The following is a 72,089-nucleotide window of genomic DNA, read 5'->3' as shown; positions in this document are numbered from 1 at the left end:
AATGTCCAGTCCAGGAAGAGGGGAACTTGGAAGCCTCACCTAGTGCTTTGCATATGTTTTAACAATTTAACTCATATAAATTATACATCCAATTTGATAATAAAATGTTACAACTTTAAACAACTGTTGCCTGTATCGTAAAGATGAGAGTAACCAGGTTGAAGCTTGCCGGGAGGTAGAAAATAAAAGGCTAGTGAGAGAAAGGGTGGGAGAAAAAAAAGGGGGGGGGCATACCAGGGGGCTGAGGGATGTGGAGAGGTTAAATGACTGGAGTTTGGGTGCAAGCGTACTCTTTCAGTAGGTGATGATAGGGTAGTTTAAGAGCATTGATTAGAGGGGCGTATCCTCCCATAGCAAAAGCATGACCTCGTGAAAGTCAGGCTTTCCTATTTTGAGGTAGAGATACCGTTTCTGAATGTAAGAGGTTAGTGACATGTCTCTTCCATTCCAAGAAATGCTCGGGACTAATGGTGATTTACAATGTTGTGGGATCGCTCTCTTTGGCCCCGTTAAACATTATGATAAACAGTGACTTTATGGTTTTTAATTAAAGGGACAGTATACACCAATTTTCATATAACTGCATGTAATAGACACTACTATAAAGAATAATATGCACAGAGACTGATATAAAAATCCAGTATAAAACCGTAAAAAAACTTACTGAGAAGCTCCCAGTTTAGCTCTGTTGTGAAAAGGTAGCTAGAACCACCCACTGCAAGTGGGAATATCAGACCCTCCCCCCCCCCTTCCTCTGCATATAAAAAGACCCTTTGCACAAACAGGAGCAAGCTAGAGTAGGTATATGTCGGTATTCTCCTTAAACGCTGGGCGCTTGGTTAGGAGTCTGAACATCAGAGCAATGTATTTAAAAAATAAGCAAAACTATACATTAAAAAAAAAAAAACCTTGCATGGGCTATATAAATAGATCATCTACAAAACATTTAGGCAAAGAAAAATTTAGTGTATGATGTCTCTTTAAGCTTTGGAAGGTTGTGGTAAAGTAGGTGGTCAGGGCTCAGGTGGAGTGTTATAGTTTCTCAATTCACTTCTGCAAAGAACCTTCTTCCAGACTGCAGCCTCTCCAGCAATTCCCCACCACATTTGGATACATAATTTACAATCTTTAGGGTATCAGGTACCCACCTGCTCAAAAATATACGTATTGGGATTCTAGCTGAAAATGATGATTGTTTTTGTCAAGACAAATATTTTGTGCCATTGTATATGATTTATCTTGTGTCCCAGGTCATTGTGCATCCATGTATGTAATTAGGAAGGTTTCTCTGGCCCCTGGATTTAATTTGATTTTAGATTATGGAAATTAGGTGTTTTGGGGGTTTGTGACCGGACAAAAGAGGATAATATTTATGTAGGAGAGAAAGAAGTGTGATATTTGAGCATAGTGGTACCAAGATATGAAGAGAATTGGGTCCCATTCCTTGAGTTCAGATTGGGTTTTGAGCTTTCCTTGGGAAATAGTATTACAGATAGTAGTTTTGTTCAAGGGGAGTGGTGGTTTTTACAGTGTTGGTGGGAGTGTGTATGCCAACCACTGGGTTTTCTCTTACGGGTAATATTGGGGAGCATGGAGTTCAAATATGACTATGGGTGGCAGTAAGTCTGTCCCAGTCGTGAAAGACCTTCTTTATCAGAGGGTAGCAGGTTATCAAGGGCAGGGGGTGTACAGAAGGGATCTAGGCCAGAGAACTGACATTGCCTCTACAGAGAATATTAGCGTCCAGTCGTACCTATGCCTTTATGGGCGGTGTAGTGGCTCCATTTAAACCAGTCGTTGAAGTAGAATCGCTTGTCTATAGCTTGAAGGTTAGGAACTCCCGACCTCTGGAAGTATGTGACTTATAAAGAGTTTGTTTATTGATTCTCGGTTTTAGCCCCTGCTATATCCCTGTTGGATATATAGGCTGGAGGGTGATAAACGGAGGGTCTGCAGAATATATAAGACTCTGGGGAGGACATTCATTAATAGAGCCTAGCCATGATATAGTCTTATTTTTCCAAGTTGACAAATTCCTAATTATGTCTTCTTTGAGATTTTTGTAATTAGTGTCAACTAGATCTTTAAGGCGGGGTTTGATAATGAGACCCAGATAGCGAAGCTCATTATGGACGAATTTGATAGGACAAGAACTTTGAATAGTAGTGAGGTTGGATTGGGGTTCCAATATGTTGAGGAGCTTGTTCAAATTAAGGTGGAAATTGAAAATGGAACCATAGTTTTTAAATTCTTCTAGCACTACTGGTAAGGACATTGTAGTATTAGTCAGTGTAAACAGGACATCGTCTGCATACATAGCCAGTTTATATTCTGTATTTTTTACCTTGAGTCCTTCTATTCTAGGGTTGGATCGAATTTTACAAGCTAAAGCCTCTATAATCAGGGCAAATAGGAGGGGGGAGAGAGGGCACCCCTGTCTCATGCCATCTGTGATCCTAAAGAGGTTAGAGAGTATGCTATTGACAAATACTTTGGCATTAGGAGTAGAGTAAAGCAAGAAAACATGTTTAAAAATGTTGTACTGAAATTAATTTTCGATATTGTGGAAGACATAAAGGATCAATTGACCCAATCAAAAGCCTTCGCTGCATCTGTGTATAGGAGAGTTAAAGTGATAGAACAATTGCATGTGTGTCTGATTACCTGGAGAACTTTGAGGGTGTTGTCTCTAGCCTCTCTGTTTGGATTGAACAGGGATAGGCATGGACCGAAGCTGTGGCGGACATTTTCCAAATTACAGATCTTAGTTAAGGACACCAAGGTCTACATTTAGCTACCAATCAGCAAGCTCTACCCAGGTGCTCAACCAAAAATGGGCTGGTTACTAAACCTACATCCCTGCTTTTTCAAATAAAGATACCAAGAGAACAAAGAAAAATTGATTATAGGAATAAATTAGAAAGTTGCTTAAAATTGCATGCTCTATCTGAATCATGAATGAAAAAAAAATTGGGTTTAGTGTCCCTTTAATGGAAACAAAACTTCAATCAATCTAACTGGATTATATATTATATTGTGTTTGGTGCAAAAAAGGTTTAAAAGAAAATATCACCATTTTGTTGGCTTTAGGGCATAAAGAATACAGTAAAAAAAAGTGATGCTGGCCTCTTTGTGACCTGTTAGTTTGTGAAATCCCACAAGTTTCTTAAATGTCTTTATTATTAATGGTTAAAAAAATCTAATCTTTCAGAGAGAAAAAAAAAATATATAAATAAAAAAACAGACAGTAATGTAACTTGTATGTGAAAAAAACATGAAACAAATTTTTTTTTAAATGTATAATAGTTTTCCATTATTTTTTTTTCTACAAATCAGACTATGATTTCTTAGCTATTCTCCTGATGTATAAATATTATGCATTTTAAATTAAAATGTACATAGCCAAAATGACAAAATAGTATTGAATATTTATATATCATGACAGTCTGGTATATCAGAATAGCTATTGTCTTCAACTGAAGAAATTAAAATTGGAATACATTTACAGTATAACAGAGGTGAACTAGAGATGTGCAAAAGCAAGACACAAGCTAAAATTACGACTATGGCTTCCTTATAATCAGCACTAGAACTCAGGTTGCTGCCTGTTAAAGTGCACTGCTTTTCTTTTCTTTACCTTTGCATATAAAGAAACACAGTGAAATGGCAGCTTGCTTCTTGAATCGTCCCCTCTCTCGTCTTACTCAGTCATTTTCCCGCTACTGAGTGGCTTCCTCACTCGCGGGCGCTGCCCCAACCCTGTGAAACGTGGCGCCGCATGTGTCAAGGAGGATTCTATTCATCCCGAGTCCCTCCCCACCGCAAAACGGACACCTTGCCTATCCCTGGGAATGAACCCTACTTGGTCGGGTGAAATTAGAGTGGGGAGAAATTTATTGAGTCTATTGGCTAACAGTTAGATATTAATATCCGTTTTGAGCAATGAGATGGGGCAAAAGTTTTCGGGTTTAATAGAGGATTTGCTATGTTTTCGTATCACCGTAATGTGGGCTAATAGCATGGAGGAAGGCAGGGAGGTTGGATCAGATAACTGGTTGAACATTTCTAGAAGATGTGGGGCTAGAAAGTGTGCAAAAGTTTTATAGTATTTGAATTCCAGTCCATCCGGACAGGGGCATTTTCCAGTGGGCAGATTCTTAATAGTGCTCAGGATCTCAGTAAGTGTGAAAGGGGCTTCTAGAGAGGATGTGTCTTCTGTGGAGAGTTTTGGGAGATTCCCATTAGACAAGTAATCGTGTATGGGGGATGTTTGAGATAAGTGAGGGGGTGGCCTCTTTAAGTGGTGTGGTGACTGATTGAATATTATATAGTAAATTGTAGTAATCCCTGAATATATTTGCTATGATTTTTGCGTCAGTTTGTTTTTCCCCTTGGGAATCAGTAATATCGTGGACAAAGGCTTTGAGTTTCCTACTGTGTTAATTCAGAAGTATTCAATCAAAGTGTTGTTACTATCAGCCTGAATTACGGGATTGTGTAACATTGATTTGTCCAGCCTCCATACATAGGAGGAGACAGGCTAATCTGGCCATTGGATAGTGCATGAGACCGGGGTCTGACAAGGAGATGGGTTTTATGTTACTGTCAGATATAATAGATATGCCTGTTGTGTCAGTAAAGATATAGTCTATTCTAGAATGTGTATTGTGGAGATGTGAGAAGGTGTAGTATCTAGTGGCTGGGTAAGATACCCACCAGGTATCATGTACCACTAAGTCTTTCAGTTGAGAAGATAAAGTTTTAAGTGTTTTAGTGGAGGTGCTGGAGGAGCCGTTTGAGGTTTCTAATATGGGGTTAAGTGAAACATTAAAGTCCCCTCCCAAAAATAGGATCCCTTTCTGAAGTTCCATGATTTTTAGGGCATTTTTTTATAAAAGGGGCCTTGTGAAGTATTAGGGAACTATAGGTTAGCTAGAGTTATCGGTCTGCCAAATAGGAGACCAACTAGGATTAAGTAACGTCCTTCATGATCTTTCTCAATATGAGAGGGCTGGAAGGAGATTTTTGAGTGAAACATGACTCCAACCCCATTTTTTTTTTTATATAGAACCATTTACTGTAGGTTTGTTACGTTTTTGGAAATGAGTTTCCTAGAGGAAGAGGATGTTACCTCCCATTCTTTGGATGTCATTCAGTATAACAGATCTTTTCCCTGGGTTGTTCAGGCATTTGACATTGACCATAATGAGTTCTGTACCGTCATTTTTACTGCAGTATTTCTGTTGCGTCATCATGAAGAATAAAAAAAGGAGGGGTGTGAAAGAGAAAATGAGAGGGAAAGAGAGAGGAAAAAACAGAGGATAAAGGTAGAGGGGTGGAGAGCAGGGAAGACCTTGAGGGTGAAAAGGAGAATTGAGATGCCTATTCTGTGCTTAAGGTATACTAAGATATTATAAGGGTGGAGGTTGAAGATATGTGACAGCATGTGTGATTGTCTTCTGTGAAAAAAATTATGTATATGTTAGGTGTGCTGGTGAGTGTGTATAAAGCACAAGTGAAGTTAACATCATTAGGCAGTTAGAGATTTGAAGTAATGGTAAGGCCACTTAGCTGGGGCAGTCCGCCGGGGAGGTCCAGATATAACTGGGGTCAGAAGCAGAAAAAGGGTCCGTTGGTATTGAAGAGGTGGTCGGAGTCTTCATGTCGGTGTTTCTGCTTGCAAGGGAGAATCTGTAGTGTTGTCTTCTTGAAGGTGAGCAAGAGAAAAAATGTTTTAAGTATTTTTTTTTTTTTACATCTGTAAGTGTTTATAAAAGTATATAATAAGTTCAGAGTTTTAAGCATAAAAAGAGTTGTTTTCTGCATCCGTTCCGTAAGAGGCCGTAATGGGAAATCCGTAGGATCGTGATCCTTTATTGTCCAACATCTAGTCTGTCCCAGGCTATTTTTATGCCTGGGGATGCCAGTTATATTGCTTTATCAAAGAGTTAACTTACAATCATAGTCTAAGATCTATTTAGTTATGGTTCTCTAATTTACTTAGGAAAAAGAGAAGTAGGTGATCATGTAGCAAGAGTTCTTTAGTATAGCAAAAGATAGGGACAAGAAAGGGGAAAAGGGTACATGGTGCTTTTCTGGGGGCAAAGTGTGAGATGTATATGTGGGGAGTTGCAGTGGTAGGGGAGGGGTGTGTGATCATGTTCACAGGTGCATGGGGGGCATAACGTGTTAGTAGAAGGAGGGGAAGGGAGAAAAAAATAAAATAAAAGGGGAGGTGGAGAGGTCTAGGGGACCTAACTTGGAGCAGGTGCTAGACATGGAAGGGAATGGGGTCTATGGATTATCTAAATGTGGTCTTAACCATTTGGGAGGGTGAAGCTTCTCCAGAGGTCCAATATTTCCTGGTATGTGTCCCAATTTATTTAATTTCATAAAGTGGTAGCGTTCAAGCTGTAATAGGTCAGATGTTTGCGCCTGCCATTCTTTAAGTGTTGGAGGATTAATGGATTTCCAATGCTTTGGGATTAGTTTTTTAGCACTATTGATCATTATTAATAGGAGAAACTTTTCATTGTGTTTTGTATCTTGGATAGTGCCTGAAACATCTGTATTTGAATATTAGGTGTTATGTTGATTTGAATGATTTCAGATATGGCCTTAATGACCGCTGTCCAAAAATCTGTGATGATAGTGAATGACCACCATATAAAACGTCACTGTTATTGGAATCTTCCATACAAGCACACAGTGGTGTAACATATGGAAAAAGTGAAACCACCACAAGCTATATAAGATTGGTGCTACCAGACCCATATTTTAAAAGAACCCCAATGCTCTCATTGGATAAAACCAAATGGCATCACAAGTACAACCCCATTTAGGAATCCCAAGAACACTTAATTTGGTATGATCTACTTAACATTTTAAATATTGTCCTTTATCTTTCGTTGCTTGGTTTCTATCATTACAAAAGAATCATGCATATTTACATTTAAGAGTACATTAGTTGCAACTTGCTTTCATTGCACAACAGTAATGTTATATATACAACAGTCAATAATGTAGAAATATACTATGCTTGAATCATATAAAATACAGACAGCAAAGGGGCAATATAACAAAATGGAAGATGGTACAGCAATCTCACATGATGTATTCCGTTCTTGAACACTACAAATTAATAAAGAATGCATTCATCTCTTGCTATTAGTAAGACAGTGTATAACTAACCAAATATTGTCCATATGCCCAACTAACCATCATTACTGGACAAAACAATATGGTACAATTGTATTAATGGAACTACCTTACATTGAACGATTACACTTTCATTGCATGTGCATTGTTTTTTACTCACAATAATGGATTCTCTGTAATAAAAAAAGTTTTAGTCAACCTTTTTGTTAAGAGTTGGCAATAATCAGAGTACATTCTTTAGGGCTGGTGCTGGAGCATAACTTCTGGGGTGCTACTAAGGTGACTACAAAAGGTAAATATCAAATAGATCTGTGCGATTCAGTTCGATTTGGAAATTCGGAAAATTCGGCAAATTCAGCGATTCGGATCGAACCGAATTTCCGAATTAAAATTCTGCCGAATTTTCCAAATCGAACCGAATTACTTTGAATTGATTCGTAAATTCGGGATGGCCATTGGATTACACTAGTATTGTACAGTATGTTAGGTTAACACCTAATATACAGTATAATACTAGTCTAATCCCACCTAACACTTACCGAAATGCCGAATTTCAGAATCGAACCAAACCAAATCCAGCCGATTTTCTTCGAATCCGAATGAATCCGAAACAAATCGATTCTGAATTTTCCGAATTCTAATCGATCCGAACCGAACTTCGAAAAATTCCGAATTGATCCGAACCGAATTTTTTCGCCATGCACTTGTCTAATATTATCAAGGATGCAGGGTGTTCTGGGATGGACCTCATCTTGCAATCCATAGCTCTGTCTTTATTCTTTAAAATCCAAAATTTCAATTCTCACCACTCTCCTTGTCCTGTGTACAGATCAAGTAATAAACAAATAGATTGATTCTACAAAAAAAATTGGACAGATAGAACCTTTTTGGTCTGGGAAGGGTGGGGGTAAGGAGGCTACAGCAATGAACAGACATCCCAACCTGCAAAAACTCATTTCAGGGAGGTGGCTTCACCCGCTACTGCGCCGCCCCCCCCCCCAGTTATATATTGGACACCTTGAAATCCCAAATAAGATAGAGACTTATCATTAAAGTAGAATCCCACTAAAGTCACATTAAAAAAAGTAGCTTTATTGCTAAACCACATACAACAAACCTATTTTCCAGTGATCGTACGCTTGTTGAATGCTTGAATATTTTAGAATACGAAGATTTATTACGTGCAGTATATAAGGTAGTATTTGTGTTTTATTTTATTAAAATCAGTGGGGGCAATCAGTCAGGGCTTTTTGGTTACTGATGCATGCTTTGAGGGTTCTATAACGTCCCAGCAACTAAAGGCATTCCGTAAAGAAACACATTGGATCATGGTACAGGTATACCTCACTTTACAGCGCTTCACTTTACAGCGCTTCGCTAATACACGCTTTGTGAAACTGAAGTTTAACCTCCAAGGATTTTGAAACAGTGCTGTAATCTTTGTGAGATTGCGAGAAAAGTGACTGCTACCATTTTGTTTTGTGCAGTTCACTCCGTTTACAGCATTACAGAGCAATCTGTGTCTCAGTGCTATAGTCTGGCACATTTTACTACAGTCATTGTCACTATTTTACAGGTACAGTATTTATTGAATACTAATTGAATACTGTGCGGTGCTACTGTTAAATTAAACTTAGAGCTATTGCACCCCTAATTTATGTTAGTTCAAACATGTTTTCAAGTTTTTAAACACACTGGCAAGTGAAAAGAAAGCTAAAACTGCTATGTTTCACTTTAAGGAAGTTTTCATTTTACAGCGGGGCTCCGGTCCCTAACCCGCTGTATGAGCGGGGTATACCTGTACTTGGAGTTTCAGGGAGATTGCATTCCATTTGCTGGCATCAGGGAGTCACTATTACAATCAGGGAGACTCCCTGAACTTCAGGGAGAGTTGGGATGTCTGAATGAATAAGGGTGCCTATCTTAGAAAAAAATACTGTACTAATTTGCATGAATAAGTGTATATAAATAAACTCTGAAACTAAAAGGTGATATGATTTGTTTTAAATAATAATAATTTGTTTACAAAAATCAATGTTCCAACACACCTAGAAGATGTTTCCACATAACAAGACCGTTTATTTCTAGATTATTATTATTTTTATCTACATTGACCAGTAACCTTGAAAATACCAGACATGCTGGTTTGGTAGCAACTCTACAGGAATCCATAGAGGGTCATTTGCAAATTGAATCATTATTTAACAAAGTTCTCATATTCTAAGATTACACATCTTGTAACACATGATCTTAGTTATAGGTGTCCTACATGTGATTGATTCTGAAGGGAAAAAAATAATTTACTTACACAATAGGGTAAATCTACTCTTGATTTATTTTGTTCACATACCCTGAAGGAACAATATGTAGTTAGAGAATGAGCGTGTATTTTACCAGAGCTTTATGGGACTGTCAAGAGGGAAGACGATAAAAAAGGAAACATTTATGGAGCTAGGAAAGATAGTGTGATTTGCCAATAAAAAGAGACCAGCATTGTGTTATTTTATTTATCTGTATTTTAACAATCACCAAATAATTCAACAGAAATATTACTTTATGTCATAGAAACTACACTTGGGATTTATATTCAAAAGTATAAAGATATTTTTATCCCTGGTGTATAAACTTTATGGATCTCAATATGTAGCTAAATTGTGAATGAGGTTGGGCTAATTTACAAGTGACGCACTAATGTTAGCGAGTGTACAATATAGAAATATATTGCGTCAGGTTAGTATGACAGAAGACCTGGAGGGTTAGGGCAAAAATTAAAGTTGCACTAATCATAAATACATTTAAAAAAACACAACAAAAAAAAACACATGCACACGCATAAAGACAATCTAGTAAAAGTATACATATTAACATTAAATACACATGTATATGCATACATACACACACCCACATACACATTGGAGCCCTATCCAAGTACACAAAAACAAGAAAAATCATTTTATTCAATAATTAATAATGTTTTAGTGTATATTTACATTCCATTATTCTTCACATAGGGAAAAATGTTCTATGTATTTTTAAATAAACATTCTAAAATATCTGTATATATATATATATATATATATTTAACAATAAATAGGACATTTTCTTCAATGTGAAGAACATTGGAATGTAAAATATTCATAATTCATGTTAGGTTTAGAGCACTTGGTAAAACGCGGTCGGGTTAGCACACGAGCGATAGTTTTTTTTCTGATTTGCACGCTCCATTTAAGTCAATGGGTAGAAGAAGTTAGCGCGGTTGCGATATCCTAAGTCCAACATTTAGCGTGTGTCAGCTTTTGTCAGCGCTAAATAGCGGGCCACTTGTAATCTGGCCCATTATCTTTTAATCGCAGGTGCATTTCAGCAGATTACATTGTTTATCTCATATCATATTTCTCTGTTTAACTCAGTGTTTAACCTTCTTGCAGGCATCTGGTTAAAGTCCACAAAACACAATATACTGCTGCACTTGACCTGAACAACCCCAGGGACCGGATCAGACGTAGCATGTATGCATAGCGACTAATTGTCCGCCATGGGGTAAACCAACAGTACACCTCTCCAAAGTGAAATTTAAGTATGTGTTTAACACCTTTATGGGGTAAAACACTGAGGTGCACAGTACTATTACAATACTAAAATTCTCTAGTGCATTAAAGTATGTTACTATTGCACTATATCATTTTAATTTGCAGATGAAGAGAGAAGCGCTCTTCTAGGAACGAACAACAGCCCATCAGCTAGTTCTATGGCAATTTACTACCCGGAAGAAGCCTCTTTTAGACCAGTGTGCTTTTCACAAAGGAAAACTTTCCTATAGTGTATCAGTCTGATCCTGCCAAGTAAGGTCAGTACAGCCCCGAAATACCAGGCAATTCTCCTCTGAACAAGGAACATGACAACCCCAGATGATCGTTTCGGCCTCCTATGGGCCTCGTCAGTGAGGTGCAGCCACATTCCTCTAAGCTATATCATTTTATTGCAGCAGCACAGTAATACATGTTGTATCAGATAAAGTGTGGAGTCTCCTTTATATTTATTTACACCGCAGAATTGTGATAAATCTCATACCCCACACTCTGCAAGCAATGGTGCATCAATAAAATGATCTAACACACACACACTTGTTAAACATCTGCATCAGCTGCTTCTTTATAGGTTCCAATAAATGGCTGGTGATTTGCAGATGCCATTCATTGGCTCACGGGCTGTGTCCCGCTCATGAGCAGTAGTGGAACTGTTAATTTAAATATGTGTTTAACTATTTTCTGAGATTAAACTCATTAACAAGCATTTGCTTGATAATAAAATGCTGTAATAAAATTAAAGCATTTTACCCTTTTGATATCCCTTTAAAAGTGATCTATATAGTTCTGTATTGGTTCCTCGTGGCTACGTTTGTGCCAATTTGGTCATACTGACTTGTGACAAATGTCTGCCACACATTCGTTATTGTTGTATAACTTTACTGCCAAAGCCAGCTTCAAAGACAAATAAATACCCAGTGAGAACAGATTCAGATGTTACACAAGGTAAATATCCGTTTGTTCATTCACTTATTGGTATAACACTCCCAGTGTAGGTTATAAGGATCAGTTAGGTAACAGTCATTACAGAACACAGGACATTTCATGTTCCAACACAGAACCACTTACTAGTCAGGTACCATGCACTGCAGTACAACTCGCTCTAATAACCGGAACTGTAAAGGAAGTCAACTATTTTATCTTTTATTTCCAGAGTGTGTGTAATTGTGTAGCCCTTAGTTACGTCACAACTTGTCATTTACTCAGAATTTACCACAATGTATAATCAAGATTAGAAATTATTCCTTTACCCCACATTTCCAACTGCAGTACTGAATCATTTAGCTATTTGTATCATTATATATATATATATATATATATATATATATATATATATACACACATATACACACATACACATTTATAATAATAGATTAAGACATTTGCAGAAAGACAATTCCAACCCTGATTTTAGTTATTTTTGTTGGCAAAAAAAAAAATATTCAGTCAGTTGAAACAGCATGGAAATTCTGAAATGAAACTCTTCCAGTATAGAATATTTAATTCTATCATATGAAAATAGAATGCATATTTTTATGGAGAGTGGTATTTATGCTTTTGAATTTACTATTTTTTCAATTGTAAAAAATGTGTGTGTGTGTTTACGTATTTATGTATATATATATATTCGTGTGTGTGTATATATGTGTGTATATATATATATATATGTGTGTGTATATATATATATATATATATATGTATTTGTGTGTGTATGTATGTATGGGTGTGTATGTATATATGTGTGTGTGTATATATACAGTATATATATATATATATATAAATATATATATATATATATTTGTGTGCATGCGTGCGTGCATTTGTGGCACTTGCATATGCTACAGGACACTACTGTGGGTACTTAGGGGTTGATGTATGTATGTACATATATATATATATATATATATATATATATATATATATATATATATATATATATATATATATATATATATATATATATATATATATAAAGCAAAAATCAAAAAATAAAATGTCCAGTACTCCAAATTAACTTTCAAAAATGTCTCCAATGAATGATTATGCATTTTTGTAACATATAAATTATAACTTGAAACTTTTCTTTTTTTAACTGCACAGAGATTCATTGCATATCTCACATTGAGAAATATGTGGCTTAAATGAACATTTAATAAAAAATGTTAGCCCCCCTAAAAGTTTTAATGTAGTAAAATAAATTATTATTGCAATATACATTATTTATTGTACCTGCTTTTACTGTAAAATACCCCTGAAAAATATGCTTGTTCACTTTTTCCAGACAAGCTACAGTGCCTCCATCATACATTAAAGGGACATTAAATTCATAGCATATATCAACAATTAAAGGCACATTATTAAACACTAGATACGTTTTAGAAGCATAGTATTGAAGTTATTCCCCGCTTTCCTCTAGTCTAGGGTTTCCACCTCAGCCATGTTTTCCTGGACACTTATAAGTTACACGTGCTGCAGGGTGTGCAGGGAGGAATATGAATAGTGCATATAAATAGTGCTGTACAGAAACACAATACATATTCCTCTCTGCACACCCTGCAGCATGTGTAACTCATAAGTGTCCAGTTAAACACAGCTGAGGCCTCAACCCTACTCTAGTCATGTGTGCCGCCATATTGAAATCTAGTTTTTAATTCATTTCAGTTTTACCTGCAGTATGACCGAAGTTCCAAAGTGGCAAAAACCATATTTAGAGGGAGGTGCATGAAGTGTTTAGTGCTCTTTTATGCACTACATAGCAAACTAAGGCCTAGTTTCCATTGAAGTGGGAAACTAGTGGTAACAATTCTCTATAAACTATGGAGATAAAGGTTTTTATCAAGTTTCCAAACTTTACCGCCTCAATGGAAACGAGCCCTAAATGTTTTATCATTTAATAATTTAACACTTAGATTTTGTTAGTCCAATTGACAAGGTTTTGCAAAGCAAAATCATTGTGGAGGAATTCATAATCCTGGCTCCAGTTGGTTGTGTGAGAGCAGGTGAAGGATTGCACGCGTATTCGCTTGTGAAATGATAAATACAAGTTCATATTGCTTTGTGTACATATACACACAAATGTATATATGCGCACATTAAATTTATTTAGCTTTTTTATGTGCATCTATTTTTTCCCTGCACCCTTTGCTTCTGCTGACACCCTCCCATATGCTTAATTTTAAACCAGTTATACCTGCCCCTCCCTCCCAGCTTCTACACAAATAATTATATTTCAGTTAGTGTTTTATCCTAATGCCTGTAGTACTAAGGTGTATATTTATATATTCCATACAACGTGTCAGTATTACATGAGAATTGTGGTCCGTCTTATTAAAGTGAATGTCAATTTTCAGCAAGGAGTGCCCGGTTTTTAAAAATACTTTTAAAAACAGGGGCACTTTCATTGATGAAAGTTTACATTGCACTGGATTTGTAGAAATACTTACCTTTTACTTCTGCAAAGCCGGATTGATGATCCCCCGCCTTCTTCTTCCTGCTGTACATCCACAGCAATGACGAAACTGGCTTCCTCCAATCACAGCTGGGCATCACGATCTGGACGCTCTGGGGTGCAAGCCGTGATTGGAGGAAGCCGGTTTTGTCATTTCTGACGTCAGTACAGAGGAAATGAGGCTGGGATCGGCGATCCGGCTTTGCAGAAGTAAAAGTTAAGTATTTCTACAAATCCGGTGCAATGTAAATTTTCATCAATGAAAGTGCCCCTGTTTTTAAAAGTATTTTTAAAAACCGGGCACTCATTGCTGAAAATTGACATTCACTTTAAACAGTGTTGGTCCAATAAAAGAGCCAGCTGGGGTGTCACAAACATACAAGCGAGAGGCAGTTGACAATGTTACAATGTAGGAAAATCCAGACTTCTGAACTCATTGACACCTTGGTTTATGCCTAGAAAGTGACCGTGTTCTACCTGCATGTTTTACTAAACGCTGCTTCAATTTTGTAAAACCTTCATTAAAAGGGACAGTCTACAATAGAATTTGTATTGTTTTAAAATATAGATGATCCCTTTATTACCCATTCCCCAGTTTTGCATAACCAACATGGCTATATTAATATACTTTTTACCTCTGTGATTACCTTGTATCTAAGCATCCCTGATCCCATGACTTTTTATTTATTATCTATTGACTTGCATTTAGTACTGTAAGGAAGGGTAAAATGCAAACAAGTTCACCTATTGGAGCAGATTTAACAAGGGCCAAATGGCCCTGAATATAACTGTTTCTGCATGAGCCTTCAGGCTTGCCGGAAACAGGAGTTAAGAAGCAGTACGCTGTCGGCATTTATCGATGTCCGCTCGCACTTTGTTAAATCAGCCTTATTGTCTGCAACAGATATCCAGCCGTAAATCAATTAACCAATTCTAGATCAGAAAGCGTTAAATATATACCATTTAACCCCAATGTGTGCCATAGAGTGTTAGATGCAGGTCTATAAACCCTTTGGCTACTGAAGTGCTCTAACTATAGACAAACCAGTACCTACAGACCTGTAAACACCATCCTTGCCAAAGGTCTGAACGTTGACCGAATGGTTAACCTCTTAACTGCTAAACATGGTTGCATGCACAGCTGTAAATCTTTTGGCTGCTAGAGAATTGTAATTGAACAAGTATTGTGGTCAGGTGATCCATTAAAAAACATTTTATTTTGTTATTCAGACAGAGAATACAATTTAAATTAAAGTGAAGGTAAAGTTTGCATCTTTCTAACTTTTCAAATGTAAGTAGCATTAAAACTAATGTGAGTTTAATTCATCAATTTCTTTAAAAATCGATATTTAACCTTTTATCCGCTTTTGAAAACTCTAATCTCCTTGTTCTGTAATCTGCCCGTAATTATTTTTTTTTTTTTTGGCAGCCAGGTCACGTTGTTCTATTATCCAATTATCTGTCTGGCCGTTAGGCGGCCGTCATTTGACGTCACTGCATAACTGTTTCATATGCGCATGCGTTAGATACACTTCCTGTATCTTATAAGCCGTGCTCGTTCCAGCTTTGCGCTTGCGCACATCGCCTTCATTCAAGCAACTGGCCCGAACGCACTTTGTTTAGCAACAATTGGCAACAGATGGTAATAGTATTTACTCGCGCAGGCGCAAATTGAGGTTGATGCGTAATGTGCGCATGCGCAAGATTGAAGAAAATCGAGAACGCGCATTTACCATACGTATAGAGCGGGTGGAAACGCTCTATACGTAATACAACCAGAAAGCAGGAAATAACTGGAGGGAGGAGCTTTAATCGGCCGGTCACGTAAAGAAAAACTGTTTATTTTATATTGATATATATAGTAATATGTTATACAAACTTAGCGATCTTGCTATATTTTGAACAACTAACACAATACTGCTTTCATTTCCATAAAACTTTACCTTCACTTTAATAAATAAAAAGTTACCAATGTACTTCTATTATAAACAGCGATAGGCAAGGTGTCCGTACACGGACACTGGTATACGTGACCGGCCCTTGCAGTGTCCGCTGCCTGTTTTGCAGTGGGGAGGGACTCGGGGTGAATAGAATCCTCCTTGACACATGCGGCGCCACGTTTCACAGGTTTGGGGCAGCGCCCGTGTGAGGAAGACACTCAGTAGCGGGAAAATGACTCTGAGTGAGACGAGAGAGGGGCGATTCAAGAAGCAAGCTGCCATTGCACTGTTTCTTTATATGCAAAGGTAAAGCATACAAAAACAGTGCACTTTAACAGGCAGCGACCTGAGATCTAGCGTGGATTATAAGGAAGCCATAGTGGTAATTTTAGCTCGTGTCTTGCTTTTGCACATCTCTAGTTTACATCTGTTTTTATAAATGTATTACAAATTTTAATTTCTTCAGTTGAAAACAATAGCTATTCTGATATCCCAGACTGTCATGATACATACTCAATACTATTTTGTCATTTTGGCTATGTACATTTTAATTTAAAATGCATAATATTTATACATTCAGGAGAATAGCAAAGAAAATCATAGTCTGATTTGTAGAAAAAAAATAATGGAAAACTACTATACATTTGTTTAAAATATTGTTTCATGTTTTTATCACATACAATTTACAGTTCTGTCTGTTTTTTGTTATTTATTTATTTTCTGAAAGATTAGATTTTTTAACCATTAATAATAATGACAGTTGAGAAACTTGTGGGGTTTCACAAAATAACAGGTCACAAAGAGGCCAGCATTCTATGACACTTTCATTTTTGTTACTGTGTTATTTATGCCCTAAAGCCAACAAAATGGTGATATTTTCTTTTAAACCTGTCTTGCACCAAACACAATATAATATATGATCCAGTTAGATTGATGGAAATTATGTTTCCATTAAACGGACACTAAACCCAATTTTTTTTCATCCATGATTCAGATAGAGCATGCAATTTTAAGCAACTCTCTAATAAATTATTTATTCCTATTATCAATTTCTCTTTGTTCTTTTGGTATCTTTATTTGAAAAAGCAGGAATATAGGCTTAGTAGCACCTGGGTAGAGCTTGCTGATTGGTAGCTAAATGTAGACCTTGGAGTCCTTAACTAAGATCTGTACTGTGGAAAATGTCCGCCACAGCTATCCCCGATTATAAAATGTGCTTAATTTCCATGACATTCTGTGTTGAAGAGATACCTAGGTATGCATCTGGAGCAATGCCTGGCAGGAAATAGTGCTACCATCTAGTGCTCTTGCAAATGGATAATATTCCAGCAAAACTGCTGCAATATAATGCTCCAGACACGTGCACGTTCCTAAGCTTATGTTCCTGCTTTTCAACAAAAGATACTAAAAGAATAAATACACATTTCAAGCAGCAATAAACGTGAAAGCGGTTTAAAACCGTATGCTCTATCTGTACCAAGAAATAACAATTTTGGTTATCATATCCCTTTAAGGGTTATGAAACACCAAAGCAAGCGGTTGTGTAACAAAACCATCACCCGCATTTGTTCACTCTACTTCCCTAAAACCACAGTGGCGCTGTCACTTTGCCACCGCACACAACTAATGTAACGACCCCCGGTGCAATGTCTCCGGTATCCTCACTGTCCCATACGGCGGGGGTATCGGGGTCCGTACAGAGCAGCAGGGGTTAAAAGCACCTTCCACCTGCACGCGGAGAGGGAATCCCAGCTCGCACACGTCACGCGAGTCAAGGAAACCCGCACTGACGTCACGGGTCGCTGATGACCATTTATGGCTACATGCGTCAATGGGTTATACCAAGTGTTGCAGGGGACACACTGAAACACCTGTTACCGGTACAACACTATATCGCAGGGGGAATCTAACCACAGCAGATTGTGGGGGTTTAATTCTCCATGAGTGTAGCACTAAGAGCCCACCTGGGCTTCCCTTGTTACAATGTGGGCTACTTACCGTTGCGAGCTCCCCCCGCTGCAGGAATACTGGGACCTGGGCTGACGTTAGTACTACCCATAGCCCTGTGCTCACTATAGATAATCAGAGTGGGTTTGAACTAATGCCATTGCACTGACTCATCACCAGGCTGAGCAGAGGAGCCCAGAGCAGCGCAGCAAGTCACTGAGGAACACCAGTACCCTGCAACACACTGACTCATCCACCACTGGAGCTGCTCTTCACATCAACTCAGCTGGATTTGGTTTTCCCATTGGAGGTGCAAATATAAAAAGCACATTTTATTTAACTTCTAACTTTTTACATTTTCCATAGGAATTCTATTTTTTGGTAACTTTTGCAAGAGTTACATAACCTTGTAAAACTTCTATAGGAAGTTGTACCTAAATAAATGGGATTTGTTTCTAGTTAGTTTTTATTGTGTGGTGCCTGGTTAATAGCGATATAAGCTATTATTACTTCTCTAGTCCCATTTGGAGAGGTTCGCTTGGTAAGGTGGGGGCGTTGTGCAATAACGCCCTAGAAACATACAAAGTGCTGAGCGGCCAGCCGGAGGGAGCGCTTCATACAGATTTACTGTGCGGAAGATAGAAAAGGAAGAAGCGCTGTTTCCTCCCCTTGGTGCGCCGACTTCAGATCATGTACCAGGATTATACAGGGAATTTCGACAGCTCCTCGCGTGGAAGCAGCAGTTCTCCAGCCCAGCCAGAGGGATTCCCAGGCAACTCTTTAGCTTCCTCAATCCACCAGGTGAGGCTCACCCACTGGGGATAAGAGGTCCCAGACAGATTATTACCCAGCTTCTACATAACACCCAGTCAGGGGAGACTATAGATCAGGTGCTTTTATATATCACATGAAAGGTCTGCTCCTTGTCCCTAAGAGAGTTTCGTTGATGACACAATATTAATGCGTTATAAAGGGAGAAGTCCCACGTATAACATACATAATAGCCACACCAGATACTGTCTGTATAAAGAGAACCTTTCAGAGAGATCTTTGTATTAGCCATTATAGATCCCATGCAGACCCCATCACCAGAAAGGTAACCAATGAGTGGTCCAGTGTAAACCTCCAGTAAGGGGATCATATTGCATAACTTTATTTAGGGGGTTTCTTTACCAATAATAAAGGGTTTCCTTGATGATTCCTTGTAATATGTTATTCTGTATATCACCTTAAGTCGGTTTTGTCTATCATCATGGGGTGCTGCTGGGACCCCCACTCTTTTGATTTATTGTTCCAGCATGTATCAAGCTTTGTATTTTTGAATTTGGACCTTCTAAGCAGCCTCACTCACTTATTGGGTCTTCACTTAGCTATGGTGTGTGTCATTGGCTACAGTGGTATTGCTGGTTTTGCTCAGTGATCTACATATGATTCATTTGCAGAAATGTGTTTTTTTCACTTAGCTTTAGAGATGTGTTAACCCCTTATGAGCAAGAAGGCATATTTCAAACAAAATAATCCAGCAGTATTTTAGAAACGTTTGTTATGCTGGTTCTTATTTAGTTAATATGTTATAGTTCTTTATTTTCAATACTCCAACATAGTCTGCAAAAATATATAGAAATGCTAGATGGCACATACAGTACATGAGTATTAAATGCTTATATTTTACAAGTGCAGTTATCTTTACTAGTGATCTATGTAGGTCAATAGGAATTGTGGGTATTGTGATTTTAATTCAATGTAAAAATAAATGAGTTTCCTATATATTATATTATATTATATATATATATTACACAGGTATATGGTAAACACATTTGTTGGAATAAAATATTGACCATAGCAATTAACTAGCATAATGATTATATAGCATCTTTATGAAGTAGATTCACTGAAATCAATATGGTTTTGGCATAACAGGGTTTTACACTGTACTTATTAATGTGCTTTTTGGAAAAATGCAGTCACTATTACATGGATATACTGTATTGTCTTATTTGTCAGAGAACCAACATTTTTACTTCTGGCTGCTGAAATTGCAGCAATTTCTGTCAGTGAAGAGGTTAAATGTGTAACTTATTTCTGTATATTTATATGTTATACAATCTACGTGGTGTGTTTCAATTTGTTTATTTTGCTGATACATCAGATGATTTGTGTTTTTACATTGGTATTTTAGATGCTACTAAAAGGACAGATTAACCCTATTATGCAATAATTTGTAGGGTTCTCCTAGTATTGGCTGACAGGGGATTGGCCAGCTATAGACCTATGCTTTCATCTTTGGCTATTACACCACATGCCAACTACTACACAGAAATAGACATTTCTTACTTAAAGGGACACTGTACCCAAAAATTTTCTTTTGTAATTCAGAAAGAACATGCAACTTTCTAATTTACTCCTATTATCAATTTTTCTTTGTTCTCTTGCTATCTTTATTTGAAAAAGAAGGCATCTAAGCTTGTTTTGGGTTCAATACTCTGGACAGCACTTTTTTTTTTTGGTGAATGAATTTATCCACCAATCAGCAAGGACAACCCAGGTTGTTCAACAAAAATGGGCCGGCATCTAAACTTACATTTTTGTATTTCAAATAAAGATACCAAGAGAATGAAGAACATTTGATAAAAGGAGGAAATTAGAAAGTTGTTTAAAATGTCATGCTCAATCTGAATTACGAAAGAAAAAATTTGGGTACAGTGTCTAAGTTTCCTGGGAGCAAACTGATATAAAACATGAAACTTTGAAAAACAAACTCCATCACAACCTTTTTTTTTTTTTTTTCAATTGTTTTAGATACAAGTACTGCTGGTGACTAGAAGAAAACACTAAATATATATATATATATTCAATAAACTGTAAATAAAATAAATTTCTACCTGCACATTTATTTCATATCCATAAACAAGTTTGGGAATGGCAACTACCCCATAACCCTTATACCAGTTAGACATTCAAGGGGATTAGTAAGAAGTTAGTTTCCTTTATAAGCATTAAGTAGACTAGCAACTTCCTCCCCTGCCTAGTAAACTGTTTTTAAATCACTGTCCATAAATGTAATTAAACTGTTTAAAGTAGAATAATGTCCTTTTAATTCCAGTGGCACTGGACAGAAGTTGGTTTCAGTTAAGGGGTTAGATATCTGTGGAATCTTGTTATCCAGCCTACAACTCCCTGTGCTTGTACTTTGTTTGATCGATTAGAGGGCTTAATTCAACAGTAAAGTTCACTCTAGAGCCACACCCTGCCCACCTTGTCTTCCAGTAAATTAGGCCGAGAGGAGACTGTGCCTGGGCAGCGTGGTACAGCAAACACCAGGCAGACACAAAACCTGGCCTGTCTTTTGTTCTGTGCAAACACTGATCTGCAAAATGAGTCAACAAAGCTACAAGCCATATTCAGCCATCACATACCCCTTCATCACTAGGCATGAAAGCCTCTGATTACCAGAATGCCATGCTTCCTTGTATTCTACTTATGGTTCCTAACGCTTCTTGTATAGGTCTCTAAATATAAAGTGTTTGGTCTGGTTCCTAAAAATGTGTCTGGACTCTATTAAACCTATTTATTCCATAGAGGGCTGCAACTCATTTGACATTATCCCTTTCTGGCAGCCAAAGGGGTTAACAGTATTGAATCTAATGGCAAGATACAGAAATTAAACTTGTAACCAGTTTAATTATAATTTGGCAACAACTCCATATAATAATTTTTAGCAATAATTTCTGAGCAGTTATGTCAGATGTGCATAACAAAATATTACAGTGGTGACAATACCTGGCTTTAGTTATGAGTAGATTGCTAGCTCTGTGGGTTAGAAGTGAGATCAATTACATGTTTTGAAAGGAACAAACTCCCTCTCATTCCTTACCCTTTTCCTTTAGTTGATTAACACACAGTCTTATGGTTATCATGTAGTTGTCTATATTAAGTATCACAATAGGCATCTGTTTACGCCATGGGTGACAAACCGAGACTGAACAACTTGAGTGCACTACACACTGGGTAAATGTTTGAGACAAATGAGTGAGATGCTTGCTTGGTGGTACTGGTCAGATTGTTTATTGGATGACCAAGGCAATAAAGGATGTCAAGTGTTCCTGCAAGGAGAGTTGATTTTGCACAGAAATAAGACATCAGACCGTAAGCTTCTTAACTGACAAGATCATTGTTTTGTGCATAAATCTGTTGATCCAGCTAATGCTGAAAAATAAGGACAGCAGCTCACCATGGTTGTGCCTCTGTTTCATGCTTACATGGGTAGTGCAGAAAGATCAACACTGCCCCCTACTGGAATTTAGCGGCCAGCACTACACTGAATCAAATTATTAGAGAGAAACTGTTGCATACACCTAGAATCTTTGTTACAATTCTTTCTTCAAAAAGTGCCTTCATTAAAGAGATGTGAAACCCACATTTTTTTCCTTTCATGATTCAGATACAGCAGCAACTTTTTAATTTACTCCTATTAATTTTTCTTCATTCTATTAGTATCTTTTTTTTGAAAAAGCAGGAATGTAAGGTTAGGTGGCTACATTTTTTTCACCAATCAGCAAGTACTACCCAGGGCACTGCACCAAAAATGGTCGGGCTCCTAAGCTTACATTCCCGCTTTTTTTCAAAGAGAACAAAGAAAAATTGATAATAGGAGTAAATTAGAGTTGCATGTTCTATCCGAATCAGGAAATGAAAAAAAAAATGGATTTTGTATCCCTTTTAAAACGATGTAAAGATGTTCCTTTAAATAGAATTTAAAAAAAACCCATTGACAGATCATGTGCACATAAATCAGTTTACCATCATATTGCATGTATGAAGGACCAGCACTATAATAAGCAGAATATGTTGTAGTTAAACATTGTTACAACTGGTCCTGATAGTCCCAGTCTCATAATCTATGTGCATTTTACAAATGAATCTAAATCCCACTATTTTATATGTATAGGGCACAGTGCAATCTGTATCTAATATGAGGCTGACCAGACAGTTCTGTTTGCTTTGCCTAGCTAGTGAAATGCACCGGTGTCAGTAGTGCTGGGAGTAATAATATATTGTGTGTTAGAGAGGGGCTATAATGGTCTAGAAGGGAGCAAAGGTGAAGTGCAGGCATTTTGTGGTTTAAAATAAACGACACATCATTTTTGAGGTTTTGAAGCTTGGGCACACACTGACCTGGTGGGATACAGTATATAAAACTAGGGTACCTGATGATATCAAATGCTTCCTTATTAATGTCAGCATTTGTAAAATGTTTTTATTTAGTTATGTTTTTCAAAAGAAAGTTTTTCAGAATCTTAAGAGTACTGTATTTAAATGGCAAAACATCCTTCTATATTGATTGTTGTGTATCCAACTGGCCTGTTCCTAGATGAAAGTTTCCCACTGTAAATGAATCAGAGTGTATATGTAATTAGAATTCCAGCTAAATGTTAATTTCGCTTCACCCTGAGAAATGTAACTTTGTGTGTATGTATGTATATATATATATATATATATAAAATATCATGGTTTTGATAAGAATTTCAAAAGTGCAGAAACATTTGGGAGCTACTACATTATAAATTACTCAATTTCAGACTTTGCTGAATTCTGTAGAAAGTTGTGTTCATAGATAACAGTCCAAAACAATGGTCTAAATGTGTATACCTGAATGAGATAAATGAACTTTATTCTCAAACACTTTTTTATCATTCATATCAAAGGGCAGCAAGTAAAAATGTTTAAAAAAATATATATTTTTGTGCATGAAAACAAATACAAATTGAAACTGGCTAAAAATGCATGGAATACATAAGTATTAGTGTTCATTGTTTGATAGGGCCACTCCCACAGTATAGTTGGTAAGAGGGTCTGAGAAGAAAAAGTGGGGTAATTATCCCCTTAAGGACACAGCTTTCAGTTTGCTCAATTATTTTATGACGGAAAAATTCCGTCATATGTCCTTAAGAGGTTAATACAGGAATATTCAATAATAATAAAAAAAGATATATATATATATATATATATATATATATATATATATATATATATATATATATATATATATATATATATATCATTTGAAACAAACAGATTAAAGTACATTTCCCTTTAATCTCTATAATGAGCTGTAGTTGTCTGGAGCCTGCCTCTTTAAGTGAATTGTTCTCAGCCTGAACATCCTGTTTTTCCTGTAATGAAAAAGATCTGAAAGCAGCTGTGGGCCACCCTGTACCGGTTATTAATGTATTTGTAAAATTCTACCCACTTCATGATTCTGGGTAATAATTACAAACTCATATAGAGCACAGAGATGAACAGGAGAGCTTATTTGCAATTTAAGCAAATGTTCCAGGAAGCACTTTCAGAGATGAGTACATTTACAAGTGGTTTTAAATATCTCAATCATATATTTTTACTTCTATTAAATGATTCATTTTAAAGTGGTGGTAAACTCTCCCCTTTTGTAAAATCAAATCCGGAATGTTAGTTATATTTTAGATGGAGTTTAATTCATCAGTTGTAACGAAGATGCACTATAACTTACTTTTTAGGTAAGTCAATTTCTGTGAGCTAAAGGTTTGAATTGCTGTCCAATCAGCGCTCTAGCTACAACAAAAGTGTCATATGGGGAGAGCGCTGATTGGACCACAATTCAAACCTTTAGCTCACAGAAAAAAATGACTTTTGAAGTAGGTGGCGGAGCGCAGAGTATTTCAGTTTCATATCTATATTAGAAAGGAAGTTATAGCGCATCTTCATTACAACTGATGAATTAAACTCTATCTAAAATATGACTAACATTCCGAATATGATTTTATAAAGGGGACAGTTTACCGTCACTTTAAAGAACTTTGCTATTGTAAACTAATACAAGTAAGTTCAACATTTTTGATCTTCAAAACATTTATTATGATTTATGTTTTTAAATTGTACCAAATGTTTTGTTGCTCAGCACAAAACATTTTTGGTACAACGTTAATTACACTTTAAAGGGACATGACAGTCAACATTAAAATTTTATTTTACTGGTAAAGCATACATTTTTTAGACACTGAAGTCAAAGTTTCATAATTTAGATTAGAGCACACAATTTTCCAATTCACGTCCATTACATAAATATGCACACTCTTCTTATATGCACACTACTTGATGCACTAGCCCTTACTGAGCATGTGCAGAATTCACAGGATATGCATTTTGTGATTGGCTGATTTCTGTCACATGATGCATTAGGAAGGAAAATCTAACTTCGTTTGACATTTGTCATTAAAAGATCTTCTACTCATTTGAAATTCAATCTAAATGTTTTTGCATTGTCTTTATTATGTTTAGTGGTCCTTTAAAAACATACTTATATACAAATAACAGTCCATAAATAGTGCATTAAAGCAATTTCTCTTTATTATATGCCTTTAAGGGAGATTCCAGTATAAAAAATAAAGTTAAATTCCCTTTTTTTAAATCAAATTGACATTCCTTACTTTGTGTTAAACCAATTTTCTAATTCACTCAGCTGATGTTCTTCAAGCTAGGTTAGGATACATCCGTAAACCAATCAAAAACAGGCATACATATGTTTTTCTCCAATCACAAAGTGCATCCTCATACACACAGCAAGGGAATTAGTTTAAAAATAAAAAATTGAGAATGTTCTTTTAATATTAGGATTCACAAGATTGTTTAACATTTAGGAGCCAGTCAGACAATTGAGGAGCCCCATACAATTTTTAGTCGCCAGGAAAGAATTTTACACGAGATATATGTTAAAAAAAAAAATCCAAAATATTAGGAGTCGGGCAATATATTGAGTCATAACTCTCAGGATTTGACAAGTTAAATTGTATTGTAATGAACACACTTTAATGAGACAGCACATAGCATTTTATTTCTTACTTATATATAAAACACCCTTTTACCAGAGTTGTGAGTTGTACACAAGTCTTGCTCTATCTAGATTCTAGGTCATAAATAGAGCATGTGCATTTTTGTAAACTGCTGCCAAATTCTGCAATGCTAGTTACATGGGTAGGGAATAGGATATATCATGAAATACAGATGCCTTAAACATAGTGAAGGAGAGCCTTAAAGGAACAGTCTACTTCAGAATTTGTATTGTTTTAAAAGATAGATAATCCCTTTATTACCCATTCCCCAGTTTTGCATAACCAACACTATTATATAAATATACTTTTTACCTTTAGGATTACCTTGTATATAAGCCTTAGCAAACTGACCCCTTATCTCAGTTCTTTTGACAGACTTTCATTTTAGCCAATCAGTACCCTCTCATAAGTAACTCCATGGGCGTGAGCACAATGTTATCTATATGGCATACAGGAATTAACTCCCTCTAGCTGTGAAAAACTGTCAAATGCATTGAGATAAGCGGCAGCTTTCAAGGGCTTTGAAATTAGCAAATGTGCCTACCTAGGTTTAGCTTTCAACTAAGAATACCAAGTGAACAAAGCAAATTTGATTATAAAAGTTAATTAAAAAGTAGTTTAAAATTGAATCATGAAAGTTTAATTTTGACTAGACTGTCCCTTGAAATACTAGGATTTACCAGTACTAAATATAAAGGGGACTTTCAGTCATGGAGTATGAAATACTTCATGCTGAAAGTTCCTTCATGCATGTCGTGCTGAGCGCATAAGGCTGCCCACGGCAGAACTCTATTTTGTCAATGAGCTGATGTTGGCCAATAGCGTAATAGCCATACAGCATAATGCCAACTGGGCTGCATGGCTATTGGCTAAGAGGTGGAAATGTCACCTCATTTGATAAAAAAGCGTTCTGCCGTGGGAGGTCTAAGGCGCTCAGCGCGGCTTACACTGCAGACAAATAAATAAATAAATTTAGCACTGGTAAACGCTAGCATTTGCGATCACTTTAATCCAAAGAGTTTATAATCTATATGTGTACACATGTGGAGACAGAAGGTGTGGAGTTGCTGGTCACCAATGAGACAAGGCAGTTCAAGGTCTATTTAGTCAGGATGAAAAATAGCTAAAGAGCTGTAAAAGGTTTGGGGAGAATGTGGGGTTAAGTGAGAAAATATAATTATATGTGTGATGCTGCTGAGATCATCATAGGTTAGGGCTAATATTATAAACTGGTCTGTAACACATAGAAAGCCGGTGTAGGTACTGACAATGTGTGTGGCAGCTTATGTGGATGAGTCTAGCTGAAACATTCATGATAGACAGATAGTGGGGAGAAGCAGCAGCCAATATAACTCAAAATGAACTAGTGAATTCATATTTTTGAGGGTTTTTTTTTTAGATGGCTTTACACAATAGCCAACTTAAGGAATTTTTTTCCTCCATGTTGGCTATTTTACCAGAGTTTCTGTAACAGTATCTATTCATAAAATGATTATTAGCATCTATTCAGTGTTTACATAATATACATTTTAATCATTTCCAGTTATAATTGTTACGTGCACAAATATTGTGCATATAAGGAGTTAACTTGTCTGCTCCTGGAATGGAATTTCTATAGCAACATGGGGGAGGTGGATACAGCCCCTGTCAAAAGTAGATTTGCAATAATTATAGACCTATATAGTTTGTTCCAATCTGACTGTTCCTGAGTAATATTAGAAATGACTAGAATTACTATAAAAAGCCACCATAAAAGCTATTAAAGAGTCAGTAGATATCAATTATTTTGTAAACTAACAGAACATAAAAGGTTTTAAGAAAAATGAAAGTTTAAATAATTATTTTTAAAGAACAGCACAATTTTTTTTTTATTTTTTTTGCTGCCATTTTTAAAGACAAAAATAGCACCTACTACTAGGCATCTGCAGCTTATTGGCACTAGGTCGGCTGCAAGTTTTGCATATTTTCAGGCCATGTTGACCTAAGAAAAATGTAACTGGATACAGATTTTAAAATGATTTGCATTAGACAGATTACTTAAAGGACCAGTCAATGGTATCAAAATGGTAAACTGAAATATCAGTAAAGGTGCGTAGTAAATGTGAAATATAAAGCATCTGCAGCATAAAATTTGGATAAGTCTATGTAAATATTTATAAAATGTTACTTTTTATTCTCTGCATGTTTAATTATAGCGCCATATTCCAACTGCCCCTGTCCTGAATAGGCTGTACATAGATGTGCAAATTAGAATTATTTAACTTTTGTGCATGCGTACACGTCACTGCTCCATAGGCGAACATGTAAACAATGCACGTGCATGTGACCTCGGCCGTATCACCCCCGCTTCAAGCCTTTATTGCTGAAATTTGTCGCTGTTATTAATCCCACGGTTCCAAAACCCCACCCACTAACGGTCTGACCCCAGAGACTATCTATAATGCCGCTCTTGATGGTGACCCGTTGTGTCTGTCAATCCAACCCACTGAATACTGACCCGGTGTGACCCCACTTACCTACTACCTATCCTTAGTTGTTTGATTCGCTCTTACTCTCAATTGTCTCTGTGGGGTGACCCCACAGAGACATTGAGAGTGAGACCGACTCAGACAACTAAGGACAGACAGGTAGGTTTGGAGGAGCGAGCGGCAGTCTGCCTACAGTGCTGCTGAGTCTGACTAACAGTCGTTTTTAACCTAGGCTCTTCCAGACAGAGACATGACCCGCTGCTGTCAATCCTTCTGTTATGTTTACGCTAATGCATTTGCGGGTCACCGGATAAGTCAGCATTGACGTTACTGTCCAGTTAGTGCATGCGTACTTCACTCAAATCACATATACGTATATGCGATTGTGATTGGATACTGGCACCATGTGACTTTAGGGGACAAGGAAATTATATACATTTTCAAAATGCTCCTTCTCAATAAATATACAGGTGACCCTCGTTTTACAACGGTTCAATTTACACAGTTTCAGAATAACAACCTTTTTTTCCAGTCATGTGACTGCTATTGAAAAGCATTGTGAAGCAGTGCATTTATTAAAATAGCCAGTAGGTGGAGCTGTCCGCTTGTGTCGCAGCAAATCTAGCAGATTTCAAAGGAACAAGGTCTTCCTGTCTATAACTCAGTCCAGATTGGAATGCATAGAAATAACTGTTTGCAGAAAAATGCAAGTGAAGTCTGTGTTGTGTGATTATTTTATTAGGTTTATAATACTGTCTAGCAAATGTTTTTGTTCATTTAACTTAAGTTTAATTATATATTCTGTGTTGTGTGATTATTTTATTAGGTTTATAATGCTGTCTAGCATTTAAAGTCTTCATTTCAAAGCTTTTAAAATAATGTATTAGGGGTTACTTATGACAATTTTGAGAGGAGCCTGGAACCTATCTCCTTCACTTCCCATTGACTTACATTATAAACTAGGTTTCAATTTACAACGGTTTCGATTTACAAACATTCCTTCTGGAACCTAACCCCGGCGTAAACTGAGGGCTACCTGTACTTTGTTTTTCAGCAGAGTAGGTCTCAAAATGATTGACTGTTTATAATACACCTATTTTTGTGCAGATCCTATACTATTGACTGGTCCTTTTAAAGGGACATTACACTCATTTTTCTTTTGCATAAATGTTTTGTAGATAATCTTTTGAAATAGCCCATAAAGTTTTTTTTCTTTTTTCAAATGGATAGTTTTTCTAACCAAGCCCCAATGTTTTAGGAGAATACCGACATATACCTATTCCAGCTTGCTTATGTTTGTGCAAAGGGTCTTTTCATATGCAGAGGAACGGGGAGGGGGGGTGTCTAATATTTCCCACTTGCCGTGGGTGTTCCAGCTACCTTTTTTACAGAGTTAAACTGGGAGCTTCTAAGTAAGGTTTTATACTGGAAGTTTATATCAGTATCTGTACATCTTATTCTTTTATAGTAGTGTATTACATGCAGTTATATGAAAATTGGCGTATACCGTCCCTTTAAAGCAATGACCATTTCTACTTCCAGTCCATTGCCATGCAGTGTATTTTTTTTACTTCCTTTTCCGTCCCATTCCCAAGCATTAGCTAAAGAAACATGAAGCCCAAAATTTTTATTTCACGATTCAGACAGAGCACACAGTTTTAAAATAACTTTCTAATGTATTTCTATTATTAAATTGTCTTCGTACTCTTGGTATCTTTTGTTGAAAAGCAGGGATGTAAGCTCAGGAGTGTCCAAAGCAAATTTTGATAATAGAAGTAAATTGGAAACTTTTTTGTTTAAATTGTTTGCCCTGTCTGAATTACAAAAGAATATTTTGGGTTTCATATCCCTTTAAGTTGTTCACTACATATTATCTCAAATTCGTTAAATATGAAAAAAGTTTATTTTGTATTTTTTTGATGCACATTCTATATACCAACAAGACATAATATAGTAATAACTGCCTTATTTGTCTCACTGCAGTTTTTCACTTAAAGGGACATTATAGTTGAAAAATGACATGCAAATGTCATTTGAAGACTAACAACCCCACACCTCTATGTATTAAAGGGACACTGAACCCAATTTTTTTCTTTCATGATTCAGATAGAGCATGCAATTTTAAGCAACTTTCTAATTTACTCCTATTATCAATTCTTCTTTGTTCTTTTGCTATCTTTATTTGAAAAAGGCATCTTATTTTTTATTTTATTTTTTTTGTTTTAGACCTCTGGACAGCACTTTTTTTATTGGTGGATGAATTTATCCACCAATCAGCAAGGACAACCCAAAAATGGACTGGCATCTAAACTTAAATTCTTGCATTTCAAATAAAGATACCAAGAGAATGAAGAAAATTTGATAATAGGAGTAAATTAGAAAGTTGCTTAAAATTTCATGTTCTATCTGAATCACGAAAGAAAAAAATTGGGTTCAGTGTCCCTTTAAATGCTGCAAAGGGGTAATCATATAGTAAAAGTACAGCTCAGGACCTGTAAAGCACAGGCTAGTTGTATGACTCAGTTGTGTAACTGTGATTCTCAAGCAGTACTTCTACTATGCGTTTAACATAAAATTACATGTTCCAACTAATTAGAACATATCATTTTTTGGACTATAATGGGCCGGTGTCCAACTAGTAATACAAAGTCAGTATATGTACTGTTAATACTTTCATATTGTTTTGTATTCATTTTAATTAGCATTTTGAAAAGAGCCAAACACTAAACTGTAATTTAAAGACAGAGGAAAAGGCAAGAGGAAAAAAAGAAAGCTTGTTTGTTTTCTGAAATAGCCAACAGTAGATAAATAAAAATTAAATCCCTTGGGTAACTCTCTACCTAGCAATGTACCTCTGTAGCTATGTTTTTTTACCATTCTGGCAGCTAAGGAGTTAATTATTTAGATGCACAGGGATTCCATGTTGCTTGGTAACAACGTGGGTGACATTATAGCTGAAAAATGATAATTTCTTTCTATAAGGACATATTTAAAATGTATTGAGGGGGGGAAATGTTTTTTGTTTTTATGCTTATTGAGCATGTCACAGTTCATCATCAATAGTTTTGAGGGGATTTTGGTTTTCAGCCAATGAGCTTCTATCTCAGGAACAAGCTCATTGGCTGAAAAACTTGGAGCACATGCCCATTACAGGTAGTATGGTATCTGAATGACCATGCAGCACAGCTACTTTTGATTTTAGATTTTTGTACTGTGCATTAGCCATACAACTGGGATATGTATGCCAAATGTTTATAGTACACTGGTTTTCAAACCTGTCCTCAGACCTCTCTAACAGGCCAGATTTTCAGGATATCTAAACTGGAGTACAGGTGAAATAATCAGCCGATTATTAAACATGGTTATTTTACCTGCTCTCAAAGGTAATCCTGAAAATCTGGCTTGTTAAGGAGGTTTGAAAACCAGTGGTATGGGTCATATTCATTCCAGATTATCCTGGGAAGCTTGCCTTACTCTTACAATTTATGGAGTAGTAAGATCTCCGTTTAGAAAGAAGTCATTTTGCAATTCACCCACACTAGACAGCAGTGTTGAAATAAAGGGATAACTATAGTTTTATTGCAAGATACATCCGATCTTAGGGAATTTAGAAATGTAATTATTGCTGGGAAATGACTCATCTGAAATGGGTTTGCGTTTGCCAATCAAACATATCAGGAGTGGTTATCGCCATAAGCTCCTGACTTTCAGAAGTCTGATAGGTTGGCTAAGGGCTATTACATTTTCAGAGATGCTCTGATTGCAAGAATTTATTATTTTGGGTTGTGGGGTGATTGCTGCTTTGAAGCGTGCTGCTGCATGCTGGAATTCTGATGTATTGCATCACAAATCCACATACGTGACGCTCATTAAATTAATGTATTTACCCAAAGGGTCCTACAGAGATTAACCACTTCACTAGTTAATGGTCAGGTATGGTAGGCTCGGGTAAAGAAATATATACGCAATATTCTATATATTTATTTAACACTTTTGTTTTGTTTTGGAAGCACTTCAGGGATAGAGCCCTTTAAAAGTCTTGTTGAATGTTTTTGCCTAGTTTTATTTGCTGTGTCCAATCAGAGTCTAGATGTAATAGAGTTGCTGTGTAGTATGTAGCAGATTCAGGGAAATTGCAAAATGCTTAAAGTGATAGTCTAGTCAAAATTAAACTTGTATGATTCAGATAGAGGATGCAATTTTCTAATTTACTCTATCAATTTTTCTCGTGCTATCTTTATTTTAAAAAGCTGGAATGTAAGCTTAGAAGCCAGCCCATTTTTGGTTCAGGACCTGGATAGCGCTTGCTGATTAGTGTCTAAATGTAGCCATCCAATCAGCATGCGCTACCCAGGTGCTGAACCAAAAATGGGTCGGTTCCTAGACTTACTTTCTAGTTTTTTTTTTAAATAAAGATACCAAGAGAACAAAGAAAAATTGATAATATGAGTAAATTAGAAAGTTGCTTAAAATTGCATGCTCTGTCTGAATCATGGAAGTTTATTTTTGACTAGACTATACCTTTTAAGGGACAGTCTACTACAGAATTGTTATTGTTTAAAAAGATAGATAATCCCTTTATTACCCATTCCCCAGTTTTGCATAACCAACACAGTTATATTAATACACTTTTTACCTGTGTGATTACCTTGTATCTAAGCCTCTGCAGATGGCCCCCCTTATTTCAGTTCTTTTGACAGACTTACATTTTAGCCAATCAGTGCTGACTTGTGTGTAACTCCATGGGAGTGAGCACGATGCTATCTTAATGGCACACATAAACTAGTGCTGTTTAGCTGTAAAAAAAAACAGCCCTGTCAAAATGCATTGAGATAAGAGGTGGCCCTCAAGGGCTTAGAAATTAGCATATGAGCCTACCAAGAGTACAAAGCAAATTTGATGATAATAAATTGGAAAGTTGTTTAAAATTGCATGTTCTATCTGAATCGTGAAAGTTTAATTTTGACTAGACTGTCCCTTTAAAGGAATGTGATTCAGAGAGAGCATAAAATGTTTTAAAAAAAGTTTCCAATTTACTTCTATTATGAAATTAGCTTTGTTCCCATGGTCTTCTTTGTTGAAGAGATACCTAGGTAGCACTACATGGCGTGACATAGTGTTGTCATCTGGTGCTCTTTTGCAAAACTGCTGCCATATAGTGTTCCAGACACGTCTACTCTACTGAGTTTACACTCCTGCTTTTTAACAAAAGATACAAAGAGAATGAAGAAAATGTAGTAATAGAAGTAAATTAGAAAGTTGTTTTTAAAATTGCATTCTGAATCATGAAAGATAGTTATGTGTGATGGTTAAAGTGACATTCTATTACAAGAATTATAGGTTCTAAATCACAGAATTGTTTTTATACTACTAACCCTATCCATGTGCTTAAACTCTGCAAAAGAGTTAATAAACACAAAGAATAGGTCACTCTCAGGATCCACACGTATTGTGACCTTTGAGTTGAAAAGCACTGGTCAGCCAATCAGGTGTGCCAGTCTGACTCTCCAATCATGTTCTGCCTTGGAACTGAAATGGGACTTATGCACATTGTAGTCTAGTATCAGAAGTGCAACAATTCATAAAATAAGTAATTTTGTTGTGTTAGAATGTCCCTTTAAGCTTAGCAATGCCTAATACAAGTTATGTCTGGTTCATAATATTCTGTGGAAAATAATCAATGTAATGGATGCACAAAACAAATGTATTTAAAAAATAAATAATATTATTTAGCTTTTAATGGAACATTTTTTGCTAATACTTGGGTACACAACTGTCTATATTATGCACAGCTATTTGTCTTGTACCCATAACCATTTTGTAACAACGCCTTGCCTGACACAACATTATTTATTTTACACCTGATTTATTAAAACATTTTATGGTTACATTTTCATAAGGAAGTTTCATCAAATTACTTCTGCTTTTTTTTCCCCCAATCTGTGAACCACAAAACTTAGTTTAATGGTAACTTCAGCAAAGGTAAATTCCCTTTACTTTACATAGTCATTTTCCTCTCCAATTTTTTAACCTCTTGTCTGCTGAGTAGAGATCTGCCTTGTTGCATACCAGAACAATAAAAAAACCAGGCATGTAGTACAAACAAAATGGATTTAAATTGACTTTTATGATTCTGTTATCAAACTTGCTTTGTTCTCTTCTTTCTTTCAAGAGTAAATCAATGTAGGCTCAAAGGAGCTGAGGAATGTATCTGTGGTTTGCATTCTGTGGCAGCAGTGTTTGCAACAATGTACAGCATTGATATAAAGATTGTTTTTAATGTCCCTGCAATTGATTATAAAGTCTGGCTACTTACTGGCATCTGGTTATGTGGGTCACTGTGGCTTAGCTGGGCGATGCCTTATCCCAGCATGCTGGAGCTTGTTTCAAAAGAATTTTGCAGTCTAAAAAGAGACACACCCAAAATTTGAACAGCTGCTCTTTAACCCCTTCACAACCACAAGGTCAGCAAAGTTGATTAATAAATGTAAATATGGATAATATCTGATTATGTGCTTGGTTAAATTAATATTTGAAATCTTCAGTGATGCATGTTGTTTCCTGTTACGGATTTGAAATGTAATAGTTAATAAAAAGCTGTCTCATAACACCGAGTTTGTAATTAAATGTATTATTTCCTATTGTAGCCACATAAGTACATTTTCAGTTTCAGTTAAACTTTTTCAAGAAAAATTCATCCAGTATTAACTGTTATTGTTACTTTGTTATTGCCACCAAATGTAGAGGGCCGCTGTGTATTTGGTGGTATTTTCTTTTTCATAGCGGACACATTGAATCCAAAGTGACGTCTCCGCTGCAGTACTATGGTGGCACTCACTACACTTAGTGTTGTAATCGAGTGTGTTTGGAAGAGCATAGAAGGGAGAATACTTTTTTTGAAGAAAGTAAGAGAGACTAAGGAATCGACAGATTTTGCATATTGTAAAAAAATAAGGGAGAAACATTTTCTAGGAGCAGATAAATAAGGAAGCCTGGGAGATCGCTGATAATAAGGAAGAGTTTTTATTGGGTAAAAGAGACAATATGTAGGTAGGATGGAATATCGTTTCTCCTGAGCAGAGAATTTACAGTCGTGTTCGTCCTGTGAGCAGGCCTAGGGTTTGCCAAGATAATTTGCCTTTCACATCCGGTTTCAATCTAAGATCTAATGTAATTATTAGAGTTAGGGTTATGTGTTGGCCCCACTGTTGTCATGGTGACGTAGCCGCTGTGATATTTGGCAGCTTATTCCTGGCAAGAACCCACCATAGGCCTCAGCACCTCCAGTATAATGAATCTTCTGCCTCATACAATTAACAAGTGTGTTTGAACGTACTTTACTATCTCATCTTGGGTCTATTCCATAGACCCACTAGCCTCACTTATGGCCATGACTACCAGCCTAAAACCACTCAGCTATAACTCTCATTCTCACACGTGTCTGTCTGACAGTCGTTCTTCCTGTAGTTTGTACAATTTAATTGACTCTTCCGCCTCTGCAATGTTTGGGCAGAAATATTTCCTGTTTACACCAATTGCCCAACCTTGTCTTTGGCTGCAGCGGTGCTCACTCTCTCTCTTTATGTATTTAGCTATAGAGAACACTCGTAACACACAAGTCTGTAACCTTTGGTAAGTAATGGCTACAAACAGAATTACTTTTAGACTGGCTGCATACAATAGCATTGAAATTAGAGATCTTCTTTAACACAGTGGTCAACAAATCTGTTTAAGATATACATATATATATATATATATATATATATATATATATATATATATATATATATATATATATATATATATATATATATATACACATACACATACACATACACATACACATATACACACACACACACATATATATATATATATATATATATATACACACGCCAAAAAATGTTTGTCCTGCTTTTAACAGTTACAGCCCACTGTAATTTTTAGCTGTAAAGATTTACTTGACGCAAGCTGTTAAAAGGACATGAAGCACATTTTTTTTTTATTTACTTCTGTTATAAAATTTTCTCAGTTTTCTTTGTATCTTTTGTTGCAAATCAGGTATGTAAGCTCAGGAGCGTGCACCTGTGTGGGGCACTATATGGCAGCAGTTTTATTAGAATGCTATTTACTAGAGCACTAGATGGCAGCACTATTTCCTGCCATATAGTGTTCAATGTACCTACCTAGGTATCGCTTCAATACAGAATACCATGGAACAAAGCTAATTTAAAGTGAATTGGACACTTTTTTAAAAATTGTATGCTCTGTCTGAATCACAAAAGAATATGTTTGGGTTTCACATCCTTTAAACTTACTTGGATTAACCATTTGATACCACTGCTAACACCATTCACTTGTCACACTGTGCACACAAAATAAAGGGCATCTGTTACACCATGCACACAAAATAAAGGGCACCTGTAACACCGTGCACACAAAATAAAGGGCCCCTGTCACACTGTGCACACAAAATAAAGGGCACCTGTTACACCGTGCACACAAAATAAAGGGCACCTGTTACACCGTGCACACAAAATAAAGGGCACCTGTCACACTGTGCACACAAAATAAAGGGCATCTGTTACACCATGCACACAAAATAAAGGGCATCTGTTACACCATACACACAAAATAAAGGGCACCTGTTACACCGTGCACACAAAATAAAGGGCACTTTCACACCGTGCACACAAAATAAAGGGCACCTGTAACACTGTGCACACAAAATAAAGGCCATCTGTTACACCATGCACACAAAATAAAGGGCATCTGTTACACCATACACACACAAAATAAAGGGCACCTGTTACACCGTGCACACAAAATAAAGGGCACTTTCACACCGTGCACACAAAATAAAGGGCACCTGTAACACTGTGCACACAAAATAAAGGGCCCCTGTCACACTGTGCACACAAAATAAAGGGCACCTGTAACACCGTGCACACAAAATAAAGGGCACCTGTTACACTGTGCACACAAAATAAAGGGCACCTGTTACACCGTGCACACAAAATAAAGGGCACTTTCACACCGTGCACACAAAATAAAGGGCACCTGTAACACTGTGCACACAAAATGAAGGGCACCTGTAACACCGTGCACACAAAATAAAGGGCCCCTGTCACACTGTGCACACAAAATAAAGGGCACCTGTAACACCATGCACACAAAATAAAGGGCACCTGTTACACTGTGCACACAAAATAAAGGGCACCTGTTACACCGTGCACACAAAATAAAGGGTACCTGTTACACTGTGCACACAAAATAAAGGGCACCTGTTACACCGTGCACACAAAATAAAGGGCACTTTTTACAGAAAGTGTGGTAAATCCACAGAATTGTCTCCCAGAATTTTGGATAAAGACTAAAACGGTGAAATACACTTTCAGTTATGTTCTTTTACTATTTGTAGAACTCCTTTAAAGGGATTAAACATGTATTAAAAGTTGCACTCCCGGAACAGCCTTTCACTACTCCAGATACAGAAACTGCCCGTGATTGGAGAATATGCATGTATGCCTGTTTTTTATTGGCTCACCACCTGTACACTCATCTGAAGTGACATTAAAGCACAACTTTGATTAAACCCTTAAAACTGAACTGGTGTAATGAAATATCACATGTTATTTTTACACATGAATGTCCCTTTAATATATGCAATGAGATTGTTTGGTTGACATGTTCTATGTTTCTAAAACAGTTAATTTTTATGGCTGGTCTTGTTTTCTTTCCCACAAGCATCGCATATTTTCAGCACATTTTTTAGATTCCATTGCTGTTCTGGTGTAACCTTTTTTTTCCCTGGGTGTGGATAAAAGCCAGTGTTGAGTAATAAAATTACTCAAATCTTAATTCAGAATTTTCTCTTAGATGAGACATTTCTGCTTTAAATTGCATAACTTGTCCCTCCCCCCTTGATTGACTCCCTAAATTTTTTTTATTTTGTTAATACAATTTTAGGGACACCTTAAATGAGAGATGGGTTCTGCTAGTGCTTAGAGACCTGTGACATTCCTCACACATCAAAGCAAAATTCCCAGAAATGTCACCCCCCCCCCCCTCTGTCCCCAGACCTCCATATACAGGCACATTGCTGCCCTCTGAGGAGCTCTCAGGAGGACTTCCTGGGATTGTGTGAATGGGAAAATAATTTGCACAGTTCCAGTAAAAGAGAGGATGTGTAGGAGTCTGAGTGGGAGGGGGAGAAAGTTTGTGAGTTCTGTTGGCTCCTCCCCCTATCAGTGCTAGGTACCACTGTAATGCTGGATGAGTCATTGCAGCTGGTTTGTATCCACAGAGAACAAGCTGGGAAAAAAAAATAGTTCTTGGACTAAAGGTGAGGTACTTTAATATAAACCAAATTAAGTTATGGTTAAAGAAATAGTCTAATCAAAATGAAACTCCTGATTCAGATAGAAGATGCAATTTTCTAATTTACTCCTATTATTAATTTTTCTTTGTATCTTTATTTGAATGTAAGCTTAGGAGCCGTACCATTTTTGGTTCAGCACCTGGGTAGCGCTTCCTGATTGATGACTACATTAAGACACCAATCAGAAAGTGCTACCCAGGTATGGTCCGGCACCTATGCTTACATTCTTGTTTTTTCAAATACAGATACCAAGAGAACGAAGAAAAATATATAATAGGAGTAAATTAGAAAGTTAATTAAAATTGTCTGCTCTGAGTCATGAAAGTTTAGTTTTGACTAGACTATTCCTTTAAAAGGAGTTGTAAGAAACGATCCACTGTACAATATAATATATTGTAGCCAATTTAAATAACCAGACAAGCCATGAGACTTATTTCTCTACAATAAACTACAGCATACATTTTTCTCTCTAAACAAAGGATTCTGGGTAAGTTAAAAGGTACAGTCAACTCCAGATGTTTTATTGTGATAAGAGGCTGTCTTTAGTGGCTTAAAGGACCAGTCAACACTGTAGATTTGCATAATCAACAAATGCATGATAAGAAGACAATGCAATAGCACTTAGTCTGAACTTCAAATGAGTAGTAGATTTTTGTTAAATAAATTGCAAAGGTATATCTATTTCCACTCCCCCTGTATCATGTGACAGCCATCAGCCAATCACAAATGCATATACGTATATGCTGTGAATTCTTGCACATGCTCAGTAGGAGTTGGTGACTCAAAAAGTGTAAATATAAAAAGACTGTGCACATTTTGTTAATGGAAGTAAATTGGAAAGTTGTTTAAAATTGCATGCTCTATCTGATTCATAAAGTTTAATTTTGACCTGAGTGTCCCTTTAAACAGGCAGAAATTTAGAGGTTTAAAAGTTTTATAAAGTATATTAATATAACAATGTTGGTTGTGCAAAGCTGGGGAAGTAAAGGTGTTATCTATCTTTTTAAACAATAACAATGTGGGTGTTTGTAAGTATAACCAAAGTGCTGTTATAAGTTGCCTGTCCCTTTAATGCATATTAGGTAAACAGAACCATACCATTTTGCTTCCTACCTCTTTTTAACCTTTTACTGCCGTTATGCCGCTCTATTCCGTCATAATTACACTGGGCTTTAGAGCCGTTATGACGGAATAGAATGTCATAGCCAACGGCTGTCCTGAAGCCTTCTGCGCTTCCTGGATTTGTTCGGGGTCTGGAAGGCGTTCCTAGGGTTATAGAGAAGCCCCCCAGACCTGATCCAATAATTGAAATCTTTCGACCGTGTGATTTCAAATTGTCTACATCGTAAACGATGTAGACACTTTAACCCCGGTATGAAAGGGTTAAACACAGGCTATCAGTATGCCAGAGAAATGCCGTAGAACATTGTTTCTCAACTGCGGTCCTCAATTACCCCTAAGAGGCCAGGTTTTCATTGTAGCTGAACCAGTGCACAGGTGAAATAATCAGCTGATGGGTGAGAGCAGGTTAGTAACCATGGTTACTGATCAGTTGATTACTTCACCTGTGCACTGGTTCAGCTATAATGAAAACCTGGTCTGGTGGAAGTACTTTATGACCGTGGTTGAGAGACAGTTTTAAAAATACAATACCAGACCGTATTGTGAACAGCGGTTTCATTCCTACTGGAACTTACCAGCGCATGCTTTTGGGCATTATTTATACCAGTAATAGTTCAAAAATATTTCCCTTTTTTAACATACTGGGTAAGAGTGTTTTTATTTTTAAAATACATTAACACCTTGTTGCTGTAATTGATTTCAATAGTCAAACCTCACTTGGCACTTAACATATGTGAAGGAGACAGTCAGGATTTTCTACAGAGTAGACAAGGCTACCTACTATAATTTTGTTTGCTAATGTTCCATTGTTTTAGTTTATTATCTAATAATCTCTGTTGGGGCCAATTAGGGACAGGATTAGTCTTGCAAAGTCTGCTGTGCACACTACAAATTCTCAGAATTAGAAAATCCTCAATTCCAAGACTAAAAGGGGGCAAAATAAACTGTGAAAGCATAATGAAACCTTTTATAATCCCCTCAATATTAAAGGGACATAATACTCATATGCTAAATCACTTGAAACTGATGCAGTATAACTGTAAAAAGCTGACAGGAAAAGCAGTGCTGAGGTCATGAACTCTTACTGTGATCTCATGAGATTTGACTTAACTCTCATGAGATTTCATAGTAAGCTTCCTTTACCTGATTGGTGAAATAATATGAGAGTTCACGAGGCTCATCCCCTAAGCTGTCCCAGGACAGACACACTAAAATGCTGCTTAGAAATCCTTTACAATGGGAGGTGGCTACTGAGGAACTTTTGAGGTAAAATATCTTTCTTTTTTACATAGAGATGTTCAGGAGATATTTTCTAGTCAGCTTTTTACAGCTATGCTGCATCACTTTCAAGTGTTTAAACATTTGGGTATTATGGCCCTTTAACAGAGCAAGAGTGTAAAGCATGAGAAAGTAGCAAAGTATCACACAGCTAAGGCTATGCAGCTCAGCATACTACTGTGACTGGCACTAAACCATAAAGCAAATCTGAGAGCAATGGGTTAACTGGGGTGCCTAGTTGGCTGTATATCCACACCTGACTGTAGTGTAATATGGGTGGAAGACCAAGGAAGTGGATTTTACAGTGGGTGGTGATTATGCAATTGTTCTTTTCCGGTAATTTCACAACCTGCAGCTGTCTTTGTAGTGTGAGAGGTTAATCTGGCCAGGATCAGCCTGCCCTGTTTTACAGCTCTCAAACAGTTAGGTGCTTAGTATAAATGTCACTAAAGTCATTTTATTGGGGTTTAACTTGCCCCTAATAATCAGACAATAAAGAATAATTACAGTATGATGCAGTGCTGCCTTATGTTATGCACCATGTAAAACCTCTCTAGTTAGCTATTAACTCCATAACTGCCAGATAGCAAAAAAATGCGGGGGGGGGGGGTAGTCATTTATATATATATATGTCTAATATTGTCTGATTATGACAAGCTATATATAGGCACAGTTATTAATTTATTTTAAACACTATCGGCTAGATTTAGAGTTTTGTCGGTCACGACCCGCGTAGCTTACGCTGGCTTTTTTCTGGCCGCACCTTTAAAATAACTCTGGTATTGAGAGTCCACAGAATGGCTGCGTTAGGCTCCAAAAAAGGAGCGTAGACCATATTTAACGCAACTGCAACTCTCGATACCAGAGTTGCTTACGGACGCGGCCAGCCTCAAAAACGTGCTCGTGCACGATTCCCCCATAGGAAACAATGGGGCTGTTTGAGCTGAAAAAAAACCTAACACCTGCAAAAAAGCCGCGTTCAGCTCCTAACGCAGCCCCATTGTTTCCTATGGGGAAACACTTCCTACGTCTGCACCTAACACTCTAACATGTACCCCGAGTCTAAACACCCCTAACCTTACACTTATTAACCCCTATTCTGCCGCCCCCGCTATCAATGACCCCTGTATATTATTTTTAACCCCTAATCTGCCGCTCCGTAAACCGCCGCTACTTACATTATCCCTATGTACCCCTAATCTGCTGCCCCTAACACCGCCGACCCCTATATTATATTTATTAACCCCTAATCTGCCCCCCACAACGTCGCCTCCACCTGCCTACACTTATTAACCCCTAATCTGCCGACCGGACCTGAGCGCTACTATAATAAAGTTATTAACCCCTAATCCGCCTCACTAACCCTATAATAAATAGTATTAACCCCTAATCTGCCCTCCCTAACATCGCCGACACCTAACTTCAATTATTAACCCCTAATCTGCCGACTGGAGCTCACTGCTATTCTAATAAATGTATTAACCCCTAAAGCTAAGTCTAACCCTAACACTAACACCCCCTAAATTAAATATAATTTTAATCTAACGAAATAAATTAACTCTTATTAAATAAATTATTCCTATTTAAAGATAAATACTTACCTGTAAAATAAATCCTAATATAGCTACAATATAAATTATAATTATATTATAGCTATTTTAGGATTAATATTTATTTTACAGGTAACTTTGTAATTATTTTAACCAGGTACAATAGCTATTAAATAGTTTAGAACTATTTAATAGCTAAAATAGTTAAAATAATTAAAAATGTACCTGTAAAATAAATCCTAACCTAAGTTACAATTAAAGCTAACACTACACTATCAATAAATTTAATTAAATAAAATACCTATAATTATCTACAATTAAACCTAACACTACACTATCAATAAATAAATTAAATACAATTCCTACAAATAAATACAATGAAATAAACTAACTAAAGTACAAAAAATAAAAAAATATTTACAAACATTAGAAATATATTACAACAATTTTAAACTAATTACACCTACTCTAAGCCCCCTAATAAAATAACAAAGCCCCCCAAAATAAAAAAATGCCCTACCCTATTCTAAATTACTAAAGTTCAAAGCTCTTTTACCTTACCAGCCCTGAACAGGGCCCTTTGCGGGGCATGCCCCAAGAAGTTCAGCTCTTTTGCCTGTAAAAAAAAACATACAATAACCCCCCCCCAACATTACAACCCACCACCCACATACCCCTAATCTAACCCAAACCCCCCTTAAATAAACCTAACACTAAGCCCCTGAAGATCTCCCTACCTTGAGTCGTCTTCACCCAGCCAAGCCAAATTCTTCATCCAAGCGGAGCAAGAAGAGGTCCTCCATCCGGTAGAAGTCTTCATCCAAGCGGGGCAGAAGAGGTCTTCCATCCGATAAGTCTTCATCCAAGAGGCATCTTCTATCGTCATCCATCCGGAGCGGAGCGGCAGCATCCTGAAGACCTCCGACACGGAACATCCATCCTGGCCGACGACTGAACGACGAATGACGGTTCCTTTAAATGACGTCATCCAAGATGGCGTCCCTCTAATTCTGATTGGCTGATAGGATTCTATCAGCCAATCGGAATTAAGGTAGGAAAAATCTGATTGGCTGATTGAATCAGCCAGTCAGATTGAGCTCGCATTCTATTGGCTTGGATGACGTCATTTAAAGGAACCGTCATTCGTCGTTCAGTCGTCGGCCAGGATGGATGTTCCGCGTCGGAGGTCTTCAGGATGCTGCCGCTCCACTCCGGATGGATGACGATAGAAGATGCCTCTTGGATGAAGACTTCAATCGGATGGAAGACCTCTTCTGCCCCGCTTGGATGAAGACTTCTACCGGATGGAGGACCTCTTCTTGCTCCGCTTGGATGAAGAATTTGGCTCGGCTGGGTGAAGACGACTCAAGGTAGAGAGATCTTCAGGGGCTTAGTGTTAGGTTTATTTAAGGGGGGTTTGGGTTAGATTAGGGGTATGTGGGTGGTGGGTTGTAATGTTGGGGGGGTATTGTATGTTTTTTTTTTACAGGCAAAAGAGCTGATCTTCTTGGGGCATGCCCCGCAAAGGGCCCTGTTCAGGGCTGGTAAGGTAAAAGAGCTTTGAACTTTAGTAATTTAGAATAGGGTAGGGAATTTTTTTATTTTGGGGGGCTTTGTTATTTTATTAGGGGTCTTAGAGTAGGTGTAATTAGTTTAAAATTGTTGTAATATATTTCTAATGTTTGTAAATATTTTTTTATTTTTTGTAACTTAGTTCTTTTTTAATTTTTGTACTTTAGTTAGTTTATTTCATTGTATTTATTTGTAGGAATTGTATTTAATTTATTTATTGATAGTGTAGTGTTAGGTTTAATTGTAGATAATTATAGGTATTTTATTTAATTAATTTATTGATAGTGTAGTGTTAGGTTTAATTGTAACTTAGGTTAGGATTTATTTTACAGGTAAATTTGTAATTATTTTAACTATTTTAGCTATTAAATAGTTCTTAACTATTTAATAGCTATTGTACCTGGTTAAAATAATTACAAAGTTACCTGTAAAATAAATATTAATCCTAAAATAGCTATAATATAATTATAATTTATATTGTAGCTATATTAGGGTTTAGTTTACAGGTAAGTATTTAGCTTTAAATAGGAATAATTTATTTAATAAGAGTTAATTTATTTAGTTAGATTAAAATTATATTTAATTTAGGGGGGTGTTAGTGTTAGGGTTAGACTTAGCTTTAGGGGTTAATACATTTATTAGAATAGCGGTGAGCTCCAGTCGGCAGATTAGGGGTTAATAATTGAAGTTAGGTGTCGGCGATGTTAGGGAGGGCAGATTAGGGGTTAATACTATTTATTATAGGGTTAGTGAGGCGGATTAGGGGTTAATAACTTTATTATAGTAGCGCTCAGGTCCGCTCGGCAGATTAGGGGTTAATAAGTGTAGGCAGGTGGAGGCGACGTTGAGGGGGGCAGATTAGGGGTTAATAAATATAATATAGGGGTCGGCGGTGTTAGGGGCAGCAGATTAGGGGTACATAGCTATAATGTAGGTGGCGGCTCTTTGCGGTCGGCAGATTAGGGGTTAATTATTGTAGGTAGCTGGCTGCAACGTTGTGGGGGGGCAGGTTAGGGGTTAATAAATATAATAGGGGTCGGTGGTGTTAGGGGCAGCAGATTAGGGGTACATAAGGATAACGTAGGTGGCGGTCGGCAGATTAGGGGTTAAAAAATTTTTATCGAGTGGCGGCGATCTGGGGGGGCCTCGGTTTAGGGGTACATAGGTAGTTTATGGGTGTTAGTGTACTTTAGAGTACAGTAGTTAAGAGCTTTATGAACCGGCGTTAGCCCAGAAAGCTCTTAACTACTGACTTTTTTTCTGCGGCTGGAGTTTTGTCGTTAGATTTCTAACGCTCACTTCAGACACAACTCTAAATACCAGAGTTAGAAAGATCCCATTGAAAAGATAGGATACGCAAATGACGTAAGGGGATCTGCGGTATGGAAAAGTCGCGGCTGAAAAGTGAGCGTTAGACCCTTTTTTTGAATGACTCCAAATTCCGGCGGTAGCCTAAAACCAGCGTTAGGAGCCTCTAACACTGGTTTTCAAGGCTACCGCCAAACTCCAAATCTAGGCCTATGAGTCTTAAAGAATAGCTACTCCTGTGCTAGTCTGGCTTCTGTTTGTAAAACATTGTTTTAAAAATCTATAGCTACTGGTTACATATTTGTAACACTTAATATATTGTACCCCTAAGGGACCCTATGAATGTTTACAAACAAATTGACGCCCATACAGAATGGAGACTCCACTATATTTGGCTTAATAGCAGATGTATACCTTATTATCTACTGTAAAGTCTGACCTCTAGTAAACCAATATTGTTTTACTAACTTCCTGAAATAAAATCTATCCAAAAATTGCATGGCTGCCTTTTCAGTATTCTTAGTGACTGCTAAATTCAAAATAACTTTATTCCCTGTTCTGTTTGTCATACAGGGCCCAAGGTTTTTGATTGTTTATTTAGAAGAAGATCCTGGAGCCTTTATAGGAGGGAGGGTGAACTTGTCTCCAGTTGACATAGGGGAAATAAGTCATTGAAACAGTGGCACTTGCACTTAGCTGATCAGCTTTCCTGGGGTATCTGGCAGAGCAGGGGATTTGACGTGCACGAGTTTGACTGTGTTGTTGAGGAGATCACTTCCTTGTTAGCAGCCACAGACTAGCATGCCAATGCTTTATTATTCTCGTGCCACAAGCACACGTTAGTCCCAGAACACACCACACTTCCGTATTATCAATAAACCAGCGTCTTGTTCCTTATTTCACTACCTGCCAGTAAATTCAGTCATTCCAGCCTGCTTGGGAAATGTGAGTGTCCCATGTGGCAGTTCAGGGGAAATCCCAGGAACCAAGTACCTCAGTTTAAATCTGTATTCTGTTTTTACTTATTTGATCTACATTAGTGGTCCTCATGATTTTAAATGATTTGACACCTTAGACCAAAGTTGTTGTTGTTGTTTTTAAGCAATTTAGGGTGTAAATATATATATTTCATGATTCAAATAGAGGAGCAATTTAAGCAACATTCTAATTTACTCCTAATATCAGTTTGTCTTTGTCCTCTTGGTATCTTTATTTGTAAAGCAGGAATGTAAGCTTAGGTGCTAAATGTAAACACCAATCAGCAAGCGCTACCCAGTGTGCTGAACCAAAAATGAGCTGGCTCCTAAGCTTACATTCCTGCTTTTCAAATAAAGATACCAAGAGAATGAAGAAAAATGGTATGCTCTATCTGAATCATGAGAGAACGTTTTTGAGTTTTATGCTCCTTTAACCCCTTAATGACCGACGACGTACGCCATACGTTCTCAGAAAAAAATACAGTTAACGCCTGAGGACGTATGGCGTACGTCGTCGGTCTGGAAAGCAGCTGGAAGCGATCCTGATCGCTTCCAGCTGCTTTCCGGTTATTGCAGTGATGCCTCGATATCGAGGCATCCTGCAATAACCATTTTTACCCCTCCAGTGCACAGAGAGACACTCTGTGGCCCTCTCTGCACCGGACATCGATGGCCGCATTCGTTGGTGGGTGGCAGCTGAAGTGGGATGTGTCAGGTGGGAGGCTGATCTCTACACTAAAGCTAAAATTAACCCTGCAAGCTCCCTACAAGCTACCTAATTAACCCCTGCACTGCTGGGCATAATACACGTGTGGTGCGCAGCGGCATTTAGCGGCCTTCTAATTACCAAAAAGCAATGCCAAAGCCATATATGTCTGCTATTTCTGAACAAAGGGGATCCCAGAGAAGCATTTACAACCATTTGTGCCATAATTGCACAAGCTGTTTGTAAATGATTTCAGTGAGAATCCTAAGATTTGGAAATATTTAACGTTTTTCATTTGGCGGTGAAATGGTGGCATGAAATATACCAAAATGGGCCTAGATCAATACTTTGGGATGTCTTCTAAAAAAAATATATATACATGTCAAGGGATATTCAGGGATTCCTGAAAGATATCAGTGTTTCAATGTAACTAGCGCTCATTTTGAAAAAAAAGTGGTTTGGGGAAATAGCAAAGTACTACTTGTATTTATTGCCCTATAACTTGCAAAAAAAAAAAAGAACATGTAAACATTGGGTATTTCTAAACTCAGGACAAAATTTAGAAACTATTTAGCATGGTTGTCTTTTGGTGGTTGTAGATGTGTAACCGATTTTGGGGGTTAAATTTTGAAAAAGTGTGTTTTTTTAATTTTTCCTCATATTTTATAAAAATTTTTTATAGTAAATTATAAGATATGATGAAAATAATGGTATCTTTAGAAAGTCCATTTAATGGCGAGAAAAACGGTATATAATATGTGTGGGTACAGTAAATGAGTAAGAGGAAAATTACAGCTAAACACAAACACAGCAGAAATGTAAAAATACTTGGTCCCAAACGGACAGAAAATTGAAAAGTGCTGTGGTCATTAAGGAGTTAATAAAAACTACATATCAAGCCTGGAGGTGGGTACTGGAGAGGGTTATCTTGTACTACTCTAATGAAAAAGTGAAATGCTTTCTGTTTCTTTAAGCATAACTGTGTATTTGTCATTACTGATCCTAATGTACTGTGTTTAACCCCAGGAAAGTGAGGCAATCGGTTGCATATGTCCACCAATCCTTCCTGAGTGTGACTATATCTGTGTGTTCTAACACCTCTAGTGGCTAAATGCATATGGGTCAGTCCATTAAAGCCTATGGGTATTTTTGTAGACACTGTTACGTGCACAGGCATCAGTCTCTCTCACACATATCTCTGCCTCACTTGCATTTCTTACATCATTCTCTGGGTGAGGTTCCCACAAACACATTCCTGACTGTAGTGTCAGAGGCGATTGCATATACTGCCAGTAATAGCTACACGATACTATATTGCATACTTTAGTTTCATCACCCGCAAGTCACTGTGTAGAGTATTAGAACGTGTTCTGTCTCTGTCCATTTTAAAAGAACAGTAAATGGAGGACTTTTTGTGGTGTAAATTATAGAGAACATTTCCTGTATTAAAAGGTGAGACTCTCATTGAGCTCATTAATTGTTCACATACTGATTACTGTCCCTTTAAGGGTTTTGGATTATAATAAACAAGCAGAGATGGTTTCATGTGGAAAAAGGGTTATTACTGTCCATCAAAATCAGCTGCTTACAGTCTGGCAAAGGACCCAACCAAACAATTATATTTTTGAGTAAAAGAAGGTTGTGTTTATTTTGTTATAGAGAGCAGCAATGCGCTACAGGGAGCTATCTGAACACATCTGATGCGCCAACGACAAGAGGCATTTGTAGCTACTAAACAGCAGCTAGCTCCCAGTAGTGCATTGTTACTCCTGATCCTACCTAGGTATGATTTTCAAAAAAAGATACCAAAAGAACAATGTACATTTAGTAAAAGAAGTGCAGTAAACGGTCTATTAAATCTGAATGCTCTATGTAAACCATGTAACTCTAATGTCCTATTAAACTGATTATAAATTACTGTGAGAATGGGATATTCTCCTGCTTTACATATCACTGAGGGTGTCCAACATGTCAGACTTTCATGATTTGCTTAAAATTAGAACAGTTCATTAGGTGGCCATGCAGCAAAGTTGCAGGACAACCTATTGTTATTGTCAGGATTATTATTAGGTGGCCATGCAACGAAGTTGCAGGACAACCTATTGTTATTGCCAGGATTATTATTATTATTATTATTTTTATTATTCCGCCACTTTTTCTATTGCCCATAACTTTTGAACTGCTAAAGCAAAGCTCTTGAAATCAGGTATGCTAGTACAGCCTATTGCTCTGCTACATCTCATGCAATATTGAACTCATAGGTCATAGGGTTATGCAGCCATATTGCTTTTTGCAACAAATTTTGAGAAATGCTTAATAATCTTTATCTCTAGAACTGCTTGTGTTACAACTTTGAAACTTGCTGTGCTCAGTGCTGCTATGAACTAGATTTTCCACTGCTCAACAGAAGTGCCATGGTCACATGATATAGCAGCCATCTTGCATTTTGCGAAAATCTTCAAACATCATTTTCTCTTAAACCGCTTAGTGCAATAAAGCTAAATTTTGCACATATGCTCCTTGCAAGGTCCTCTACCAAGTTTGTTCAAATTGCGATTTTTCCATAATCAACATGGCTGCTGTGAGACATTAACCTTTTAATCGGCATTTAATTGCGTAATTTTGCACTTATTACATTAGTTTTACAATATTTATATATTTAGCACTTTGCCATTTCCAAACCACTTTTTTTCAAAATTAGCGCTAGTTACATTGGGACACTGATATCTTTCAGGAATCCCTGAATATCCCTTGACATGTATATATTTTTTTTTTAGAAGACATCCCAAAGTATTGATCTAGGCCCATTTTGGTATATTTCATGCCACCATTTCACTGCCAAATGCGATCAAATAAAATTTTTTTTTACTTTTTCACAATTTTTTTTCACAAACTTTAGGTTTCTCACTGAAATTATTTACAAACAACTCATGAAATTATGGAATAAATGGTTGTAAATGCTTCTCTGGGATCCCCTTTGTTCATAAATAGCAGACATATATGGCTTTGGCTTTGCTTTTTGGTAATTAGAAGGCTGCTAAATGCCACTGCGCACCACACGTGTATTATGCCCAGCAGTGAATGGGTTAATTAGGGAGCATGTAGGGAGCTTCTAGGGTTAATTTTAGCTCTAGTGTAGTGTAGTAGACAACCCCAAGTATTGATCTAGGCCCATTTTGGTATATTTCATGCCACCATTTCACCGCCAAAAGCAATCAAATAAAAAAAAATTGTTCACTTTTTCAAACTTTAGGTTTTTCACTAAAATTATTTACAAACAGCTTGTGCAATTATGGCACAAATGGTTTTAAATGCTTCTCTGGGATCCCCTTTGTTCAGAAATAGCAGACATATATGGCTTTGGCGTTGCTTTTTGGTAATTATAAGGCCGCTAAATGCTGCTGCGCATCACGCGTGTATTATGGCCAGCAGTGAAGGGGTTAATTAGGTAGTTTGTAGGGAGCTTGCAGGGTTAATTTTAGCTTTAGTGTAGAGATCAGACTCCCACCTGACACATCCCAAACAGCACTCTTCCCTCCCCCACCCCACAATTGTCCCCGCCATCTTAAGTACTGGCAGAAAGGGTCCCCCCTTAGCCCCCAACCTCCCTGATCCCCCCCAAAATAGCTCCCTAACCCTCCCCCTCTGCCTTATTGGGGCCATCTTGGGTACTGGCAGCTGTCTGCCAGTACCCAGTTTGCAAATAAAAATGTTTTTTTTTTATTTTTTATTATTTGTTTCTGTAGTGTAGCTTCCCCCCCACAGTCCAATACCCCACCAGTAAAACCGATCACCAAAATAAATATATTAACCCCTTTGATCCCCACTTCTAACAAAAACTTTCTGTAGCGTAGTGGTTCCCACCCGCTCCCTCCCCGTGCACGCGCCCGCCCGGCCTCCCTGTGCACGTGTGCGCGTCCGTGCGCGTCCCCCCGGTCGTCCCCGCCCCCGATCCCGCCCCCTCCGCATCACAAAGGCCATCGATGGCCGCCACCCACCTCCCACACCGGCTCCCACCCACCAACGAACGTAGCCGTTAATGTCCGGTGCAGAGAGGGCCACAGAGTGGCTCTCTCTGCACCGGATGGCTAAAAATGGTTATTGCAGGATGCCTCGATATCGAGGCATCACTGCAATAACCGGAAAGCAGCTGGAAGCGAGCAGGATCGCTTCCAGCTGCTTTCCACACCGAGGACGTGCAGGGTACGTCCTCAGGCGTTAACTGCCTTTTTTTTGAGGACGTACCCTGCACGTCCTCGGTCATTAAGGGGTTAAAGACAATATTGCAGTTAAAATTCGCATTGCGCAGTCGCCTTCGTGAAATAAAACATTTGCAAATTTTCATGAAACTTCTGCAAATTGTAGAGGTATATAGTGAGCATTAGTATGTGCAATTTGAAAGCCATACATTGCATAGCTTGGCGGCCATTTTGTTTCGTATGCGCTGTTTTTAAAAACTATAAAAATCTTCTTCTCCGAAACCGCTTAAGGCGCACACTTGAAATTTTGTTTACAGAGTTATCTTATGACTAACATTCAGATTTGTTCAAGAGAAGTTGATAGGTCATGTGGTTTGGCAGCCATTTTGAATTGTTCAAAAACGCTTAACAATATTTTTAAATTAATAATAAAACAAAAACCGTTTTACAAAAATGCTTTATTTTTGCCATGTTTATTGACATCTATGGTGACAATTACTATGCATAATATGGAGGCTGTATATCATATGATCTGGCAGCCATTTTGTTTTATGCAAATATTTCGAAAATCTATTTTCTCTGCAACTGCTTATGTTAGAACTGTGAAGCTTGCTGTATAACCTTATATTGTGACCTAGAGTCACAGTTGTTCATGTTGAAGGAATTGGTCACAAGCTGTGGCAGCCATATTGGTTTACGTGAAAATTTCGAAAACGTGTTTTCTTTCCAACTGCTTATGTTAAAGCTGTGAAATTTGCTGTAACACAAAATCTTGTGACCTAGAGTTACATCTGATCGTGATGAAAGTATTAATCATATGGAGGGGCAGCCATCTTCAAAAACGCAAAAATTTTGAAAATGTGTTTTCTTTCCATCTGCTAATGTTAGAATTGTAAAAACTTCTATAAAGCTTTATATTGTGACTTAGCTGCTTGTATGCAATTGCAAAGTTGATGCGCATGGCCACCTCTATCGCTGCTTGCAGCTATATTTAGATTTGATCTTATTTATTACTAAGCCACAAACCGGCTTGCTGGCAAACATCAATCAACACTTTGTGGTACTGGCAATTAAAGAGACAGTAATTACAAGACATTTCTGTTTTATTGATATAGAATAACATATTAACCCAGTCTTAAAGGGAAAGGAAGCCCAACATTTTTTCTTTCGTAATTCTGATAGAAAATATGATTTTATAAACCACTTTACAATTTACTTCTTTTATCATTTTTTCTTTGTGCTTTTTGTATCTTTTGTTGAAAAGCAGGGACGTATGCTTAGGAGACGGCACATTTCTAGATCATTAAATGGCAGCAGTTTGACAAAAAAAGTTATCCATTTGCAAGAGCACTAGAAGGCAGCACTATTTCCTGCCAGATAGTGATCCAGATGCTACCTAGGTATCTGTTTAACACAGAATATCATGGGCACAAAGTAAATTTGATAATAGAAGTACATTGTAAACTTTAATAAAATGGGCTGCTCTGCCTGAATCACAAAATATTTTTTTGTTTTATATCCCTTTAACATTTTATAACAAATTATGCTACAATTCTTTTTTTAATAGCCAAACTCCATCCACTATTTGCCATATTTGGAGGAGCCAGTCTGGGCTTTAGTTAAGACAGTAAGGCTTGTCCCAGTTAAAATGTTAGTATAGTGCATTGTTTTGCAGTTGTTGTCTAATAGACAATTGGGATATATGTAGCATGGTTAGCCTTGATAAGTCAGCAGGATGCATTTCAAGTTCTGATAATTTGAAATTGCTCAGTTTTCAGAGCTAAATTCAATGAAAATGGGGAAAAATAAAAAATGAAAGTTGTTTCCTTATGCTTAAATCGACAGTGTACTTTTTTATTTTTTATTATTAGTTAAAAAGATGGATAACGCCTTTACTACCCATTCCCCAGATTTGCACAACCAACATTGTTATATTAATATACTTTTTAACCTCTTCACCTCTAAATATCTGCATGTTTCTAAGCCCTTGCAGGACACCTCTTAAGTTTATTAACTTTTCACAGCTAGACAGTGCTAGTTGATGAGTGTCATTCAGATAATATTGTGCTCATTCCCGTGGAGTTATGCATGAACCAGCATTAATTAGCTAAAATGCAAGTTTCTAAAAAGCCCTAAGATAAGGGGGCAGTCTGCAGAGGCTTAGATACAAGGTAATCACAGACGTAAAAAGTGTATTAATGTAACAGTGTTGGTTATGCAAAACTGGGAAATGGGTAATAAAAGGGAATTGTCTATCTTTTTAAACAAACATTTTCAAGTAGACTGCCCCTTTAAGTACACATTTTAAATACAAGTATCAAAAAGTTTTAAAGGGAAATTAAACACCTCTTCCTTTTGTTTTAAAAACTGTGCTTGACTCACATTCCCTAGGGACAGAAATGTTATTCTATATCCAAGGTTTCCTTCAAAGTGCTGCAAATTACCTAAACCATCTACCTACTACATGGTAATTGCTTAGAGCAGTGGACAAACATAAGTTTACAGCATTTCTTGTGTCCCATGGTGCCATTGGCAGACTAATGTACTTTCAGGACGGTTTAACCCCTTGGATGCCAGAGGACTGCAAGGATGTGCTATGTGTTGCAGCCACATATTACACTTAAGAGGTTAAATGTTAAAGGGACAGTACACTGTAAAATTGTTTTTATATGGATGTATTTTCAATGACTTGTTATACCAGCTGCAGAGTATAAAATGTATGAGAAATTGCGGTTTCGGGTTTATTTGTGTATATGAAGTAGCTGGTTTTGTGCTTTTAAACCACCGCCTATTACAATAGGTTGAGCTTCAGGTAATATCAGATCTCATTATGTTATAACTTTTATGTACACAGACTTGCTTCCTTATCATATATTTGTCTAGAAAACCAAAGCTCAATACTTAGAGAGAACAATGGAAAATTATCATTTTATTACTTAAAGGGACAGTCAAGTCCAAAAAAAACTTTCATGATTTAAAGAGGGCATGCACAACTTCCCAATTTACTTTTATCACCAATTTTGCTTTGTTCTCTTGGTATTCTTAGTTGAAAGCTAAACCTAGGGGGTTCATATGCTAATTTCTTAGACCTTGAAGACTGCCTCTAATCTGAATACATTTTGACCACTAGAGGGCATTAGTTCACATGTTTCATATAGATAACGTTGAGCTCATGCACGTAAAGTGACCTAGGAGTGAGCACTGATTGGCTAAACTGCATGTCTGTCAAAAGAACTGAAATAAGGGGGCAGTCAGCAGAGGCTTAGATACAAGATAATTACAGAGGTAAAACGTGTATTATTATAACTGTGTTGGATATGCAAAACTGGGGAATGGGTAATAAAGGGATTATCTTCCTTTTTAAACAACAATTCTGGTGTTGACTGTCCCTTTAGCTATCATGCCCCCCCCCCTGAGATTGTAATATCTCCTGCTGGCTGTCTTTACTTGGGCTATTCAATAGAATATACTCCAGTATAGAAACTTTCAGTATAGGTTGGGATACCACAGGCTAAATCAGCTATTTCAAATGCCAAAATAGGGGTAAAGGAGCTACTTGTAAATAATTTAAAACACTCCAGCAGGTAAAATGAATCATTGGGAACAATTTAAAGGGGAGCAAATTTTTGTGTGAACTGTCCCTTTAAGTTGATGGAACTTTCTTACAGATATACATTTATTGGGTCTTCTGACTTGACAGATAATATGGTGTGTACAGAATCCCGTTATGAGTCTGGAACACAGATGTTTCCTTTGCAGTAGCTCTGTAGCCTGAGGCAGATGTGGCTGTTGTCACTGTCTGTCCTCTCTGTCTAATTCTCAGAGCATTACCTTCATCTGCAGCCAGGTGACGGGGGGGGGCACAGTGATCCCACTTCAGTGAGTCTTCTCTAATTAGATTGTTGTGCAGTGAGGACGTGACTCACTCTCACATTTGGTACTAGGTACCATACAATGTTTCAGATTTGAAATAATTCTGGAATTTTTTAATTCATTTTTTAATATGTTTAAAAATGAAAACAATATCTCTGGAAAAAAAAAAGTCCGTAACCTGCCTGGGCTGCCCAAGTATAGCACCTTAACGTACTTTGTAATATAAAGTGTGCTTAAAACGTCTTATTTAGCCTTTTTCTTACTCAAAGATTGCTATTTTGTGTACACCCTTGTTGCTAACCTCAGAGAATGGGAAGGCACTGATAGTGAGCACTATACACAAGCTTGCCTGACACGAGCAGTGCAGCCCCTGTGTACTATTCTTTTATGCCCATTTAAATATAGAAATCTTTATATAAATATGAATGGATATTACAATTTAAGTACATATTTGTTAAGGGGACACTAAAGCCAAACTTAAAACTTAAAGGGACACTCAAGTCAAAATTAAACTTTCATGATTCATATAGAACAAGCTATTTTAAACAACTTTCCAATTTACTTCTATTAACAAAATGTGCACAGTCTTTTTATGTTTACACTTTTAGAGTAATCAACTCCTACTGAGCATGTGCAAGAATTCACAGAATATACGTATATGCATTTGTGATTGGCTGATGGCTGTCACATGATACAGGAGGAGTGGAAATAGACAGAACTGAAATTTGTCAGAAAATCTACTTCTCATTTCAAGTTCAGACCAAGTGCTATTGTATTGTCTTTTTATTATGCATTTTATTGATTATGCAAATCTACTGTATTTACTGGTCCTATAAATGGATTGTATAGAGCACCTTACCATTTTACTTCTGTTATCAATTTTGCTTAGTTCTCTTGTTATCATTTTGTTAAAGAATAATCCTAGGTGAGCTCAGGAGCACATTAATGTATTAAGCCATTTGGCAACATTGCAACAATGTATATAGCAATGTTACACTAGCCTCCCTAGATTTACTCTTTAACAAAGGATACTAAGAGGACAATGCCAATTTAGATTATAGAAGTAAATGTAAAAGTTTAAAATTGTATGCTCTATTTGAATCTGGCAAATCACGGCTATTCTCCAGTGTGTAACTTTTGTGGCCCATGGAAATAGAATTCTTGTCAATTCTGCAAAAGTATTTGGCTTTATTATTTCTTTTTACTCTTTCACTTTTCCTAACGGACTTTTTTTTTTTTTTGTATCAACAGAAATACAGACCAGAAATGCCGGGATCCAGCAGTGCCTTTATACCCACAATTAATGCCATCACTACCAACCAGGACTTGCAGTGGATGGTCCAACCAACAGTAATTACTTCCATGTCTAGTCCATACACACGTTCACATCCCTACAGTCACCAGGTGCCCAATCTATCTTCAGTGACGGGTCACAATGCCCTACAGAGACCAGGTGTGATTAAAACCATTGGCACCACTGCAGGCAGGAGAAGGAGAGATGAGCAGGTAATTTGAGTCTAATAGTGGAGTTTTGGATTCCCTCTTTTAGAGGCAAGAGCCAGGGACTTAAAGTATATGTCGCTGCCCCTCCCCAGATTTTTAAGATTCATACAAAAAATAAAAACAAAAAACTGCAGTTTACTTCTATAACAAAATGCACTTTGTTCTTTTGGTATTCTTTGTTGAAGAGCTTATCTAGATATGCTCAGGAATGTGTCGCATCTGAGTTAGCAAGAATGTTTGCATGTATATCTTTCTGAAACTGTACAACATATGTGCTGTTATCAGACATTGACTCTTGTGCAAGTCAAAATAATCCCACAGATCTAGCTAAAGCATTGCTTATGTCAGGATTGTTTATATCTAGTACATTTTTGTGTTTAATTAGTAGATTTCCTAAAATTTTGCTTTCCAGCCCTTCTTGTGAATATGCAGAAAATGTGTCCCCTTTGTGATCTAGGCTTTTCCAGAAGCAACAATATGCCACCATTCATTTGTTAAAGAGACAGCCAAGTCAAAATTAAACTGACATGATTCAGATGGAGCACACAATTTTAAACAACTTTCTAATTTGCTTCCATTGTCTAAATGTGTACAATTGTTTTATGCACGCTTTCTGAGGCCCCAGCTTCACAGGATATACATATATTTATTTTGTGATTGGTTTATGGATGTCACGTGATGCATTTAGAATGAAAACGACTTTGAATTTCAAATGAGTAGTAGCAAATGTCAAACTAAGTTCTTTGCATTGCCTCTTTATTATGCATGTATTGATTGTTACACTACGGTGTTTAGTGATCCTTTAAGGTAACAAGTGTTTCTGACAATTTTCCTGTAGTGATTCATGTTATTACTGATCTGTTTAATCACTGCAAATCCAGCCAGATCTCATAATAAATTCCCCAGGTGAGAACCATCCTCCTGGAGTCTGGCAGGTGTCCAATGTTAGGGTGTAGCAGGGATTAGCGCATCAATCAAACACAGATCTATGGCTCTGTGAGACCCAACTCTTTGTGATCAGACCTCTTTGAACTACTGTACAGCTAAAAACTAGCTTGACAAGTACGTCTGTCTGCTCATAGCTCTGTATATAATGGGCGATGCAGAGAGGAGGCTGTAGGTGGTATACAGGCACAAAACATCAGACACCATCACTTCTTTATTGTTCTTTAAAGCATAATGTCCCTTTTATCATAATTTGTCATTGGAAACATTAAAGGGACATGTAACCCAAAAAAATTCTTAGATCGATCATACGATTTTAAACAATTTTCCAATTTACTTCTATTATCTAATTTGCTTTATTCTTTGATGAAGGAGCAGGGAAGCACTAATGGGAGTTAGATGAAAGCCAAGGAAAAAATGCATATATGTGCAGCCACCAATCAGCAGCTTTCAAACCTACCTAGGTATATTTTTCAGCAAAGGATACAAATAGAACTAAAGAAATTAGATAATAGAAATAAATTGGAAAGTTATTTAAAATAACACGCTGTATCTGAATAATGAAAGAAAAAAACGTGGGTTTAATGTCCCTTTAAAAACAAACGGTCCTCGCCGCTGCAGCCTTCAGAACACTGTGTAACAGAAGAGAGGAAGTGGAACAAACCACAAGGCTCCAGCTGGAAGGGGTGCACGCTGCAATAGCCAGACGGCTAAAATTGAAAATCCAAAACAAAAGTGTATGCAGCCGCACAAATGTAAAAGAGGTACCAAGAAAAAAGGCTGTTTAAAATTACTTTATTAGGTTTAAAACCAAAGTACATAGCCAAAATGGTCCTGACTAGTTTTGTGCCACACCAGGCACTTAATCATAGGATGTCCCTTACTTCAGTTTTGTTTTTGTGCAAGAAGTATCCCATAATAGTTATATTATCTCTGCTCTTTCATATGCATAACAGGCATTATTTTCTTTTAACATCACTTGATTGCAGGGCTCCAGCTCTGTGATAGGCCGGCATTATTCTTGTGTGGTTTTAGGTGTTTTTGTACAGCCCAGATATGACACATCTTGTTTACATGCATTTGTAGCTTGTTTTGTTAAATATCTTTGAATCAGAAGAAATAAATATAAAAAGTGACATCTTGTGTTCTATATATTTCCACATACCTTATTTATACAGAATATCATAGTCATGTGTGCTGTCCATATGCCTCTTTGCTTGTTCTAAAAGTTTTTTGTCCTCTCTAGGGATTTTTAAATAAGCAAGAGGTGATGATCCCCATTTTATGTGAGACCTCTCTCCATATAATGTATAATAGTATCCTACTGCACCAGTGTACTTATTGCAGTCACTAGTGGGATCTTTTTGTTGGTTGGAAGTATCCTATAAGGATCCAGTTGATAGAAACATAAATCTATTTTATACACTTTGTGCTTTCATCACTTTCCTGTTGATCACCAGATAAATTCACTGGGGTGACAAACATACTATAGATCTACTGTTTGACGTAATAAGCTGCTACAAATGTAACTGATAAGAGTTGTGAAATGTGCAAGATATTGACCACAGACGGTGTCCTCTCCCCGCTAGGCTTTACTTTGCACACTCCTTCTCCTCTTGCACAATGTCAAGAACACCACAGCTTCCTATTTAACCAACGTCCTTTTGCTTTTTATGGTCATTTTTTGACCACAAGGTACAGTTTCTTATTTTTTTCCCAATCTGTCCACAGCTGTCCCCAGAAGAAGAGGAAAAGCGGAGGGTGAGGAGAGAGAGGAATAAGCTGGCCGCAGCAAAATGTCGCAATAGGCGGCGAGAACTAACGGACAAACTTCAGGCGGTATGTCCATTGGCTCTTTGCATTTAGAAACCTTGCTAGACTGTAACAGAAATTCTTTAAAGGGACATGAAACCATTTTTTTTTCTTTTTATGATTCAGAAAGAGCATGCACTTTTAAACAAATTTCCAATTTACTATTACTATTTTCTAATTTGCTTAATTCTCGTGATATCCTTAGTTGAAAAGCATACCTAAATAGGCTCAGTAGCTGCTGATTGTTGGCTGCACATAGATGTCTCTTGTGATTGGCTCACCCATGTGCATTGCTATTTCTTCAACAAAGGATATCTGAAAAATGAAGCAAATTAAATAATAAAAATAAATTGGAATGTTGTTTAAAAGAATATTCTCTATCTGAATCATGAAAGAAAATGTTTGGGTTTCATGTCCCTTTAACTTTGATTTATCAGTTTGTTTCTTAATATATTGCTTGATTATTAATATATTGCATAACTGGTTTATTAAGTTAAAGGGCTATACAACAGTTTGTTTCATTGTTATAATAATAAAGCACAAAGCAGTGGCTTTTACTACAAAAATAAAAAAAAATCATAGCAATATTTATTCTTAATTTTACAAGGAGTTTTGCTTTCATTTATTTATTTAATTCATTTTTGAATGGTACCTTACTTCCTGTCACAACCCTACAAGGGTTGTGGTCCCTACAGCAAGGCAAAGGAGCAGTGTTTCCTTTTGAAGTGTTGCTAGGAGACACCTACAATAGCTCCAGCCAGTTTCTTTCCCATCATCAGAGGACTTTTCTGCAAGACTCATGTGACTGTAGAACTTATAGTAGCTCACTTTTATATAGCTTTAGGGAGTGGCTGCACTGATAAAAAAAATTTCTAAGTGCTCGTTTGTTTTTGTTAAATCAATTAACATACTGTATTTGTTTTTTTTTTGTTTTTTAAAAAGAGCACTGTTTCATATCCATTGAAAACATCATTCTCACTCTCTCACTCTCTCACTCTCTCACTCTCAAAAACCCTCTCCTCGAGACAACCTTCAAACAAGCACCTGGTCCCTTTTAGATAAAATATTTCATATGCACCTTCTAATTTCAATGCCGATCCCTTTATTATATAGCACCATTATGTTTTTCCTTTGTACATTGGGCTCTCCATGTGGGATTTTTTTTTCTCTCCTTTTTTTTTTTTTCTTTCTCCTCCCTCTCGCACATTTTTTAGGGTAGTCAGCTGACCACTATGCTGTTTTTCCCTGTCTGTGGGATTTTTTTTTTCTTGCGCTCTCTCCCTCTCCTTTCTTTAGCAGATCGATGACGAATCCGGCTTCCTCCAATTGTAGCGTACCTCCGAGCTGGACGCCAAAGTGGTATTTTTTTAAAAAAAAAAAGCATAATTGAAAACTTTTATGAATTAAAGTGCCCCTGTTTTTAAGATTGTTTGATACTGGGCTTTAATTTGTTAAAGTTTACAATCACTTTAATGTGCCATTTAAAACTACACCCCATCCTCAGACAAAATCCAAATACAGAAATGCTCTTTATATAATGTTAAAACACAACAAACAAACAATCTGCGCTTCTAGTTACCATGCAAATCTTGCTTGCACAGTGTCCATATCAACGTTACAGTTTACAATAACAGCAACACCTTTGCATAATGAGTTCTACACTCAGACAGGCATAGCAAATAGTAACATAGTTAAATAGTATTTATTTATTCACTCTATAGTATCGGTGCCTAATTTATCAGTGCAAATCAGCATCTATTCTTCTTGCAAGTCATATATATGAACCAACAGCAATATTTATACAGCCTCACTAGTAGCTTTGTTAACGCCCCTCTTCAGCAAACTGTCATTGAAGAAAATAGATTGGTTTTCATTATTTTGCGCTTTTTTTTTAAATATTTTTTTTTTGTGCCCCAGTAGATATTATTTTGCAACCTTTTATATATAATTTTGCGCACCAATATATATATTTTTTGTGCTCCAATGTACATTATTATGGCGCTTCGTACTATACTATATTATTTTTGTGCCTTGTTTATCCTTTTTATTTTTCTAACTTTGCTTCTACAACTGGTCGTGAACAGGTTTCTAAAGCTGTTCTCCACAGTAGTTATGGGGAACTTTAATGTAGGCAAATGCAAAGAAAAGTGTCATTCTTCTATAGGAGAAAATAAATGATAAATTTGTAACTAGTCAAATTAATGTGACTTGTTTATAGGAAATACAAATAAATTAATCTAATTTAACCCTTTTTTGGTGCACATGTGCACCAAAGAGAATGATTGTGAACGTTACCTCTCTAATTCCAAGATTTCAGATTTTATAGTTAATACAAAGCATTATCTCATATATAATCAGGGCCGGATTTACAGCCCATGTGCCAGTAGGCACCAAAATCTGAAGTGCCCGGCCGCGCTCCCCGTTCACCGATGTGCCGGCGACCTTAACTAAGATGGCTGGCGGCAGTGAAATAACAGCACCTCCCCAGGCCCCATACTTTCATCAGGGGTAAGGGTATGAGAAGGTGCAATGTAAATCCTGTATTAATTTACGAAGAAGACACATTACTAACTAGAAACACAGCTGTGCTTATAGTTACAGAATTCTATTTGGGGGCTACAAAAAAATCATATCATAACATATAATTGCATCAATAATATGGTGCAGACCCTATTATAATATAAATTATTATTATATTATTTATTATAAATGAGCTTTTAGTTACTTACATGAAGCCACCATATTTGGGTAGCAGCTAGTTTCCGTCTATCTAAGTCACCTGTGATGTCAGAGTAGGCACATGACTGCTGCTAACAAATGATAGAAAGCAGCTAGCTCTGACATCAGAGGTCAAACAGGAACTAGCTCTTACTATGTTTTTCAGTTCTCACAAGGGGGGGTTCAGGAAGGTAATTTTTAAGCTGACTGCTATTTATAATAGACAGAAACAGGCACCCCTCTATGGAGGGCACCTGTAAGCACATGCCTACTCTGCCTAATTATAAATCCGGCCTGCATATAATACTGAATACTTTTCCCTTAATATGTTCTTGACTAGTTTTTGTTGCTATAAAATAACTTTAAAAAAAAAAATAAAAAAAAATATGTATTTAACGCTTTCCTGATGGGAGTAATTTTTCTACATTGGAACAAAGTTCTGGTGTAAACAAATTGAAATCACTCAATTGTTCATGCGATTGCATGACTTCAATGATGGGATCGTGTTTGGTGGGAGAGCCTATGACGCTAGGCATGCCCTCCAGGCCACAATTCCATTCAGGAAGAGCCTTTGGCTTCAGTACAGCCAAACGACTAGGACATTCCATATTGTCCTAACGGCGCTAAAATCAAGCACAGTCAGGACGGCATGAAATGTCCTAATGGCAGGAATGGGTTAAAATGTTAGTTATAATTTTATATAAATAAACACAAGACTCCAAATATAGATATATATTACATTACATTTAGCAATATTTCTTAAGTTTGTAAAAAATATCCTTTTCCTTAAAAATTGTCCTTCATAACTTATTGTTAAACGAACATAATAGTCAAAATTGTAATGTACCTTTTAAGTATTGGCTAATATGCTGCGTGTGCCCAGTGCACTCATAGTTAAACTCTGCATCTGCTCCTAAAGCTGGAGGTTTTCTGATGCAAGTTGAATAATCACTGATATCTTACATGCCCCTGCTAGTTCTCTGATGAATAATCACTGATATCTTACATGCCCCTGCTAGTTCTCTGATGAATAATCACTGATATCTTACATGCCCCTGCTAGTTCTCTGATGAATAATCACTGATATCTTACATGCCCCTGCTAGTTCTCTGATGAATCATCACTGATATCTTACATGCCACTGCTAGTTCTCTGATCAGGCGCAGCATTTGAATATTGTGTAGCATATGTACTTCTACCTCTCAACATCTCACAGAGATCTTCTGGGACTGTGAGGTAAAGAAGACTTATCATAGGCAGTCATTTGTGTTTTGTGGGGGAGCTGGGACCAAGAAGGATGATCTATGGGTGGTCCCTGAAAGAGAATTTGCAGGGGGCAGCAAGTAAAAGCTCCCAAACCTTGACATTCTTACAATATGTGGGACGGTTTGGAGCTCTGTGTACCTATGGCCCTAAAATAGTAGTACATTTTAGTAGTATATGCAAAATTGCACATTTTCAATTTTGAGTAATATGTTCATTTAAGGTGTCACCAGGGTGAGCATTTTGATGCAAGGTTTCCGTCACCATGTGGCACCTTGCAAATGGGGTCTCTACCTTTTTATCATTCACATAATTGTCTTTTGTAAGTACTCCCCAGTCATCATGCACCTTAATGTTTTTTAGCACTGTACATTTGGTACTTTAAAAACTTACTAAGTATAATAATAATAATCTGTTCTTGACATCTGCCTTTCTTTCCTTGCAGGAAACCGAAAAACTTGAGCATGAGAAGTCTGGGCTACAGAAAGAGATTGCTGAGTTGCAGAAGGAGAAGGACAAGCTTGAATTCATGCTTGTTGCCCATTCCTCTATGTGTAAGATTCATCCAGAGGATAGAAACATTAATTCCCACAGTGCTCATGTGGTCCGCCCAGTGGTGACAGGCCGTGTTGTCATAAAACAGGAGCCGGTGGAAGAAGACCTTGCCACCACTTCTTCCACCAATGACAAAACCCAGAGATCTGTGATCAAGCCAATCCACATTGGTGGAGGTTATTTTATCGAGGAGCCACTTAACACACCTGTAGTGATGTCTTCAACACCTCCGAGCACACCCAATAATTCCAACCTTGTCTTCACATACCCAAGTGTGCTTGACCAGGATTCCTCTGCTTCACCATCAGAGTCTTGCTCTAAAGCCCATCGTCGCAGCAGCAGTAGTGGGGACCAGTCATCAGATTCCATAAATTCCCCCACACTTCTGGCTTTGTAATAGTTCAATAGAAAACTGCTTTCTTACGTTACTGGAGGGGGGCCCCAAGAAGGGATCAGAACTGGTGGTAGCAGCTTCTCAACAGTTTGAGAGGATTTTTTTGGAACTGTTAAATGGACAAGTAGTGTAAGGAGCAACATGAAACTGGATCACACACTTCATAATGCTTTGATGTAGCTTAGACAACCTGGGTTGCAGAACGATCTGCAACAGACTGAATATTCATTCCTTCAGTGCAGCACGTCATCTGGGACTTCAGATTGGTTCTTCTAAATGGTTTAAGTTATTTCTAGTCAACCACACACCACATGACATTTCACCCAGTCTTTCTTGTATTTGATATGTATCTTTTGTTCATTTGATCTGAAGTCTTGAGGGCACTTTAAGGTAAAGGAGGGTTTTTATCTTCACTGGTTGAAGGTACAGATTTTTTTGTTTGTAAACCATGCATTTTACTATTAAGAGCAATCCGTGAACCTTTAAAAGAAAACAAAGGAAATCCTCTTGACTGCAAGAGAGGAAAAGAGGAGAAATCGAGGGAAAATTTTGTTGCACCCAGTAATTATATCATGAGAAGCAATGCCAGTGAAGCATACACAATGCCAAAGACAGCTTCCATACTCTTTGTTCTGGTGGAATCTCTAAAATTGCTTGGATAAAAGATCTGGCAAGAGATCATTTGGAAACTATAGATACTTGGCAATATGCCTATTCCTCTTGTGCCTTTTACATATTTCAGAAGCTGATTTGTGGCAGACACTCCTGACAAACCATTGTGGGATTTGAAGCGGTTATTTCAAACCACTGTGTTACCATGTTTTGAATGGCCATAACTTTATTGATAATGTTTAAATCAAAGGCACATCTCATTCCTTCTGTTCTAATGAATACTATTTGCTTTGTGTACTGCAATTATGATATTGTAAAGGGAGCTGCTTTTTTCTGTTCTGTGGGTTGTCTATTACACTAAACACTCAGGAGCTGGGTATCTGGAGTGGTAGTGGAGTTTGTTTGTGTTACACGGTGGCTCCTCTAATGGAGTCATTATTTGTTTAACTATTTTAATGGCTACCAAATGCTGATTATAAAAAGTCTCAGATCATGTATTCACATCCATAAATAATTGTCACTCATGGAACTTGTGGGGGAGCAATGTGGACAATGATAATTAGGGTTATAAAAAAAAAAAAAAAAAACTCAACCATTGCCGTACAGTAAAATAAAAACTGGGAAGTGTTTCCTGTCCCACATTATAGCAATATATTTGCAAGTTGCTGCCATGTTCCGGTATAAATTTCCACTTAAAGGACATGAAAGACCTTGAGATTATAAAATAATTTAGAATTATGAGTAGTACAAAAACCATTATTATCATTTATGTGCCCTTTCCTGTAATTTAACTCTGAAAAATATAGATTTTACAATTCTGAGAATTGGAAGTGCACACTGCTGACTTTATAAAATTAACCCTGCTACATATATGTCCCTAAGTGGCTTCAGCAGAGGTAATAGGATATGATACCTCCAAAACAATACAAGCTTTGCTAATAAAATGACAGTAGCAAGCCTAATCAAACAACAAGTCTGAATTGGCTCCTCTAAATAAAGCAATTAGTGGAGGAATTCTAACATAAAGTGTTAATGTATTCAGAAACAAATCACACTAGGTTAATATGTTCATTTATTGAATAAATGCAGAAAGTCTTGTAATAACAAGGTGTTTTATGTTTATTTAAGTGGTAAATATATCTTGGGCGGGAGTCAAGAGTATATTCAGCTCTCTAGTCCGTAGCATATTAAATGGTTTTCCCATTTAAGATACTTTAAAGGGACAGTCAAGCCAAAATTAAACTTTCATGATTCAGATAGGTTATATCATTTTTAAACAATGTCCCAATTTACTTTTATCATTATATTTTCTTTGTTCTCTTGGTATTCTTTGTTGAAAGTTAAACCTAGGTAGACTCATATACTATATTCCAAGATCTTGAAGGTCGCTTTTATCTTAGTGCATTTTGACAGTTTTTCATATCTAGAGGGAGTTAGCTCATGTGTGCCATATAGATAACATTGTGCTCACTCCTGTGGAGTTATTTATGAGTTAGTACCGATTGGCTAATATGCAAGTCTGTCAAAAGAACTGAGATAAGGGGGCAGTCTGCAGAGGCTTAGATACAAGGTAATCACAGAGGTAAAAAGTGTTTTAATATAACAGTGTTGGTTATGCAAAACTGGTGAATGGGGGATAAAGGGATTATCTATCCTTTTTAAACAATAACAACAAGTCTAGAGTAGACTGTCCCTTTAAGTCTCATCCTCATGTTACCATGAAAAAAAAGGTTATTGCTGTGGCTGTGTTGCTGTGTTTCACTTGCTGAATTCCTCCAGGGTAGCTGAAGACTTAACTGAGCCATGGATTGAGTTGCCTGTCTGCAGTCTGATTCAGGTGTGCAGTCCTTGTCACATAAGAGTCACTTGCGGTTACTCACACATCTCTCCACAGCAGCGCTCAGTGTTTATGACAAGGCTATATCTGCTTGGCCCTCAGTCATGTAATTTCCTCTTGTCTGTGTCTTAAACCACACAATCCAAAAAATGATTAATTTTATTACTGAAGTGCGCCTTTCATCTTTTCCCTTCCTAAATTTTCACTATGCCTTTTTCTTTCATAAGTACTAATTGAACTATCCATAAAAAATGCTGTATTGCAGTTTTTTTTTAATTATTTTTCTAACATGTCCCTTTAAGCACCAGTATAAAAAAAAATACAGCTCATTTAATTTAACTTTAATCTATTTTTTACATAGCCAAAAAGTAAAGGTTGAATACTATAGAATTATATTTGACACCTAGATATGACATTGTAAGATTGTACATATAGTATATGATTTAATATTGGCATTATAATTCCAAAAATATTTATTCTTTTCATTTTTCTATAAGTTCAAGAGAGGAACAAAATGATATTAGCCCTGTATTTAATTTATTTGATATTTCAGTGACTTAAGATTGCAGAATGATACCAGATATTTTGTCTACTTGTGTGTATACATAAACAACAAGTATTCCTCTGCATTTGATTTTATTTTACATAAAATAACATCCAGTAACTATAGTTTATCAAACTAATATATTCTAATATAAAGCACAGCAAAACTTCTACATGGTTTTGCAGTGTCATATCATGATGTATTGTGTCAAAATAAATTATGTATTTCAGAGCCATTAAAAAAAGTTTTATATTTATTAAATATTAAAACATAATTTATAGAATCTACTTGTGCCTTCTGTGCTTAAAGGAACATAAAAAAATAAATTTGATCCAGAAAAAGCATACAATTAAAAAAAAAAAAATTCCAATTTACTTCCATTGTTAAATTTAATTCATTTTCTTGGTATCCTTTTTATAAAGAGCATAGACCAATATGCTTTGAGTGTGCCTGTACAATGTTATTCAATTTAATTGCTATTGGGTTTAATCTTTACTGCTGCACTTCACAAATAGATTAAATCATTTTTGAAGCTTTATGCTATTCAACTAAATAACCTGGAACTACATTACATTGTATTCATTCAGTCTTTATTTTCTTTATATGGTTACAAACACTAAGATCTACAGCTAAGCTTCATTATTTAACAGAAGCTTCTTAATGTACCCAGTTCATATATTTATTTAGGTAGACAAGCTCAGTATTTTGTTCTGGAGTCCGATTACTTATGGGTCAGTCGCACAAGGCTGCATGATTGGAGACTCCTCAATGGAATTTCACTAGTTGTATTGCAGATTCTTTACTGAAGATTCACTGGTTGTTAGACTCTTTATTTGGGAGTTTTACTAACTGAATGGCACATTCCTTGAAGAAAGTGAACTTTGCAAGTAGCATCTCATGCTCAACATCAGTAGACCGCCTACGTTTGCACTTGCAAACCCAAGATTGGAGGTAGAAGGGGCAGGAACAGGATCGATAAATAAAATGCCCCACACGCCTTAATATCGGTTGTAACGTGCACCAGGAGGGAGTTGCTTGTATGCATGAGCTGCACAAACATTGTTTTAAATATGGTGGCTCATTGACACCAATGGTGTGACTCAATGGCTGCTTGTGCATTTTATATAAAGGGGTAAAATACCAGTGGTGGGGCAATTTTGTCCCCCTCTTGCCCCTGCTCAGGATGCTCATGACTACAAGGTTGTCTTCATGATTAGATGGGGCATTAAGCCAGGGGTTGACAAATTTTCTTTAAATTTAAGTAGCAAGACTATTGAGGATACAGCCATACACTTAGGATTTTGGGACATACATATATGTGGAATAGTCCAATAAACAAGGAACCAGAAGTAAAATTATTGATGCCCTGGCTGCAGATGTTTGTTAAACTCAGTCTTAAGCAAGAGTCTGCTTCTGTTGTGCTTCACCAGCTACTAATCGGACTACAGTGTGGGGAGGGATCTAAGCCATATTCAGCTTTATGTCTTTATCAATTTGGTTGTTAATAACCCATTATACTGCACTAAAGAGCAAAATACATGGGAGACAAACTATGTCACTATCTGGTGCCTTGAAGGAAGCAATAATTAAACTGTATTGTTATGATGAATATAAATACATTGGTAACTGGAATCTTCTGCATCATGAACAGATTTGTTGCAGATAGTTTTAGTCAATACATTGGCCATCTTATCAGATATAATTTATTATACAAGCTTTTGCCATTTACCCAACATGTTTAATTTTTCACATGCAGATATAAGAAGGACATGAATAGTATATATCAGCAAGAGAAACTGACACTATTAATGGGTTGTAAACTTCTGCTACCATCTGCATTAAATCTCTGGTACTTATCACCCAAATATTGCCAGCTGATAGAAAGATATCTTTACTAGTAGCCGACCAAATTGCACCATTACACTCTATTTAAAAACCTTCTTAAAATGTCCAAACTCCTGTTATGTTGTTTCTTCCCCCCCCCCCCCAAAGCTTCATAAAATTTACTTTAAATCTGGTTACCTGGCAAGTTTATAAATCTATATATTAAAAAAATAATTAAAAACGCAATATCACATATCCTTCCATACATTCTTTATTCACAGCTAGGCTTAAATAATGAATATTTTCTTGGGAGCTTTTTAATTTGTATGTTTTATTTATTAAAAAATGTTTACATCTTTGTTTTCTTTGTTTTGGAGGTTGGGGTAAAAGAGTGGGTGTCCTCGGGTTTTGTTTTTAAGACAAGCATTAAATGACGCAATTACAAATCTTACGTTAGTTGCACAATGTGCAAGGCATACATGTTTAGATTACACCCTGTGTTAAATAGTAAGCCAACTTGGAGGCAGAGGGGTGAGACTGGATAGAGACCATAAGGAGAGATAGAAAAAATGTTTTGTTTGTCAGAGGACCTTAACAGGTCAGTAGAGATGCCTGGTTGAGCTACGAATTTAAGTTTCTGGTCTATTTTGTATTAGAATTAGTGCTATCTTTAAAATGTTGCCATGTTATGGGTTCTAGAACAGTGTTTCCCAACCAAATTCAGCCATGGAACTCTAAGGGCATGAAAGTTATTAAGACACTAAAACAGCTCCCAAGAACATCACAATGACTCGCCAGTACCAGGAAACTCCACTCTCACAAATGAACATCAATAAGCTGCTAATCAGAACAATTCAGTCTCTCCATGATCATCTGAAAATGCTACTCAAGACAAGTAGCACTTTTCTACATCATGGAAAGAAAAAAATATATAGTTTTTTATGGAAAAATAAGTAAGGTTTCATTGAATCTAGGGAAACACTGATCTAAAGAATAGATGATGGAAATTCAGCTCAGGCAAAATTTGGATTATGCAGTGGCCGACTAAACCTAAGGTTGCAAATATGAGGGGATAACCTTCATTCTATAAGTTTCCTCAAGCTATGTATCAGTTTGTGATGAATCTTAGGGTTTAACTAAGCAGCTAACAAATAGAGTTGGGTATTTTCAGGAACCATTAGATATAGGAGGTAAATATATGGTGGGACTCACATTAACATTGTTTCAGGTGACAATCCCTAGTCAGATATGTCAGTCTTGTCTTGCACTACCTTGTTTCCTGCTGATGACATCCGTCACCATGCGGTGGTTGATGGTACAGGCCACCTGTAGAGCTCACCCTTACAGAGCACACACACATAGTAAATTTGTCTTAAGCACAATTTATTTGACTCTAGAGGCGTAATGTTGTTTAATACAGATTAATATCTAGACTGACACTGTGTTAAGGTATCTTCTGTTGCTCACAAATGGCCAAATGCTAAATTTATAGTCCGTGTTTATCAGTGAACAAAAAAGAGCACATGCAAATACTTTGTCTTGTTACTTTGGGTAAAATAGTCTTTAACATTCCTTAATGCAATGTATTTCTTGTACTGCACATGTGTATGGGGCCCTGTGGTATTTTGTCTAACAGAAATTGCCGTTGTGTGTATATATTTATATATATTTTTATATATAAAATGTAAAGAGCATGGATGAGAGATCCTTGTTAGAAATACTTTTGCCTTTGTATGTGACCTGTTACACACAGGGTTATATTGCCTATTGCTGTCCATTTCTTGTAGGCAAAACAAGGGGCTTGGACACTTTTACCCCCGAATCAGAAATCTGTAGGCTTTTAATTAAATGGATTGTGTGGGTAAATTCACTGCTTGAAAGTCAAATGATGTTTGTTTTTTTGTTCTTTATTTATCTGAATAATAAAATGCTGTATTTTAAATATTGTGGCCTCTGCTCTTTATTGGGTAACAGTCTGATATAATAATAAAATGTGTCCTATATGAATGAATGTAAATAGGCAAACCTGTAACTCACCAGTAGCGCTAGTTTGTAAACATTTCATTTCAAAACATATCGCACCCAATTTTTTTTTACATGACAAATTGTTGAATGAGTCCTTAAAAAGACATGAAACCCAAATGTTTTCTTCCATGATTTAGAAAGAGCATGTCATTTTAAACAACTTTCCAATTTACCTCTAATATCTCATTTTCTTCATTCTCTTGATATCCTTTGTTGAAAAGCATATCCTAAATAGGCTCAGTAGCTGCTGATTGGAGGCTGCACATTGATGCCTCATGTGATTGGCTCAGCTATGTGCACTGCTATTTCTTTAACAAAGGATATCTCAAGAATGAGGCAAATTAAATAACATAAGTTTTAAATTGTATTCTCTATCTGAATCATGACATTTAATATTTTCTGTTCATGTCCCTTTAAGAAAGCATGGTTTTCTTTATAAATTATATGTATGTCCCCATGCATTTTAATGAATGTGATGCCTTCTTTTTGTGTGATGCATATGGTGACCATATTGGATCAAAAAATATCAAAAGTGAGTTGCACCACATAGCTAATTTCAGCAAAAGCGAGACGTTGCATGCCAACATAGTAGTACTGTGGGACTGTTCCAAATTGTGTCACCATTTGGGAGAACTGTCTCTCTGCTAACATATCTTTACTTATCTTTTTTTCAAT

General features: G+C 36.8%; 1 protein-coding gene across 2 annotated transcripts; it reads left to right on the top strand.

Annotated features, from left to right (window-relative positions):
* The first annotated feature begins 18,166 nt into the window (after positions 1 to 18,166).
* FOSL2 (FOS like 2, AP-1 transcription factor subunit) lies at positions 18,167 to 71,331 on the top strand. 2 transcript variants are annotated; one of them, XM_053712650.1, is made up of 4 exons: positions 18,167 to 18,390; positions 56,634 to 56,888; positions 59,562 to 59,669; positions 64,069 to 71,331. In XM_053712650.1, the coding sequence occupies exons 2-4, from the start codon at positions 56,649 to 56,651 to the stop codon at positions 64,573 to 64,575; spliced, it is 855 nt and encodes a 284-aa protein (XP_053568625.1). In that variant the 5' UTR covers positions 18,167 to 18,390; positions 56,634 to 56,648; the 3' UTR covers positions 64,576 to 71,331. The 2 variants fall into 2 exon arrangements, with proteins under 2 accessions (XP_053568625.1, XP_053568624.1); XM_053712649.1 differs by lacking the exon at positions 18,167 to 18,390 and adding an exon at positions 18,398 to 18,881.
* Positions 71,332 to 72,089: the final 758 nt, after the last annotated feature.

This window comes from Bombina bombina, chromosome 4, assembly GCF_027579735.1.
Source record: "Bombina bombina isolate aBomBom1 chromosome 4, aBomBom1.pri, whole genome shotgun sequence".
Classification (NCBI taxonomy): domain Eukaryota; kingdom Metazoa; phylum Chordata; class Amphibia; order Anura; family Bombinatoridae; genus Bombina; species Bombina bombina.
This window is presented reverse-complemented; position numbering and strand designations above follow the sequence as displayed.

What these genes read in the sequence shown, in the direction of transcription:
- FOSL2 (XM_053712649.1), top strand. Translation starts at nt 18,771, where the DNA reads ATGTACCAGGATTATACAGGGAATTTCGACAGCTCCTCGCGTGGAAGC. An exon ending in TAGCTTCCTCAATCCACCAG is followed by an intron (nt 18,882 to 56,633) that starts GTGAGGCTCACC and finishes TTGTATCAACAG; the next exon opens with AAATACAGACCAGAAATGCC. An exon ending in GGAGAAGGAGAGATGAGCAG is followed by an intron (nt 56,889 to 59,561) that starts GTAATTTGAGTC and finishes ATCTGTCCACAG; the next exon opens with CTGTCCCCAGAAGAAGAGGA.